Source organism: Carcharodon carcharias, chromosome 26, assembly GCF_017639515.1.
Source record: "Carcharodon carcharias isolate sCarCar2 chromosome 26, sCarCar2.pri, whole genome shotgun sequence".
NCBI classification, from domain to species: domain Eukaryota; kingdom Metazoa; phylum Chordata; class Chondrichthyes; order Lamniformes; family Lamnidae; genus Carcharodon; species Carcharodon carcharias.
Window position 1 is genome coordinate 16,099,503 of NC_054492.1, and position 60,948 is coordinate 16,160,450.

Consider the following 60,948-nt stretch of genomic DNA (forward strand, 5'->3'; position numbering starts at 1 on the left):
GCATTGAAATGTGTTTCCTATTACTGCTCGCCTGGAGACGGCAGCATATTACACGCCGCCATGTTGGGTTTGCTAACAGGACACTAAGCCCAGCCGGCTGAACACATACTTTCACACGCTCGGTCTCCGATTACAAATACACCCCCATCCCCACACCCGCCCCCCACCTCCCCCCCCCCCACCACGCCCCCCTCCTCCCTCCCCCCCCCAAAAAAAAATTCCCATTAAAGACAGACGGAGGAAGAATGCACAAAACTTTCTATCACAACGCAACCGCGTCCCGTTTTTCAAAGCAACATTCAGAAATCGCACTGGATTTGGTGCAGTGCAGATGGCGTAATATTGAGTTATATCCGCTTAATTGGGCTTTTTTTGTGGGGTGGGGGGTGGTGGTGGGGGGGTTATTGTTGCTGTTTAAATATCGCCGAGCCGCCTTGTAAAGCATGATCTGATATACACCCCTCCACCACCCTCAGAATTTGGGCATTAGCGGTTAAAGGGAAAACACTTGGGTTACCGAGCTTACTGAGTGAAGTCATATTGCACAGACCTCCCATCAAAAAAAAGTGTTTGAGAGAAAGAGAGAGAGAGCGAGAGAGAGAGGGGGCGGCACGCCGGAGCCATAGAAGCTTGCAGATCATGTTTGGCTGGTTTCTTTTAACCCCTAGCACAGAAATGCGAAGTGAGATCAGATTTTTTTTAAAAGCCGCAGGAAAAATAAATGGACACTTCAGCGAGCGTCACCATATTTCAACAGCCTCAGATCTCTCCAGTTAAAGGACAAGCTCGTCAATTTCAATCCCTTTTGTCAGGTTCACCCCCCCCCCCTCCTCCCGGGTTAATTTTATTGTTCTAAAGCAGCTAGATTGGGGGTAACATTTGGAGTGAGGGGTGGCAGCGGAGGGGAAGGAGTTAGGCGGTTAGTAAGAAAAAAGACTAACCTATTCTAAATGTAGAACAGGTAACCATGCGATCTGCAGTTGAGAAACTTTACTGTACAGAGATACAGCTTCTTACTCTGTATAGATACCATTATGCATCATAGTTGGTTATGGTCAAGGCCCCCGCTTATCAATATTTAAATTAAGAAAATAGGGAATAAAACAGTGAGAGCCTTTGATTCAAAGCCATAAATTATAATTTAATACCAAGAACAATTTACAACAAAAACGCTGTATACAATAGCTAACACAAACAGGAGTCTGGCGGAGTAACTCCATACACATATTACTTGCAATAAAAAAAACATCTGAAAAGGCTCGATCTATAAGTTAGAACAGCGGAGCAATACCCTGAAGTAAAAAAACGTGGGTCAGCTGCAAACGTGTTAATAATCACAACCATACATCATTTCTGGTCCAGATCTGTCTCTATAACAGGTAAAGATCACTGTTCCATCAACTATACAAAATGATTCTTTTTTGTGTGCAACCACAACATGATGTAGTATGTGGCTGGATAGCCACACACACACAAAAAGTTTTTTTTGTCTTTTTCTTTAAAAGGGACAAAATGCAAGTTTTCACACTGCAGTGTAGGTAGCAGCACTACCAGAAAAGCTTGGAACAAATGGCTTGGCCAACTCAAACCAGCTCGCTCTGTTTTTTTTTGTGTTTTGTTTTTAATACAAGGGTATATGGGAGCACTGAAGGCAAACATTCGCCAAAATGTATATCCTCTATACAATCCAACATTTACATGTATGTAACAAATGTAAAATGTGTTAGCGACCTGTGGCCATGCTCTCACAGTCTATTCCCATATATAAAAATTCAAATGAATTTATATTTATATACATTAAATCAGGCTCACTTATAGTGCTACACATCAAACGTCAGTCACATCATCCTCAGTTTGAAGAACTTCCAATAACAAAAATTGGCAACCACATTTTTCCAGACATACTTTTTTGAATAAATCTCATTTAATATATTTTATTTACAATCAACACTGTTCCTAGTAGCAATTGCTTGTTTAAGTGTGTTCTGTGCGTGAACTTTAGACACAATAAGCTTCAAAACAAAATCTTGACCATTAAAACACATAATGATCCATGCTTCCTAACACCTGTCTAATGTACATTGGTTGCACAGGCACTTAAGTTAGAACTAAATAAGGGTCGGTGGTCAAAATCCCTATGGCATTTTGAATTTAAAAGAGGAGGGGGAACGGCGTCTCGTATTGGGGATTTTTGACTGTATCTTTAAGGTGTCACTGCTAAACCCAAAAGACAATGAGCAGCATGAGTCCACGGTTTATCCTTTCATTGAAAGAGCATGTGGTTTGTCCACTACTACAGACAGTGGTAGTAAACCATACAGGTATATTGAGTAAATAAGACAAATAATCCACGAATTGTAATGACTCCAGTAAACTGCGATGTTTGACCATTGTAATGAGATTTTTTTCCCTTGGGTGAACATACAGTTGTAACAGCGAAAAAGTTCCATATATCAAATAATATTATAATCTCCGAATACTTTCATTTTTTTCTTGAATATAACACACAAGACTGACCAAACAATCCAATCATAACTCTTTACAGTACAGAAATGTTGCACTTAAAAAAAACCTTCAGCTTGTATACACGACTGTAAACTCTAGATACTTAATTAACCACATGTCAAATAGTAAGTGCCGACATAGAGTTCCATGCTGAATCCAAGAAAAGAAATTGTGGCATTACTTTCCTTTAAAAGGGCAGGGGGTTGATAATTGTTACAAATGGACTGGAAATATACAAACAGGCGTTTTTATTTTTGGAGCCTGGTAGGACTCTATACTGCAACAGGAACTAAATGGAGCCACATTCAGATCGCTAAAATTTTCTTAAATTTAATGAAAGAAAATTGTACTGTGTCTTGGACACTTAAAAGATTTTTGCTTTCAGAAATATACCCACAATGTACTCCTCCCCACCTCCCCCCCCCCCCCCCCAACATGTCAATATTAACGAGTTTTCAACAATGGATTTTTAAATTACAAGTGTGTATCATTTAATATAGGTCTGCAGTCCATCTTCCCCAAATTAAACGTCTTATGAGTTAACACTATAAGTGCGTTTCCAGCATTAAGTTTCAATTCTGTCAATAAAACCTTTCGTCTAACGTTTTAGTGGATTCAGTTTTAATTCTTGCAGAACATATTTACGTGATACACCGTATCTGATAAGAAGCAATGGTTATATCAAAATTATTAGTAGAGAATCACAGAGGAGACTGGTTTGAAACCAGGAAAAATACAAAACAGCTATAGATACATAGACACAGGACAATTTATAATAATTTGGAAAATGTTATTTTCTTTCCTCCTAATTTTGAGATTCTTGTTTAAATGCACTTATCTTTATATCGATATTTCTCAAAAGTTTACAAAATAAACCAAAATAAAAGACTAATTTCCTTTTGTTACAAAAATGATAAGTAGCAAGTTGTTCTGAACGACACAGGAGAGTTTTTGAATGCGTTTTTTTTAAGTTCATGTACAGTCATTGAAATCCACAGTCCTTTTTTTTCTTCCCTCTCTTCATTTTTTTGTGTCACATAGGTAAACTTGTAACAGCCTTTTATTTCCTCCCTTACAGAAGGAATTTGCAAAATAATGTCACTTGCCTTTTTTGCCCTCCTATTTATTGAATCGACATATAAGGCCAGTTGAAGCTGCTCCCGGATAGTAACATATCACGAATCAGGGTTTCTATGGGGGTTTTACCTACCAAACGGACGAAGAATAATTGCTCGATGACAGAAGATGAGACGGTGCGAAGAGAAGGGAGGCGAAGTAAAAGCTTCCCAAAGCGGGTCGGTTGGTTCGGATATTGGCTGCGAACATATTCCTCCAGAGCACATTGCGATTTCTCCTGTAAGCTTTCTATATGGGCCACATCAGACAAGCCACAAGCATCTTCATTAAGGAAATAGGGCACAAAGGAAGGAGTGAAAAAAGAAATATATTAGAAAAAAGTGTAGGATTAAATAAATTACACCCATACGTGCATGGGACCTTTAATTAGAGAGCATAGGTTATGACCTGACCTAGCCATTGCATCTTGCAATGCTCTAGACCCAGCCCAACAGACGCATATTATTATAGGCATCAAAGAAAAACACAATGCACAGATACAGCAACCATTCACAACCACATTTTACATAATACTTTTTGGTTTTCTAAACTTAAACCAGATTTAGCTATCTCTGGAGTGTAGTGTTAAACATTTATGCGTAGATATATATATTTTCCCCCAACAGCGTGTAACACCAAAGTGCTCACAAAACAGTGAGTTTGCCTCGCTGCACACAAGGCCTGACATTTTGCAAATAGTAATAAATTAACTGCTATGGTAATGTCATCGATTGCTCTTGGTTGAGTAGGATCAAGTAGACTGAACAAACAAAATAAACCGCATAACATTTAAAAGTGTTTCCAAGTCGGTTAGTAATTCAAGTATAAAAAAAAGACTAAGAAAAATACTACTTCATAAAAACTGGCATGTGATAACTTAAAGCAAACACACAACACGTCACCCCCACTTAAGCTCAGTCGCCTGGATATTTTTTTTCCCTCTAACTAAATGTTCGCTTCTAATTTGATTAGTTTGGTTTTAAAAAAAAGACGTTTTGGAAAAGCATCGTTTTTATGTGTGAAGTAATAATATAGAAAAGGAAGCGTGGGTCACGACCCAAGCACTGGAAAGGGTCCACAGAGTCCTCTGGATACCCAGATCACCCTAACACAACAAGGAAAGGATTGTGAACCGCTTTCCCACATAAACTGAAAATTCCTGTTTCCTGATATCAATCCCTGAAAGCTTTATACCAACCCCAGATGAATGATTGCGCTACTGTTAGAACTTAAATGCAGCAATTTTGCACACAATATGAAAGAGCATTCAACTCAATCTGTAATGTTTGCAAAATGGCAATATTATATTATATTTTAATCGCCATCCAGGATTTCATTTGTACTTATTTATTAAAAAAAGTCTTGGGATGGGTTTGCATGCGAAACGTTGGAAATTTTCAGTAACTACCTTTGAGTGGTTAAATGTGTTTTTTTTAAGTAATTGTTTTAATCATATTTTAAAACTTACATTATGCGAAAACACGAAGACTTTCCAGCCCTGTCTATATTAATGTAGGTGTTGTATAAAGGGTACACTGAGATCAGAGCTTAGTATTTGACTGCATGTTCATTCTGATCTGATATCATGGCTGTTCTGATTACAGATCAGCCATATTTTGGAATGAATATTTGCCTACCTGAAGTGAAGAGGACGATGGCCTTTAAGCAGCTGTACTCTGCCGAGTCGACATGCAAAGCCTTGAGTTTCTCGACCTGCTCCTGGAAGATCCTTATGTGATCCATGAAGGCAACGACCCTGTCTGCAGACATAGGAGACGCGTGCAACCCGGCGGCGGCCAAGAGAGGAGCCACATGGAGAGGCATGGAGCACTGGGCAGCGTTCAGAACAAACAACTCGCTCCAGGTCAGCCTTAGCAGGGCTACCTGGTCTGTGATCTGAAGATCCGGGAAGAAAGGGATATTCCTCGCCCATTCCACGGCGCTGAAGAGCAGCCGAGCGGCCAGTTCACAAATGTTCTCAATGCCCATGATATTGTTCGGTTGCATGCACTGGCTGCCGTAGCGGGAGGTCGGGTAGGGCTCGGCCCGCAGTAACAGGGAGATATATCCCGATAAATAGGAATGGCAGTTGAGTGGGTCTCCGTTTGTCAAGGCGAACTGGCCAGGAGTCGGTTGTGTGGGTGGCATTCTTCCCCTTTGGACTGCTGCAGTGCGAAAAGAACAGACTACAGATATTGAAACCTGAATCTTACCACATTTTCAGACAGTTTGCATACAATACACACCCCTAACCATCTACAAGCAACAATAGCTGGGGCATACCGTATATATATATTTTTAAATTCCCACCGATTGTACAACATGAAGCTGTAGGTTTTAAACCTAGCCTGCATATTTTAAACCGAACACTGCTATGCCATTTTGCTATGTCATTTCTCTAAAGCGTGTAAAAACTGATTGAATATTTTACAACAATGGCTGATTTATTTTCCTATCTGGACTTTACTCTGCAAACTGCTGCAACTTGCACAGTACATTATTAACGCCCTCCTCTCTTTTCATGTGAAGTTTCATGTGTAACATAACACATTTTTTTTCAAATTAGATTACAATCAAAGCACGCTTTCTACGGTCAATCTACATCTTACTATTTTCAAACACTCTCTCTCTCTCTCCCTCACACACACACACACACACAGTTTTCTCTCTCTCTCTCTCTGACACACTGAAATCAAGTGGGGGGGGGGGGGGAATCATTTACAAGAACACTTATAAGACTTTCTCAACCAGGAGGACTCTGCAAAGTACAGAGTCAGGCATAGCAATTGATTTAAACTGGCATGCAGGAAGCAAGCTGCAACTTTGTAGAATTAACTCAGAGCAGTTCAAGCTTCTTTGCTGGGTGGGAGTTGGTGGGTGGTGGGGGGGGGGGGTGGGGGCGGGTGGGGTTGCGGTGGCTGGTTAGAGTATCTCAAACATTTGAAATAAATGAATTCTCAATACCTTCCCGTCTCATGCCGACTTTGAGGCATTTTTTCAGGCGACAGTACTGACACTGATTGCGGTGGTGTTGGTCTATGGGGCAGTTCCTGTTGGCACGACATGTGTACGTCAAGTTTCTGCGCACACTTCTCTTAAAGAAACTCTTGCAACCTTCGCAGGTGAACTGGCCGTAGTGTTTGCCGCTCGATTTGTCCCCGCACACCACACACTCGATATGCTGCTGCTGCTTTTCGCCTTGCTGCTGGTTCTGCTGGTTTGACTGGGCCGGGGTGCCCGGGGCTCCCGGCTGGCCTGGGGTCTGCGGGGTAAGGGGTGCTCCAGAAGGCGGTTGCGGTCCTTGCTGAGGCGGGGGTGGCTGTGTGCCTTGCGCTCCGGCCACGTCGTCCTGCGGGTCTCGCCACGTACTAACTACCATTGCCATATCTCGGGGCAGAGTGTTATCAGACAAAAAAAAAACCTGTCTTGTCTTTGAATCGGCAGATCAGGAAAATGAAGGAGGAAGAGTCGATTAGCTGACAGCAACAAAAAAAAATACAGAGAGGGAGGGAGAGAGAGGGAGAGAGAGAGAGAGAGAGAGAAAGAGTAGCAGTTCAAACCCGATCGGCAGAGAAGAGGCGAGTGTCGGGGGGCCAGGACCAGGGAAGCACGCAGTCAGCCATTCAGGAAACCCATTAAAAAAGGACGAAGGGGGATGAAAGGTTAAAGATTAAAAACAAAAAAAAAGGATCGACTCTTGAAGGCAGATGCACGATCCGGAGTAGAACTGCCCGACCATCAACTGATCATAAATTCTTCGCCGTACTGGTAGGAACTGCACAGACACACACACACGAAGAGAGTCAACAACTCGCCAGCAGAGAGAAAAAAAAAGAGACTACAAAAAAAAAGGAGTCGACGTCGTGGAAAAAAAGGAGCTATAGAACCTCTCTCATGCAAGAGGAGGCAAAAATAAGGGGAGAGAGAGAGAATCAAACTGATCAAATATGCAAAAGGGGGTTGGAAGTGAATCCGATTTGAACGAGCGGGCTTGCGGAGTAATTTTTCTGAAAGGGGAAATCTGCGCGGATGGCTGTATATAGTGAACTTTGACACGACTATTGAAACTGACACGTTTCTATGGAGATGCTTTCCTTATATGGCGCTGCCGAGTGACGGAGCCAAGCGGCGGCTGCTGGCGACTGACAATCAAAGGCGACTGGTCAGAGCTTTAGGTTCGAGGGGCTGGGACATCTGGCCCGCCCCCTGCACCGCATTGGACAGGCACCTTACTTATTATCCAGCACGTCCTGACCGAGAACAAATTTACATTAGATCCATGCGCAGAGGTCTACTTCGAAAAAATAAGTTTTTTATTTCTCTTCCACCACCCCCCCCACCCCAAACCCAACTCCCCCACCACCCCACACACACCCATTTTTTTTAATTTTTAAATAAAATCAGGAATGATTTGGAGGGACGGGGGTGGGGGTGGGGATGGGGGGGAGATAACAGAATGTTTTAAATATTACTACCACAAATTAACAGAATATATATACAGGTATTAAATAATCTAATAAAGAATATTAAACAGAAAGGTTCAGGGATGCCACAGCATTGAACAATCCCAATTAAAATTATTTATAAACGCGCCCTTCATGGAGGTGGAATCGTGCAATGTGTGGAGCTAACTTGACATCAATAAAGAGCCCACGGTATAGCTTGCAAGAGCATAGCTATAATATATATATATATATATAGGTATGATTTTCCTAAGCTTCTTTAGTAAGCATATTCTCTAACACCAAAGCTCCCATCAATACCAGAAAACCACATTATTCGCAAATCGGTTTTGCCAAGGGCAAAAGTTGTTGTTGAAGAGGTAACATTGGCGGCAATGATTTTGCATTGATTGAGACATCCTGACGGGAGCTGTTGAAAGTGTGGCAAGGATTATAAGAGATTTTATGAAAGTATCCAAATAACATTAAGGACAACCATGTCAGAAATCAGCTACGGCTGGTTTATGAAGAATAATTGTTCCTTTACGTTGCAGAAGGTGTGTAGCCTGAGAAAAACCATGAATGCTCGAGAGGGTCTCATTCATCTGATGAACCATTATTAATACGGATAAATATCATGTTTACTTTGAAATACTTAAAAGTGAAAACAGCTTTGAAGTGCGCGTATACTTAGCTGGATGCATAGAAACATACATAGACAGACAAACACATAGATGCATGCAGATAAATGAATAATTTCGCTTTAAATTTCCTGAACCATGTGGAAGAGCGGCGAACCTTTGCAGCCGAGCTGCCCCGATAATGCTTTCCCCTCCCTGTCCCTCTGTAATAATGGATTCGAATTCCCAATGTCTTTATTTTGCAAGAAGGACAACTGTATTTACACCACATTACATTTAGTGGTCACTCGGGTTGGATAGGTTTAGTTTATTGGCAGCGCCACTAGAATTAATCAGGAAATGGACGCTTCAACGGGGCAAAATTGACAAATGTTATTATGTTCGTGAAGAATATACAGGTTCGGGTAAATTCAATGGTTTTGGAGACTCTGGTCGCATTGTGGGTTATGTTTCATTGAAGGAATGGATGATTTGCGAAATTCTTCTGGTCTGCTAAATAAATGCATATAATTGCACTAATGTTTGGAGAGAAAAATAGCACGAATTTTATGATTGTAGGAAATTGCAAAGTGTTAACTCGCTGGCGCTGAGTTGCGAATGCACAGCATTTAACAATCTAAAAGATACACTTTAGTCCACATTTTAGAGGAATCCTGTACATTTGCCAAGTAAGTCTTGAAAATTAAAAGTACTTGTTACTGATAATGTTCCAATATTTACACGCTGAAACGATGACTGCAAAGTTTACCAGTTAATTTATAAAAGATGAAGTTATGAACATTCGAGGGAAACATTACATTAAACAGGTGTTCGATTTGAGGTGCAGTGGGTAGCACTTTAAATACCGTTACTTAGAAGAAAATTTCCCCTCTCTGCCCTTTTTTCCACAAATCTGCTTGAACGTATGCACTACGTGGGAGCAATTTCTCAGCAATGTGTTTACAATTTAATAAAATGATTAAAAACTATAACACACCAAAACCTGGTTACTTGGGGGTAAATAAATTCAATTTCGTCTTGATGCCCCCTTTGATGCAACACATATAAACCACGCTCACTCACATTAGCAAAGTCTGGACAAAATCTTCAGCTGGTATCTACAGCAATATATGTTGTAATCCACAAACTGCATGCATCTTTTCCAATGTAACAGTTTATAAAAGGCCAGGGAAAAGAATAGTATGGAGTATTGACATTCAACAGTCTAAAATGCAACGTGCGGTTAATTTCGAGAATTATGAAGTGAATATCTTATGTTATTAATTAAACTAACGTGCCAGGATATCAGTGTTATCTGGCGAAGAGTGTATAGAGCCAATGGGCTTTTTAGAAAGGCACACAAAAGTTTGGATTTGATAGGTTTTAAGGAGCAGAATGCAATCACTGTTTCCTTTATTTCAAACGGACAGGTTGCACTTTGTAATAATTTCAAAAGTAACTTTGAGTTGCTCAGTAACAAACCAGCCAGACAGTCAGAAGCCCGCCATTTAAATGTTTTTAAGGAGTGGAAGGGAAAGTATAGGATTTGGTAAATTGAATATTGTATTGGATGCCAACAGTGGCATGGCTAGAGAAACCTATTTATAATACGAACTGGTTGCCACTTACTTCCCAGTTGTTCTCTGATAACCAGCTAGATCTATTGAATTTGAGTTCCCTGTGATTTTGCCCTGTTTTTTTTTTCTCTCTCCCTCACTACACTGCAGCACGATGAATAGGGAAAGTGGTTCCCATTGTGTCCCGGTGATCTCAAAGTCATTGCAGTTTTTACGCGGTGACTTGTGGCACTTTGATAACCGCCGGGTGCTGTCAGTGCAGCGGGCTTCTGAAAAATTTACAGTGCTAAATCGCAGCATATGCTGGAGAATTTGTCAAAATCTTGTACAGTATCTGGCTGCCACCTAGCGTATGGAGTGTCGCTGTAGAACTCCAGAGGAGAAAAGACATTCAAAGGGATCGCGGCGCCTCCTCGCTCACAACGCGTCCTTTATACCCCGAAAAAAAAAACTTCTGCACCCTTAATGTGATTAATTCTTTAGGATTTTTCTCTAATTGACTCGGACGTTGCTGAGCGGGACTGCTGATCTCCGTCGCTTTGTTTATTTTATCCAGATCTGCCTGGACGCTTGCTTGACTTAGGTGGCTGGCGTTTGTCTTCTTTCTGAACCAACCGATTGGTAACAGACTTGTTTTTTTCTCTCTCTAAAGCGATTCTCTTAACGCAGTAAAGCCAAATCGAAGCCGGCTGTTCCTTTTCCCTATAAATAAATGTGTTCCCCCCCCACCCCAACCCCCACCTCCTCACCTCATCATCAGATGCGAATCTAGATAAAAGTGGTGAGTACCAATTTCTAATACCCAGTTCAAAATAAAAATCTGTTGATTGTAGTAACGGTTATTTCCTTATTTACGGCGATTCGGTGTATTTTTTTAAGAAGTTTTTTAAAATGAGCTCGCCAGGGATACCTAATGTTGTAAATCAAAGCACCCATTGCACAGCAATTTAGCAATGAATATAGGGGGTGGGGGTGGGGGGGGGACAAATATAATTCATTGAAACACAGGGGCAAAGAGGCTTTGAGTTTCTGCGCACACAACTGGCAACCCGCTTCAGAAAGATTCGAAGCCTCCTTTATTTCTAAGTTGGTGAATTTGTATTATTTCTGGTCGTTCTGTTGTCTAACGCTAATATTACACAGCGGGCGATAACTGCGACCCACTCGCGGTTCGATAGAATGTCCGACGGGTGATCGCTATTACACTGGGAGACACATATACAACTACCCGGAACCGTAAGGGCTGTGCACTGGATTATCAAAATAATCAGAACAAAAGCACGAGCTTGATTTAATGTCATTTTTTTTAAAAATAAAATGAATAAAAGCAAAGAATTTATCTGTTTTAACGGATATTGAATATGCCCCGAAGTAGAGCATGTGTTGTAATTCAAAACCTGCTTGATGTCAAAATAATATAGATTAATTAATAAATACAGGTGTTTAAGAACGATTATGTCTTGATCAAGAAAAGCGTACCTCCCCTCGACTAAGTAAAACATATATATTTATTAAAAACATACCAAACATCATTGCTTGTAATTGTCTTTGTTCAGTGTCCGAAATTATTTGCGTCGTGATGGGTTCGAGTCTCCTCTCTGGACACAGGAAGTTGTGAATCTTGGCGGAACTGAGTTGGAAACTACTGAGTGAGATGAATCTCCTTTTTTTTCTGGCAGGTGAACTGAAGGAGGGCTTGTCTCCTCCTCACCTGATCTATTTGTCTATTGAAGAGAATCATTCATTCCATCGACCGTCATCTGTTTGCGCGACCGATAGTGTAAACTGATAAAAAAAAGGCTCGCCTTTGGCGAGAAGCGAGAGGCTTGCATAAATATTCAGAAACAAGGGAAGTACTTTCGATTTGCAATTTAACTTTCGCCCCATCTCTCGGTAAACTTTCTAGGGCTGGTGTTGCCGCTGATCTGGTAAAAGTGCACTGGAGTGCAAGCCGCTCGACACCCCCGAAGCGATGAGCAGTGTTTGCTCTAAGCAATTTTTTGCTCTTTTGCTGCGATCAGTTCCACAGCTTTTACTAAAATGCCCAATAAATCTTTCTTCTCTCTTTTTAGGGGCGGCGTTGGAAGACCAAAGTACAGAAAATAGTTTAGAGCGTATGCATTGCTTTCAAACCAGAAATTCTTTGCCACTAAGTTAGTTTAGCAAGGGCAGGGGGAGAGAGGAATAATTGAATTAAAACCCATCTACCTTCTCCCTAAATACTACTGATTTGTGTGGTTGCTGGAGTTTAGAGAACTTTTTTGTCCAAGTTAATTTTCTTGTATTTTTACTTCTTCTATAAACTTGGTTCAGCATCAGAATTACAAAGGTGATGATTTCCTCCAACGCTTAACCGCTGCCTACCCCATCAACGCCCTGTAGATGAGCTTATATTACTTTGAGGTTTTGAGATGAATTGTTGATACAGAGTGTGGTTTGTGCCAGACTAAAATTATCTGCGCGTTCTCGAAAGGGTATCTGTAGCTTGTGGAGAATCCCTCAGCTTCAGGCCTTTGTCTTGGCAGAGTTGAGAGGGGATTGTGTGTGAATCGTGTGAAAAGGACGGCCAGGGTCGCTTCAGATCGATTTTTATTTGTCCGCTCTGTCTTTTCGGATCAGCGCGCTTCAATGGACACATAGGCGCTCTTTCAAGAGAAAAATCTTGTGCAACATTTCTGGCCTGATTGCAGCTAAATACTGCTCACCCTCCGGATTCTGGGGTAGGAATCTGCCGCAATTAAATCATTAAGTACATGTGCACTTCCGAATCTTGCCAGTATTAGCCGCTCCACTACTTTTCCGTACAACCATTTCTAATGGCACAATAGGTAAGAGAACCAAAACATGATATAGACACTTCTACTGGCACTATATATATTATATATATATATAATATAACGCGCCGTTTGTCCAGCGGCGATTTCTTGCTGCTTTTGTATTTTATAAAGAGCAAATCTGCAAGTAAAATGGCCAAACGAGGGAGAGAAATTTAAAGTGCATTTGAACATAAGCCACACCTATATATATATAGCCCTATTTTAATTGATAATGATACTAAGCTAACTGGATTTTCTAGGTGTTTAATATTTGCAGGCTAACCTCAGCCATATACCCATGCATTTTCTCAAAAAAGCTTGGCGTGGTTAAATTGTGAGGACGCTGTTTAACAAGAAGTCATTTCCACGAAAAACCGTTTCCTCTTGGTTTCATTTTTTAACAATATCAGATGGAGAAATACACTTTAAAGTTAGCTGGGGCGAAGTCCAGTGGCGTATCCTTAACGTGTAAGCAAATAATATTGTGATCTAATTGAGAAGGAATAGAAAGAACTTACAGATCAAATGTAATGCTAGCACCCTGGACTTGCCAATGTAAAAAAAAGTTAACACTGCAGCGTTGTATTTCAAAATGAAATGTCTCCTTGATTTCAAACTTCACTTTTAGCAAGCGTCCCCATTGAAATAATTGTCGATGTGCGAACTCAACTGCTCCTCTGGGCTTCAATGCTGGGAAATAGAATTAATACCGCTTTAAAAAAGAAAACGAGATATAGAAATGTATGGCATTGTTGGAGATAAGCACAACTCATGGATTGCAGGACATGCTGTCTTGTGAATGCATGGCACTACAAAAATTCAGGTTAGCATCAATGCCTGTGCTGGATAAAGCTATTAAGTGGTTATGTTCGGTCTAGCCTTAATAAGAGTCACCCAGTTATATGAATGGAAAGTTGATGATAACAAGACAACTAGCTTATTAACAATCGTGTCGGATTAAAGGGATACTGGGCGTGACTCAGGGGTTGAGTCAAGAAGAAATTAATCTTAACAGAAGAGCAGGAACAGAGAGTAAAGAAACGAGAAGGTCTAGAAAGGTACACCATGGAGACAGTAGTTGTCTACAGATTACAGCACGCCGCCTATTGGGTCCTGTATTGATTGGGAGGGAAGCTGAAGATGTCACCAGACCAAATATTTACTGATCACACACAAATAACACGGGCATATCGATTGTTTTTTTTCGCTGGTGAGCAGAGAGCAAAGGGGTAAATCATTGTGTGTAAAGAGAGAGGTTTTAAAGGCATGTTTCAGATGTGGGGATAACAGAATGAAAAGAGGTGCGAAAATCGATGGGCACTGATTAGGAGGTGATTTCTGACAGTGGGGAAAGTGTAATGTTAAGGATAAAAAAAACAGGCTGTCATATAAAATTAGGGAAAAGGAACAGAGGGAGAGAGCGAGGATAGGAGATATCCGTGTAAGCTTCAGTGCCGTGAATATCATTTGCCATTTGGCTGAAGTGTAAATATAAAAAAGAAAAGCAAAAGCGTGCAAAAAAGATGGGCGTTACATCCCCTATATGAACACTGTATATCTATACATTCCAATGCATATACACAGATAAATACTAGGTGTCATAACATTGATGTAAATAGATACACTTTAAAAAAAAAGCAGGATACCGAAGCAAAGCTGCATGTTAACATTTTAAATAAATTAAGCTTCTATCTATATTTAGCTATAAAACTACATAGAAGCGAAAAGGCAAACCGCATCCCGAGGTATCTGGGAAAGTCTAATTAGCGATTTGTAGAGTGTCATCTCCTGTTTTGCACTCCCTGGAGATAAACTGAGAGCTGCAGGTGGAGAGGATGATAGTGATAGAGAGCGAGAGAGAGAGAGAGAATGCGTTCACCCTCACCTTCCAGCAAAAATTCCGCACTCCAAGCCCAAGATGGGCGCCTCTGACCCCCAGGCCTCACGGTGCTGCCCTGATTAACCCATACCGGTCCAAGATATAGCAAAGGTTAACCAGGCTAATGAACACGTAAAACAAATCTGATGGAGTTTGAAGGTGAGGCTGAAAGATTTAGAGTAGACGAGAGGGATGTTAGAAATTCATTGGTGTTTCGTTGGCTAGAGAGTAGAGAAATGTGGATAGTTCTCTTGTGATAAACTTCTCTGAGGTATGATCTAAAGCGAAGATATCAAAAAATAGAGGATTAAATGACAAGATTATCTTAAAACTGGATAGAGATTAGAATTTCAGAAATAACTTATAGTGTTTGAATTCTTGTGAAATCCCAGGTTATTAATTCTGCTGATTTTTAGTTGGGTGATTTTTGTAATTAATGCTTGTACAAGAGATTCCTCTTGCCTTTCCCTACATATTACCCGTTTGCACACCGATTAAAATTAAGAATCCGCACGTTTTGCGACCCAACACACAGATGACAATTGGCAGCACGTAGATTTCTTACTCCAAGTCCATTTTGAATGCCTTCTTCAGCTGGCCAAACTTGAGACGCACTTTGCATTCGCTCACGTTACACGATAAATGATGTTGAAAGGTAGCGAGGCAATGAGATCGATACCCACAGACTCGAGAAACAAACAATAAACAAGAGCTGTCAACAGGGGGTGTCAGAAAGATGATTTGCGGCGGAAAAAGTGAAAGTTTGGTTAACAAAGTGATGGATATTGTGAGGACTGAGTATAGGTTAGAAGCGGAGAGCAAATAGAATTTAATAAAGGCATTTGTGTAGTGAATGTATGTCCAGCCTGTTCCTGTCTGGACAATGGGAGCACACATTTTTATTTGAGGCTCCGAGAATTCAACTTTTCAGAAAAAAAACACTACAAAAAGCTGTTTTTTTTTTAACTTTGGTAGTTGCTTCCAGACTGCTGCAGACACGATTTGTGTTACCGATGTAAACCAATTTGTCACTGTCCGCTTTAATTATTGGGGAAACGCCAGGGTTCTTGCAGCTTTTTTCTCTTAATATATTGTTTGAAGGTTTTTACTCGCGTCCCCGGTTAGCCTTTCACCACACAACTTCACACATCTTCTGATTTCGGGGATCTCTCACACGACATTCCCTGAGCCCAAGTTTCTTCTAAACGTGGGCTCAAGCCTCGATAAAACATCATAGCAAATGACCAGCCTCTCCCCCACATCGCCAACCCCAAACTCAGCAAGGCCACTGTAATATCGGTGCGAAATTAGCTTTGCATCACTCCCCCCTCCTCCTACTTATTGCTCACTCGATAGGAGTTTCCCTTGTTAGCAACTGGTTCCAATTCATGTTTAACACAACTGAGCATTTTATGGCTTATTTTGAAATATGTTTATTTTGTTGTGTGTTAAAGATGATTAGATATACTAGCCGCTTATTTTTAATTCAGTTTTAGTAATAATTAACGGTTCTGTGACAGTATCATTTTAAAAACCTAAGTACCATATTGTTTATTCAAGGTGTGGGAAGCATTACACGGTACCCCATTTCCCCTGCTGTCTGTCTTGTCTTCCCCTGTGCGCAGTCAGTTCAGTGTCCGTTTTAACTTTCATTAATCATCGATTTGGGTGCTGCCTGAACTTTTAGGATTATTTTATTGTTTTTACATTTCTTCCATAAACACTTTGTTGTTCATTTAAAGGTGTAGGTTCCACGCGCTTTTTCCCCCCTTCCCCTTCTCTATCTGTCTCTGTGCCCTCAGGGCCAATCTGAGAACATGCAGCCAGTAGATTGCTTTCAGAGGCAGGTTCTGCGATGATGGATTGCCATGTCAATTTAACCGGCGAAGGATTAATTTGTTTCAATGATTTCTCTTTAGGCAGAACGCCAGCATTCTTCTATCTCTTCCTTTCCCCTTCCCTCTCCTCTTTACAACCAAAGTAGATGTAGTTTGTAAGGGTGATAATAGTAAGAGATAAGTTTGACTCTGCCATGGCGTGACATTGCAATAGGGTTACACAGTGATTTTCTATCTCCGTAAAATGATTGCTAGCTATCTGATCAGAACTTTACAATCACATTTATTATGTCTGTGGGTGCTTGTTTATAATTCACTACAAAAGATTTTCTGTAAACCACCTTTTCTTAACACTATTTAAATGCCAAATGCAAAATCAGTGAACTTAAAGTTTTGTATATGCTTTTGATCTTCAACTTGTTTTCGAATAAGTATTTAATCAGAGGAGATTCTGGACATTACATGACACAGGATGAACAAACCGAAACAATGTACTGATCCAGGCAAATTTATCAAGCCCCAATTCTGCTCTTTTAAAAGATAGTGGCCTAGATGCCCTGTTATCTTACACGGCTGGCTAGGAGCAAGCCCCCACCCACAGCCCCCTATCCTTCCCTAGCGCAAGCAACATGATTACTTGATTCCATTGCACGCAATTACTTGCTGAAATTTTGCTGCTTCCTAATTATTTCAGCTAATGAGTTGGCATTCTAGCTGCTCATAAACGGACTAGTTGATCAATAAAACTCCATAAGGCATAATAGCTAAGTTTTGTTTCTGTATTTTCTATAATGTTGTGCACATCACATGGCCCAACCTGAAGTGCCCCCTCCCCTTTGATTGGCATTTATATTACACATAACATTTCCGTGTAAGATATTAAAATATTGATCAATTCGAATTAAATAGATTTGGGTAGTCGATTTTATTTCTGCTCTTACTGAAACTGCACAGGCGGAGTAGCTCAAGCTGGAAGCTCCCTTCTGCCCTTCTAGATGACTATTTAGATGTTAGCAGATCACATGGCGCAAATAGCTGTAGACTCCTATCGAAAACTTGGTGAAGAAGATTAATAGGACTCGTCAGAGCTATGAAAGCACAGCTTTGCAGTAAATTTATGCTCCAGGAAGATAAATTGCTGATGAAGATTTTAGTTATCAAACATCTCCAGTCCTCGGATACTAGATTTAATTAGTATTTTTTTCCCTTTCCAAAACCTGAAATTATGTTGTGCAGAAATCAGCTTCGTAAGATAATTAAAGCACGTCTGTTTCAAACGGAGCTACTTTTGATTTCTTTTTTCGGGCAAACCTTGCATTTATGTCGAATGGATAAACAGCCTCCCCCCTCCCCCCCCCCCCCAATTCTGCGTGGCTTTATTTGAAATATTATGCTTACCCTTTAATTCTAAACCAGCATTATTCAAATTGCTGATTTATGATCAATAGCAGCCGACAGAAATGTGTGTATTATTTAACTACCTCCTTCTCCAGTGATGGAAATAGCTGTAAGGAGAAAATATAACATATCCTTCATGCCAGGAGTTTAGGGACCACAATAAAAGCCGGCGGTAAAGTCTGTAATAGAATAATAACTTTGCATATGCATTGTAAGATTCGGTGCTTTCACAGAAGTGCCTGTCACCTTACGCACAGCTCCTCCATCACAGCGGTTCACTAGAGTACCTGTCTCAGAAGTTGCAGTTCAGGTCTGGATCAAATTTCCTGAACGTTAAGCATTTTGATATTGCAAGATAATTAGAATGACCAGAGATCGCCGTGTGAAATTTCAAGGGGGGCGCTGCAGGCGTAAGTCAGTTGGACAATGTATGACTTGCGAGAGGAAAAAAAGTTCTTTTAGTGTAGCTGTGTTGTGAATTTAGCTGATAGTATTGATTCCCTGACAGATAGTGAACTGGATCTGAGATCCATTAGAAACTGCTGCTTTAAGATCCGTTTGCTCAACTCCCCAACCTTGCAGCAACCTCCATAACTGTGGACTTGGCAAGTGAATGGAACAGAAAAAAAACTAAACATGCAAAGTTAAACTGCAGTTGGATTTAGAGCATCATTTCACCTCGAAACATTTTTGCGCCTTTCACGTATTGGGACTGGTCAGAAATAAAAGCAATTGTGTCTCATCTGTTTGGATTAGTGATTAAAATGGGAAATGTGATATATTGTGCGAGTTGTGGAGCTTTATTTCTTATGAGAAAGTCTTGAATAAATGCAATTTGTATTGCTAAGATTTTGGCAAAGAATGCAATATAACAGAGAAGGATTACTTAACAGTACAGTACTCGAATTCATTATACACAAATCTAGGACTTCATTGCGAATTCGACATTGAATGCAGCCTTTTCTCCCAAATATGTTGACTCAAATATCATTTTGACCATGGTTAATTTAAAGCTGGAAAATACACCTTTTCTCCCTACCAATTAATTCGCGAGTCTATTATGGCCAGCGCTGGAAAGAAGCGAATGCATTTGGCAAGAGTGATGAATGTTTTAGCTTTATTAAAATATTAAAAATTGGTAACATATCCTTTATAGAGCATACTTGCTTCGCAGTATCCGACCAACCACAGTGCACTTTGTTTTCACGTGAACTGAAAATGTAAAATGTTGTCAGAAACATATGCAATAACAATACTTTGTTTTAAAGTGACAGTTTTTATAGCATTGTTATACTAAAGGTAGAGGGAAATGCATTATACTCGGTTTTATAAAGATAATCGTCTGCCAATTTACAGCACACTTCAAATTAATATTTAAGAATATGAGTGTGCATGAGTTGCAAATTGTAAAATGTAGTGCAAAATTGTTGAATTCAAATTATGGATCCCACAGTCACATTTTTACACATATCTCTTTTTAACAGGTGTAAGGCAATAGCTCCAAACTTAGATCAATGAGGTTGCCCAAAAGGAGGCAGAAAACTCAAGAAAGGTGTCCCATGCGTGGTTTATGTAGCGTTATCGTAATAAAACATTTATCTTCGCAGTTATCGTATAATGAACCATTATACTTTGAGATGATGAAATCGACTACAAAATAAATATTTCTTTATTTTCTTTTTAGGATTGCATGCCCGATTTCCCGAAGAAGAGGAGCCATTGTAAACTGCACAGTGCCTGGCTAAAATGCCAACTGTATTTTCCTTGAAACCCTAGTTTTAATCTAATTAATTAAATCTGACTGTAGTCTGATTATTTCAGAAACCAGGCAACGTATTTCCAGCACTTTAACAATCGACTTCCTGTCCCATCTCAGAGTCTCTGACCAACTTGAGTCAATTTGGATATAATAATGAAATTGGCCATAGTCCATAAACTGACCCATTTTCTCACATAAAGCATTAGAGAATATCACACCTGTGAAATTTCTTTCCATCCTTATCTAGGCAAGGTGGGGTCAATGTCAATCTGTCACTAGAGGCAGAAGATTCAATATGTGCTCCTCTTAAATTGTTGAACTTCAGTTAGGAAATTTCACTCATGGGATAATCTAATTATTATGCAATCCTTTTTACATCTGACAGGCATGTGTTTAACCACAGTAACTGTTATAGCACTGCTGAATTTAAACTTGTTTAACTTGTCCCTATTCATAGACCAAATTACAAGCCTAGTACATCCCTGGCTATATCTCACTGCATACATCTGTAAAACCAATGAATGTTAACATTGCAATTGAATTTCTCATATTCATTAATGTGTGAAATAACAGGTTTGTTTACATTCAGCATGCAAAGAAGAGGATGATTATTGTCAAATATTAATTTATTTAGAAAAATAAAATAAAGCACAAATCATAAAATAGTTAAACTACTTATAAACCTGCACCTTTATAATCTGCAATGTTGTTTTGATAATAGTGCAGCATCTCATGCAAAAAAAGAATGTTTTAATTTCAAACAAAAATCCTTTCCAGCTAAAGCATATATAAAGGTTATGTAGGAGGAAAGAGTGAAATAACAAATTATATATATATAGGAAGCCTTGAAAAAAGTTTGGTCTTAACCAAATTGAAAGATGCTGCATTGTTGTGCAATATTTGAACAGTGCAATGCAGCCTGGGACCAGCAGCATGTGTTAAGAAAAAAACCTATTCCATGTAACTACTGATCATAATATTGTAACACTTTGATTTAAGTTGCACATCTTATACTTTGCAGTTTTAAATACCCTTGAAGACGAGTACATCAGTAATCAGCCTGCTCTTCATGAGTGTCTCTGCCAGGATTCCATTAGGAGCAAAGCTAAGTGAAGAGATATCATTTGATATTTCATTGAAAAAACACCTTTGTTCATGGTATAATCAGTAATTAGAATGATAGTTTAAGCACACCTAATTTCTGCTGAGATTTCTTATGCAAAGGATATTCTGAACATTTCAACTATTATTCAGAAACCTATGTGACTTTGCTGTTCAATATACATTATCAAAAATAATTTATCTTGAACAGTTTTATAAAAGATAGGGATGGCTTTATTACAGTAAGTTTGAACAAGTTTCTATCTCCATAGATCAGTGAAATATTTTAAAATTCTTAATGATGACACATAATTCAATGCATCCATGTATGTACCTTGACAAATTGTGGAATGTAAATAGATATCATCATTGTTGGAGAAAGGAGTAGTGAATATCAAAGAAAATGTTTGGGCTTTTAAACACAAGCAACATTTTGAATGTTCAGCATTGACTTCAATTCAGCTGGGTTTGCCTATTCATTTTACCAGATGCTCCAGTGTCTGTTTCTGGGGCTTCATGTTGTCCCTCGGTTTGCTTAACACATTATCTTTGATGTCATCCATTTCTCTTGTACTTTTTGTACACCATGGAATCATCAAATGATCTGTCTCAGACATATCATTGAACATATCTTTAAATGTACTTTTGCTCTCATTCCCAGTTCCGTTCCTTGTTTCTTACCCAAACATTTACAATGTCCATTGTCCCAAAGTAATGGTCATCACATTCACCATGGTAAAGACCCCTAAAGAGGCCCCTGGGAATTATACTCTCCATTTATTTTCTGGCCATGAAGTACAACATTTTAGCTCATGTAACAATTTTCCATTTCAGGAACCAATGTTAGCACCAATGCTCAGTGTGTTATGATAGGGAATGTAGATTCCCACAGTCTTCCCAATAATGTGCTTCAGGACCCAGTTTAGAAGAGCACTTCCAGTTACACCAGTGTGATGTTTTCTCACTTTCCTTTGGCCTCTCTTAACAACTTTATGGCAACAGTTATAAGTTTTGACAGTTTTGATTTCTGGGCCCATGTCCACTCAGGGTCAGGCTAATGTGTTTTTCACATAGGACTTTCACAACATTATATAGTGCCTTGAAAATAATAAACAACCCAAAGCACTTTGCAGGAATGTTATCAGATAAAATTTAGTGCCAAACCATGTAGACCTATTAGGATGCGTGACCAAAAAGCTTGGCTGGTTTTAAAGGAGGACAGAGAGAGATGGTGAGGCCATGAGGTTTAGGGACAGAATTCCAGAGTTTAGTACCCAAGCAGTTAGAGGCATGACTGCTAATGATGGCTACCAATGTCTTATCAACATCAGATCACAACTGGTACTTAAAATGAAAAAGAATCAATTCCACCATATTAACCTTGCAATATTCCTATACACTGGAGGTAGTAAATTATCATTGATTGTTCAAATTCAAAGTGCCATATTAAGGATCACCACAGTAAACTGCCAGAGGAGAGAAAGCACAAGGCATATTTACAGTATTCCTGTTTTAGGTTGTCAGATTACTGCTGCAATCTTCAAATAGCTAAGATAAAGAATGAACATCAGTTAACCATCATGCCTTTAAGCAATTAAATTTTCATATGCAATTGTCTACACGACTGAGATATTTCAAAAAAACAATGTGATAATGTATTGAGTCTGAAGGGCTTGTTTGGCAAATGTTCCAGACAATTTGAGTTCTAACACAAACAAACTAATTTGATTGTTTAAGGGTATTAGATGCTGGCTTATTTAAGCCTCCTGCAGTTCTTTTGCGTTATGAGCACTGGATTCCTTTGTAGCTTGGAACTTTCGAGCTATGTTGGATGGATACTGTATTGTGAAACTGCAATCAAAATATTTAGTTAACAAAGACTTAGCTGTATGTTAACAGGTTTCCAGTACCATGCATTTTCAAAATAGTCGCAATTCTAGTGTTCAGCAAGACCCATAAAGCTGAAGAACTAATCAGGGTAAGAGTTGAAGTTAAAAGTATCACACAAAGCTCAAAACATCATCAGATAAAACTATGAGCATAAAACAATCTGACTTTTTGTTCCATGCTCACTGTCACAGAAAATTAGAAGCCATGGGAATAAGTTCTCCAGTCGACAATCTAGCCAGCAACAACCCAGTGCATTAGAAGCTAATGTGATATTGCATTATTGCATTACCTTCTCAGGAATCATATGTGGTAAAGGCAGATAAACATGCATTCTATAAATGTTCCTCCACACAAGTAGCTTTGAGCTGCAGTGTTATTTCATTCATAACATTTCAAATTGTGCATTCTTTTGCTGTTGGTTGCAAGTTGTCTTTTTTAGAAGCTGTTGTTTTGATGCAGCAATGATTCACTTCCCTGCATTTTTTTGAAAATGTTAAAGTATGAATGTATACAGATGGGAACTCACGACCTGGTAAAATAAATTTGTCTTCATAACTATAATGGACAAAATGGTTTAGATAATATGTTTTAAGCCACAGCTAAATCATTTGTGGTTTCCTTAGTTCTTAGCTATATATCTTAGCAGTCCCTGTGCTGATCACAGACTCAGTCAGTTTGGATACACCCTAAATCAAACGTAAATCTTTATTTATGGTGAAAGAATTTTTATAGCACTAATTGCCAGGTTTTATTTAAAAATATGATGTACAAAAGTAGTTGTCTCTTGGTTCATTTATTTTCTCTCAAGTTTAGCCACAGAATACTAGACACAATAGAAGTTATCAGGAAATAAAAATATCTTCACAAATATTCAAAAAAGATGAAAGATTGTTTGAGCTTGTAGATCTAATTTGAAGCAGCTCCATTCTAATGAGGAGTTCAGGGATTCAGAACCAATGGCCATTGGTTTCAAGCATTCTAGAATTTATGCTTGCCGGTACTTCCAGACAAGTTTCTGAAAAGCCATAGATTGCACCAGAATTACTGTGTACAAAATAATCAATATTTAATGCAAAATATGAATATGATTATGCCAGAATATGTATAAGTAAATGATGCCTTTTGCACTTATCTGGAAACCAGAAAATTAATTCATTAGATATTCTGCAGCTTTTTCATTAGGCTAACATTACTTGAATTTGTTCAAGTGTTTATTTTCAACTGCTTTAAATTGAAGCAAATAAGTTCTTTGGACCTTTCTGGTCTCCAGGGTTCTCAACGATCCTGGATTGCTCTGGAGTCTTGAGGAATGAAATATTCATCTCCATGAATCCAGGGAGAAAAACCATTGAAGTGTTAAAAACGTGTGTATTTTTCACTTCTGTTTATTAGCCAGAAAAAGGACTTGTTTTTAAAGAAAGCTGTTTAACTGAGTGGGGTGGTTAGAGGCAGGAGATTATGTGATGAATGCTGCAGATCCTTCAGGAATACACCCAACCAGAGTTGGCAAACCTACATATCTCTGTGCATTCATATGTCAGTGCTTCTGTGGTTCAGCTATTAGGTTGATGGGGAAAATCTTAATCCAGGAAGAAGAACGGAGGAAAAGGGTGTTGCTGTTTCTTTATTTCTTTCTAAGGTATTTTTGGATGGATCGCTGGGTAACACCAAGCAATGCAAAATTCTGTAAATATTGTTTGAAAAGTTGATCAAGAAACACAAATAAATAAATGGAGAAAAAAGTGTATGCACCGGTAGTCAATGTAAGACAGCATTTGGGATCAATTAACCAAATGGAATGTTAAAGTTTCTTGTTTACACATTCCTTCCCTTGATCTGTGGTTATAGTCACAGAACAGTCCAAGGTCTGAGGACAGAGACCAGCAAAGTCAGAATTCAGTAAATCATCCCTAAATTTATAACGGGCTGTAAAAAGGAAAGAAAGCATTAGCCTCAAATAGTATTTAAGTTCTACCTAAAATAATTATTTTAGATAATAATATTATCTAAAATATTAGGTAATAACATTTTAGGAAACAGCATTACTAATAGAGCAATAGTTAAATTATATTTCTTACTAAAACTTTATTATGAAGTTTGTCTCTTAAAAACTGTCTCCTAACCTCAAATTTACCTTAATCAGAAGGGATGAATGTTTCTTTTCTCTTAGAGTTTGAAGTGAAATGACTGGTCAGTTGCAATCTACATGAATTGGCTGCAAGTCCACAGCACAAACTGTTCTCTGATCTGGTACAATTGCTTTAATCTGTTTATTAGAAAGACTATGATGACAAACTGTGTAGGAGAAGCAAAAAGCATGTTAATATTCAATGTGTGTGTGTGATCTAAGTGCACTGTCATAACAATGCAGAAAGAGTTGCCAATTGCATTTAGTTCATTTTATATGTTTCTTGGTTGTGCTAGATGCTGTTACCATATGCAAAATGAAAACATTTCAATTCTGCAATACTGTCAATCCTTGCGTTGATGAGCACAAATGCATGAAAACATAGAATTTTAGAATATCGAATAACCTCTGCAATAAGACCTTGCGCATGATTTCAGAATACATGGAGATGAATTTATGGGCTACCCTGCTCACACGGATAATATTTATGTTTACTGAAAGCAAGCCTATTAAAATGGAAAGTCCTCCAGCAAGAAAACTAGTGCCCTTTTCAAACATCAATTCACAGTCATGTTAAAGAATATTTAAAAAAAATAAAATTTATAACCAGCATGTTGAGGATCATTAGCAATAATATGTATTCACTGTTGGAATGTTTAAACAGCACATGCAGTTAAAGGGATTGTGTGGATGGGTTCAGATGTCCGCTTAAGTGAGACTGTCCTTTATTTGATGTTATTGATAATTGCTAGTCCATGCCTAACAAGGTCAGAGCTATTATACAAATATTACAAACTAATTAAATAGCCAATAATTCAAATAATATAGGCCCAGGTCTTCCGGTCTCTGGATAGTCAGTGACCAGGCACACCAAGGATGATTCATTACAGGACCACTCAAAAGTCCCAACAAAAGGACTCTTGGGAATTGCCTGGGAGGTTTGAACTTCTGAAGGGCAATTCTCCTGCTCCCCAGGATCCTCCAAAAACGTCTCCAACTTTAAGTTAGAGTCGGGGACTTCGGACACTTCCACAATATTTATCTGGAAATGTTAAACAGAAAAAAACTTAGCCCAACAGATGGGTAATGATACAACCAACCAGCCCAGTCACTCACACTGAACACTGCCCCACCCGACTACCTCCCTGACTCCCTGACATCCCACCCTCCAAACCAACCTGAATACCCCCCGACCACCTGACTCCCCCTGACCCAACCTGACTAGCCCCCATCACTGACTCTCACCTGTGCCCCGACTCCCCCTGACCCAACCTGACCCAACTCCACCGACCTGACCCAACTATCCCTGACCTACCTACCTACTCACCCACCTGCCGCCCTGCCCAATTCACCCACTTCACCCACCCACCACCCTGCCACCCTACCCACCTGGCAGCCTACCCCCTTGCCCACTCTACCCCTTACCCATTTATCTCATCCACCATACCCCCTTACCCACTTGCCTTACACGCTTACGTTCTGTTCTCTCTGTAGCTGTTTTCAAAGCGGCTTTGGGACATTTAAACGCTTTACATACTGGAATATGGCAGCTGTGCAGTAAACTGGTGCCCTGGCTTGTGTGTGGATTCTCTGCAGTGCTCTCTACAAGGTTTGCTGTATTGTATGAAGGATCCTCCATTGGAAGCTGACTTAGAATAATCAGAGGTAGGTAAGAATGCATTTTGTTTTTGTCTGATCTGGGTTGGAAATAGGGTTTCCAATCCTGATAGAAGATCTGGGCCACAGAGTATTTACATCTCATTTCTATGACTGCTCTCAATGGTGCTGTTACATTTGTGTTATATTGCAATATTAGCTTTTCCTTTTCCCCAAAAGAATAAATTAATCCAAAATGTTTACTCATGCATTATTTTTTTACACAGGATCCAGTACAGCTCACAATTTTTTCCTGTATGCTTTCCAGATTAAAATTTGACATCAATTTTCAAACATGCACAGAGATGGGTTTTCTTCTGCTAAGTTTCAGGGAAGGTCAATCACTCAATTTTGTGACATAAGAAATCCTCTGTTATCAAAAGTACTGCATTGGCTCCGCAAGATTAATTTTACTGCATAAATGGGGGGAGATTAAAAATTATACTCCAATAAATTACAGATATCTATGGCACATATATAGATGTGCAAGTTGCATTGATCTCTTTCCTTCAGCTATTGTACAAATTTAATTAAAGCAATTGTATCACAGTGTTTTCTCTTATTCATTCATGGGATGTGGACATCGCTGGCAAGGCCAGCATTTATTGCTTATCCCTAGCTGGCCTTAATAAGGTGGTGGTGAGCTGCCTTCTTGAACTGCTGCAGTCCATGTGGCATAGGTACACCTACAGTGCTGTTAGGGAGGGAGTTCCAGCAGCAGTAAAGGAACGGCAACATAGTTCAAAGTCAGGATGGTTTGCAACTGGTGCAACAACAGAGGAAGGACATTCATGTGTCTCATGCTCCTGTCCTGGTAGGTCTGCTCAACAGGAGGATAAAAACTTTATTTAAAAGTTGCTTTTCAGAAGGTTTTACTTAACCTCAAAACATGTTCAGCCAACACACGATATATGATGAGAGTGATATATAAACACAAAAGATTTCTCTCAGTAAATCAAGCAAATCCACTTCTTGTGTCCTGGCCATCAAAATGCAAATAAAATATCATTAATTCATAGGAAAGGCTATGGCTTATAAGATTCAACCATAAGGAAAATCCTCTATTCTTGGACATATGTATTGAGAATTGAGTGTAGCCATACCATCACAATCCTTTGAGTGGTAGTATTGATAGCACAGGAATGAAGTAGTGGGAGAGTTTTAACATCGGGGAGTGGGTAGGATTGTATGAGGGTAGAGGGTTAACAAAAATTCTGAGAGTGTTGGAAGCTGGCTCCTAACTGTCGACTTCTAGTTTTTACTAGAGGCAGGACAAGTGACAGGCAGCCAACCCGTTCTCATGAGGTGGTTTGGCATTTTAAATATGTTAATCAGCCTGAAAACCAAGGATTTAGCCAGCTTTGCAGCTTTAACTATGGATGGCCATGTTCCCTGTGCCTTGGAAACTTGACAGCAGCAGTGAAGCGAGGACAGACTCAAGAAGAAAGTAAGCACCATCAACATGCTCCTTATAGACCAAGAGGAGCAGACATGTTTCCTCCCTGCACCCCAATCTCCCCTGTACAAGCTCCCCTTTCCTCTACACTGGATCTCAAGGATCAGACCCACTCCTCCCCCAGTCAGTGATTGGGCCCTACTTCAGTGCTGGGCCTAGATAGTCCTCCAGTCTCTTTAGAAGTTTTCACTGCCTGACTGAAATTCTGGGTGGGGAACCTATTAGGGCCACAAGTTGCAAGGCATGGAGTTAAAAAAGCATGTGGGGAAACCCAGATTTCCAGGGCTCTCATGCACTACCTGGTGAAAGTAAAGGTGGACAGAGAGTGGCCAACACTTTGAATGAACTTCTGGAGAGGGTGTCGGAATTGTTTAAGAAATAACTAAAGGTAACAATGGCGGAGTGTAGGGTTGTTACAGATGGATTAATTAAGTTGCACCAAATGGCTTTACTCATCCAGAAGTATAAGGTAAGACACATAGGAAGGGAAAAATGGTCAACATGCATACCTCATGAATGGTGTTGAAGTAGCTAAAGATGAAATAGATGTAGGACTTTATAAAACTTTATACTAAATGTGCCCAGTCAATGCAAAGCAGTATTAATTGCATAACCCAAAACATTGGATCACAATTCAAAGGAAATCATGATCAACCTGTACAGGGCTCTGACCAGATCAACTGCAAGCAGTTGTGGCTACTGAGAAACATGGGAGAGGCTCAAGCATTGGAGATGATGCACAGAAGACCAACAAGGTTATGCATTATTAGGAAAGACTGGAGGGAACTGGAATCTTTAGCCTGAAGAGGAGGCAACTGAATGGTGATCTTGTAGAAGTAAATCAGGGTAAATAGTACAGAAAAGGTGAATCCAGAATACAACTTGACATTAAACCGCAGGAGTAGAATAAAAGGCACATAAATTCAAAGTAGCAAAATGAAACTCGAGATTATTGTTCACTCAGAGAGTGGCCAACACTTTGAATGAACTTCTGGGGAGGGTGTCGGAATTGTTTAAGAAATAACCAAAGGTAACAATGGCGGAGTGTAGGGTTGTTACAGATGGATTAATTAAGTTGCACCAAATGGCTTTACTCATCCAAAAGTATATTGTGATGAAGTATGGCTCTAATTTTCATGGGTACTGAATTACTTATTTAAATATGCGTTCTAGTAAAAGATATTCAATATATTATCATGAATGTGAGGCATTTGCAAACACAACTGAAGAAAAATCAAAATTATACTGATTAGAAAACAGAAATATTACTGAAGTACTCTGAATTGCTTGGTAATTGGAACAGCCAATAATTTATGTGCCGAAGTCAAATAGAATTTCAATGCCAGTTTAATAATGAGTAGCTAGGGACCTAAGGGCTGATAGATAATGGACATGTACTGTGCAATATGCAACAAAACTTGGATTCCTTTAATAATCCCCATTACATCTGTTGATGCACAGTGAGCTAATCTGCCAGCATATTAAATCACAAAACAGTATGACTTGAGATCAAACTCAAGTTCCTCCATACAATAACACCTGTGACTGTTTGCAAAGCTTTTTGAACTGAGGCAAAGTGCAGGGGTCTAAAGGGAAAATAGGAAAGAACGGTGAATCCCAGGAACAGGCACTCCTGCAGTGGGAGTTGGCCATGTGAAAAATAAATATATCGATTAATAGTCACCAGTTGAGTTAATTCAGGAATAAGAATTTTAACCTAAATCCATGCAGACCAAATCTTTGGCAGTGGTCTTTTATTGCAATATATGTACGCACAGTTTGTGCCTTTCCCAGGACTTAACAGACTTTAAAACCATTGTAGAGTTATGAATTTTAATGGGGTAGTTTTTTTTTCAGGATCACCTGACTTACTTACTTTATGACAAGGCAACGTGCTCCAATCAGATGCTGTTTATGTGCCAAGATTAGTTACCGTTGGCAGGGAGGGGGAAGAGCCAGAATTTTCGCATTTTCCTTGGGAGGTGATCACGCACAAGCAACACAATCATACTTTCATGGTACGTGTTCGGACATAAATAACATCATTGTGTTGTGTGCGGCAAACAAACTGAATCTTTTTCAATCGCAAGGACGTCTCTTTTGATACCTGCTGTCCCACCTTTAGGATATTTCCAGAGATCGAGAGTTGAACACAAACTTCAGTTGCTATCAGACACAGGCACCTCTGAATTCTCCAAAAGGGCAATGTATTTCTTCTCAAAGACGTACAATAGGAATGCAAGGTGCTCTCAGCAAAATATGCCTCATGCCCACCAAGAGACAATGGACTGAGTTTTTGGCCCTCTTTGGGCCAGGTTTGGAGGCCAGTTAGGCTGAATTTAGTCCCGCTGGCTGGCGTGCTTGTATCGTGGCATGCTGTAGGTAGCAGATTAGCTTCAGCAAGGATCATTTAAGTCCAACTAAAGGAGGTCAGCTGCAATTTTCCAATCAGCCCTCAGTTTCCCCCACTGAGTGGGGGACCAGTTTAGTGCACCCAGTAGCAGAACAGGGGTGGAGTGGGACGCTGGGTGCGATCAGCCCTCTCAGCAGGCCTAGAGGCCCTTCCTGCCCAGGCGCAAGATTTGCCAGATTGCATCCTCCACAGGAATCCCCTCCCACACCCTCCCAAAGTCCCCCACCCTCGACCCTTCCACCAACCTCCCCCCACCCAACCTGCAACAGCAGTGGCATGGCTACTGAATCTAATTTGTAAATAAGGATGTAAAAAAGTTGGAAAATGTGAGCTTTCACGGTGAAACATCCTCTCTATTGCTTTTGCAGCCTGCTGCTCCTCTCAAGCTGGAAGGCCACTGATTGGCCCTCCGCCTTCAAGAGCACAACCCTCACTTTTTATTGGACAGAGAACCTGTCTCCATGTCAATTACAGGTGTGCCCCCATGAAAACCCAATTAATTACTGTTCCCCCAGAGGGAAAATCCAACCCATTGCCCTTAATGCTTATAGAGTGTGAGCCACTTCCTTGCATCACTTAATTCTACATGGAATACATGATTCTGATTTTATACTGTGATTGGTTTCACTGGATTGCATAATATAAAATTCTTTTACATTTTTGCAACATAGGAAATGTAACAAGAATGTAAACTAAGAGAAATGTAGTACAAGCCTATGGTTAAAACTGGAAAGAACAGCTGATCTTCGTCAGGCAAGACAGTAAATATCTTCCTTGATATTGCTTTCTCCCTCATCAACCATTTCATGGTCCTTCCATTTAACTAAACTCATTTTCCACTGTGCATGCTCCATTGAGCATCTGCCTTTCATTCTCTTGACTATGCTGGTCCAATGTAGAGTTAGGTATCCCTCTGACTCCTGAATTCAGATCACATTAGGATAGTAATCATGTCATGAGCCACTGCCAGCTAGCACTGACTGCTACAAACACACAGAGCTGTGTGGGAGCTGCCTTGAGCATGCTGCCTTGCAACTGAACCCTTGTCTTACTTGCCAGTTGGCATTCAATTCAATATCAACTCAATCAGCAAGGCAGTGGGTGATGTATTGCTAAGGGCTGCAAGGATTGAGTCATCCAGCTCCGTGGGCTGGGGTTAGTGACCTGGATGTGGATAACAGTTACATTTCAAGTTCCTGATCCAGCATAAGGGTAATGGCTATCTTGCAATAAGTCACATGGCCTGTGTGGTGATTGCTGCGCAGTGAAACATACATTGCCAATTTTTCCTTTTATTTTGTTAGGCAGGTGCGATAACAGCTTTTAACTTTTTGGTCTTTTATATCTATTTTTCTTTCCGTCATTATATATGTTTTAATTTGTGATATTTCTCAGCACGAGTGGAACTATGTTACACATAACAACAACTTGCATTTATCTAGCACCTTTAGCATAGTATATCATGCCAAGGCACTTCAGAGGAGCATTGTCAGACAAAACTTCACTTCAAACCAAAGATGGAAGGGCTTCATCAGAGAGGTAAATTTTAAGGAGTGCCTGAAAGAAGAGATGTGGAGAGACAGGGAGATTTATGGAGGAATTCCAGAACTCAGTGCCCAGATGGTGGAAGACACAGCCATCAATGGTGGTATGAGGGAAGGTGAGGAAAGGATAAGAGGTCAGAACGGAGGAATACAGACTTCCTGGAAGGAAGCAAGGCTGGGGGCAAACACTGGGATAGGAAGAGACAAATCCATGGTGGGATAGGAACAGGAGGATGAGAATTTTTAAATAAGTAAAATTAAAATATACAATAGAAAGGTTTCAGAGAACCAATTACACATTGGCCCAGATCTTCCAGTCTCCAGATCGTCAGAGACCGGACGTATTCCCACAAGATGCACTTTGGGGCTTTGTGGAGGTGCCAACGCAATGACGCTGTGGAAATTGCCCAGGAAGTTTGAACTTCTGATGGGAAATTCCCCTGCTCTCTGGGGCCCTCCACAAATTTCACCAGCTCTGAGTTAAAGTCAGAGACTTTGGACAGTTCCAACACACTCACCTGAATAGTTACCCAGGAAATGTTAGACAGAAAAATCCTAGTCTTGTCATCATTGTTGGGAGTCCCTCGGAATCAAGGATGACATCCGTCAGGCTTGGTGAGACTTCAGGTGACTGAGGAGCCCAATCCTGTATCCACATGTTCTTCCACACTGGGGGAATGTTGTTGCTCAGGGGAGTAGAAATCACAGCCCCAGGTTGTCTTAATTCCAAGAGGAATTACACAACTACACAACTGACAGTCCCCACTCACCCCCTGAACACTCAATTCCCCCCCACCCCACCTGGCTAGCCTCTGACACCCAACTTCCCCTGAGCACGGCCTGACTCACCCCCATCACCGACTGAACCCCTGACTGCCACCCCCGCCGACTAGACCTGACTGGCCCCCAGCACCTGACTCTCCTCTGAACTCCCGGCTTCTCCTCCAACCAGAACTGACTAACCCCCAATCCGACTACCCCCAACACACCTACCCACTCAGCCACCCAACCCAACTCACCCAATCTACCCAACCTACCCACCTACCGCCTCATCCAGCTGTCACTCTACTCAGCTGCCACTCTACCAAACTACCATCTCACCCAGCTGTCACTCTACCCAGCTACCACTCTTCCAAACTACCACCCCACCCAGCTGCCACCCTACCCACTTATCACCCTACTCAGCTCACCCACCCACCCACTTACCTCACTCACCCTACGTACTTAAGCACTACACATTCACCCATTCAGCCATCCACTCACCCAGTCACTCATACACTAACACACTGAAAAGCTGTTTAAATGCCCCAAAGCTTTCCAATCTGTTAGTGGACACCTACCAGGATACAGTAGCTAGTAGCATAAAAAGTGGGCATGGCTTGTCTGTTTTTTATGGGGAGAATTTTCTCCCCATCGGGTGGGCCGGTCAGGAGCAAGTGGGGACGGGCACAGAGCCAATTGCCACTCGCTGCCATTTTACGTGGGAGGATCAATTAAGGCCCGCCCAGCGTGATGTGTGCCTGGTAGTGTACCTGTGCGGGCGGGAGGAGGAGGGAGAGTCGGGGCCTGCGCTCTTTCTCACATGCGCGCCAAAGAGCACAGAAATCTCCCTGAGTACGGAGCTTCCTCAGGGGGATTAAGTTGAATTTGAAACTTCAAAATAAAAAAAGGTAAAAATCATTTACATCAGTGTCACATGAGCTGGGACGTGTTTATCAAATGTTTAAAAAATATTTGTTAATTTAATAAACCCTTCATGAAACCTCATCCCGCCCGTGGATGAGGTTTCATGAAAAACGCAAAGGCCGCCTTGGCCCTTCACCTACCCGCCTGCCTTAAGGTTGGACAGGCAGCCCTGTCAATTTGGTTAATTAGTTTATTAATGGCCTGAACGGGCCTTTGACAGTTCAGCGAGCGCGCAGCTGGCTCTAGTGCGCACCTGCCGAACAATAGATCGGAATGCGGACGGGCAGTGATGTGGGGACGCACGCCCAATGTCACCACGCATCATTTTACATGTCAGTGTGCAGGGCCTGCCCCCACACACCAAACAGAAAATTCTTCCTTATTTATTTGTTCACGGGGTGTGGGCATCGCTGGCTAGGCCAGCATTTATTGCCCATCCCTAATTTCCCATGAGAAGGAATTCCCCCTGACGATCCAGTGCTACGAGGAAGCAGATCGATGGAAGACTGCTCTGTATTCCTGAAGAAGCTGGGATCAGAAGACACAGCTATAAACGCAGGGCAGAGTCATGGCACAGAAAGGTAGGAACCGAGCAGCAATCCTACAGTGAGTGCTGCTCCTTGAAAGATTCAGGCCAGAACTTCAACTACCATGTGCTCTTTGGCAGAGGTTTTCCAAGTGCAATTCCACAATGAGTGAGGATGATGAGTTATAATTGGCAAGACCTTTCCATAAAAACTGATCATAATATTTTCATGCATCATATTTTATATTTCAGTAAGAAATATTTGTAATGCAAATGTCAGTTGTTCACTTCTACACTTTAATTTCTTCTGATGCATGAACGCTTTGGTCAGAAGGTAACAACTATAGACCCAAACAGACATGGCATGAAAACAGGTAAATCTCTTTAGTTATGATCTAAGAGTAGGTTATACTTAACAACCTAATGTACAAATATTATAACTGCCTCATTTGGAATTCTCTCAAATCTCTTCTAAAATGTTGGGTTGATGAGGGTGTTACTGAAATTTCTTTGAGATGCAGTAGGTACGATTTCAATAAATTTCACTTCAACTATTGCCGGAGAATTGCAAAATGTACATTAATGAAGATGCACTCAATTCTTTTAATTACACACAGTCAAACCTTGTTATTGCAAACTTGCAATAATCATTAAAGTAGTTCATCTTATCAGCATGTGAGATCCTTTATTGACTGCAACGGAGCTCCCCAATAGCACCAGGGGAAATGTTTAGAAGAATGAATGCTGACAGTATCTGAGTTTATATTTATATTTCTAGCGTATATTGTACTTGCTAGTAAGATTTTGGATCTTCCTCTAATTATAGTCCATTTAACCTTTTGACCAATGCAGCACCATTCCCATGCCAAAATTGTAGCATTTGCTTTATTCCGTGAATGCTATGAAGGAAGCACTTTCTGATTTACGTGCTGTTTTCTCATTCTAGGGTCTAACATTAAATCAGCAAAATGAACTGAAAATTTCACTGTTTCTGAAAGAATAACAGTTGAGATGATTTTATGCACTCGAAAGGCTGTAGTCACATCTCTGCTTCTTGCTCTTGGTTGTATGCTGCCAGATACCATTTTGCGAAACGTAGAAATGAATCCCTCTGCAATGTTAACCCTGAGCTCGGTGAGCACGCAAAAATGAAAACGCCAGGCTAACACAAGTTAGCATTTATGTATTTTCATGTTTTAAAATTCCAGCTACTATCAAATCTGCACTATCATCTCACCCAGATGAAAGGCAGCATTTAAATTTTCTGGCATGCTTTCCAATGATATTTTACAGCGACAGTCATTAAAAGGCACAGCTGGTAGCTGATCATAGAACAGGCAAGTATAGAGTTCCATGCAATGCGGTGCGTTTATTCACCCTTATCACTGCTAATCATATTAAAAATGAAATTCATGTAGTGCTGCACCTTATTCTGCTCACATGGGAGGGAGACATTAAGAATCATGCAGGTGCCACCAGGAAAACAGTTTTATCTGGCAGCTTTTCTTATTCAGTTGGAAAAAGAGGGTAAAATTATGAGCCTTTTCAAAAGTCTGTAGTTACTTCAAGTGGAACACCCTGGGTGAAGTTATTTTAAAATCATAATTCACATTTATAACACTCTTAACTTTTAGCATGGGTACCAGTACCTAACCTAGTTTATTTCATAGGATACATGCCACTAGGCATCATGGTAGATACTTCCAAATCACTTTAAAGTATGCACATAATTAAGTCATGTTTAGAGGCTTAGACAAAGGACATATTTTATAAATATATAGCTCAGTCATGGTGCTCTTGCCCTTGAGTCACAAGCTTGTGGGTTCAAGGCCCATTCTAGAGATTTGAGGCTGAATCTTCCTCATGGAAGTGGGAAACAGGGGCCAGGGCTGTTATTAGGTCCAGAACTTGCCTCTGGTGGGAAACTAATTGAAGATTTTTTATGTGGGCGAGGCCTTAATTGTCATTGAGCCAGGTTCCATGTCCAACCAAGGGTGGCGGGTTGGCTCTCAAAGCTGGAGGACCACTTTCAAGAAACTTTAATTCAGTATGAAAAGCACCAGGCCACCACTGTCAGTCAGGGTTTGGGGAGCCTCTCTACAGAGAGGCCTTTGGCTGTATCACCACCCAAGCAGACAGGCAGGGAGGGCCTCCGAGTGCTGCACTTTTGGAGGTGCTGTGTTTTGGATAGGATGTTAAACCACCTCTCAGCTGGACAAATATGAGCCTATGACAATAATTGAAGATGAAGATGGGATTTTCCTGTGTTCCTGACCAATATTTGTCTATTGCCCAACACCAGTAATGTGGCAACTTGAATCAAGGGCTCACTTTTTGTTTTTATTCCTGCTTCAAATACTAGGATACTTTTCATCATTGTTTTTAAACAGGACCAGAATAACACTTTACTAGCACAGTTTTTGTCCTAATATCTTTTTACATATTTTACAATTACATTGCTAATTGTGGGAGTTTGTTGTATACAAATTGCCTGCTGCGTTTCCCACTGAACAACACTTACTACACTTCACGATTGTTTCATTGGCTGCAAAGCACTTTGGGACGTTTTTAAATCAGGAAAGCTGCTATACAAATGTAAGCTTTTCTTGCAGCAAAAGCAGGAACTTTGCTATATAAAGGAACGATTTCATATTTACTCATTAACAGGGTGTAATAACCTTCAAAAGGAGGACTTGTGGTGCAGTGGCCATGTCCCTAACTCTTGGCCAAGAGCTCTGGGTTCAAGTCTCTTTCTTGGACTTAATGGCCATGGAAAGTGCATTCACAAGGTGACCAAGCAGGTTGATTATCAGCCTGTAAATCCTTGCAATACACCTGATGGGAAGTGGTAAGAGTGGGGGAGTTTCTTGGTCAGCCAGACTGTGGAAGGCAATGGCAAATCACTGCAGTACTTTGCCAAGCATAATCATGGACCAATCCATTGGCAGTCCCTGGTTGCCAATGCCCTCTTAGGGCATGGTACCTGGAGGAGGAGGAGTAAACTTTGACAAATGATGTCAGTGCACACGGTACAATAGACTCTATTAGGCATTATCATTACAAAGTACAATTTATAGTTGCACAAAAGCAGAGTACAGAAAAATAAACATGTGCCCTAGTGTAGAAGTAGGAAGGTTTATATTTTCCCAAGTTTTCAGCTTGAAGCATTATCGTAACTTTGAGACCCTGTTCAACCCACAGGCTAGTAGATCAGGAGATAATTTCCTCTCAGAGTTAGCTATAATGAATGATTAGATGGGAGAATGTACTTGAGCAAATCAATTTGAGTAAATCAACAACATTTTATTTGTTTGTACTGTGTAACTGAGTTTTATATGCAAAGCGCAGAAAAATGCCAGTCCATGTTGGTGCTTCCACACAAGCTTCTTCCCATTCAACTCCATCTACCTCTCTCAGAATACCTTTCTATTCCTTTCTACCAAATTGCACTTGTCTAGTTTTGCTTTAAATTCATACCTGCTATTTTTCTCAACTGCATGATGAGGTAGCAAGTTCTACATTCTAACCACTCTGTGAGTAGAAAGGTTTCTCCTGAATTCTTTATTGCATTTATTAGTGGTTATCTTATACTTATAGCTCCCAGGTTTAGTTTATCCCACAAATGGAAACATCTTCCCCACGTCTGCCATGTTGCATACATTTATAATTTTATAGGCATCTCACCCCTTAACCTCTTCTGGTTTTGCTCCCCAACTAAAATGTGTAAAAGGAAATTAGGAAAAAAATCTTGTTTGTGAAGGATTGCTTCCGCATGTTAAAGACAATGGTGAGGAAACCCTGCATCATTGAAACCAAAACATGAGTTCATACAGCCATATGATCAGATTTGAACAAGAAATATTCCAATTATCATTGCAGCAGAGAAATGATTCAATGCCTGCATTGTGAAAATTTGGTGCATATACTATAGCATTTCTGTTCTTTGGCTTAAATATAATAACTTAGAAAATCAAAGAGCAGCCAATATAGGAAGTGTTCCTCACCAATTCAATGGCTTGGATTTTACAGCTGTAATGATGGTGAAAATGTCAATGTTCACTAGTAGTACAACTGTGAAACTGATAGCAACTTTGGACTTTTGCACATGTGCTATTAAGCACAGGAATCCAGAAACCACTGTCAGGGATTCCCTGCTTCTCCATAGGCTGCGTGGTTGAAAAGCCTGGGGATGGAAATCATTGGAAATCACTTGAACTGATGTGCAATTCCACTTTTAAATTCTTAGGCCAGGATTTTCCAGCCCCCCACCTCTGCGGTCCCCCACTACGGGGCTGGTGAGCCAATGAAATCTCCATTCACATTGGCGGGACCAGAAGATCCCGCCGGCGTGAGAGGCTAGAAAATTCCGGCCTTAGTCTCACTGAAAAAATAGTTGGAAAAGTTTAACCTTGTTGAATGAAGTTGAATAACCTGGGTTTTTAGCAGTGTGCTAAATTCATAATTACATGTAAACAACCTCTCTGGCCTTGAAAAAGACTAATATTATATTTGTAGAATGTCGGAGTGCTTTACTCTAATAAAAATGTTTTATAGATTTTTAAAAGAAGAAAAAATAATATTTTGAAGTTTGTTTATGATATTCCAGTTTCTACCTCAATCCCATGTATATGCCTTAATATTTATTTCGTTCACATTAAAATAATTACAAGTGAAATATAATCGGGGCTTTTTCTTCCTGGTTTGTGATGTGAGAATTCTTGAACATGATTGGCTACATTCCTCCTTCCTGCTTGATGACATCACTGTTGCTCGACATCAGGTATCCTCTTGAGCTGGAGCTGTAAGGAAAGTATCATTGGGAATGGTGAAAGAGATTTTTATGGGAAGCTTTCTTCTAGGTCAAGGGTGAGCGCAGTCACATTGCTTCTAACTGCAAAATCCAGGCCAATGTGTTACTTTGTGTAAGATGTACAAAATTCATTAATTATAAAATGATTGTAGGATAACTGTTATAGACTAGAGGAAAAGGAAAATGAATGATTTATGGTGATAGTGAATGAGTGCTGATACTACATATAAAGTGAAATTGTTCTGTATTACTACACAGAAGGTGCAATATAAATGCATGGCGATGAATTAGATTGGGGTAAAAAGACATGTGCTTTTAACCAAACTTGTACAGTGTTTAGTGTGGAAAGAGCTTTCCTCGACATCACTGTACTTAATAAATGCAAAACAAAGTGCAAGTTATTTATTCAGTCAACTGCAATTTATATGCCCATTAAGTGTGTACTTTTTTAAAGCTGAGATGGGAATTTTCCACAAAATGTATCACTTTGCAGACAAGCTGTCAAATCAGTTTTCCATTTGGACTTTTTAATACCCTTTTTATTTCTTAACCTTCAGCCAAGCTAAATATCACCCACCAAGGTTCAGAATCTACCCATGCCGCCCATTATTATTATTATGAACTAATGTGGGTCTGATTTTCTAACTTGCTCAACCACATGAAAGATAATCCCTGCATAGTATCTATGCAGGCACGTTTAATTTGATTGGTTTTCACTAGTTGCAAAGATATTTATCCAATAGTTGGCTCAAGACTTACAAGTAAATGCATACATTTGCTTATATGAGCAATCAAGACCTGTGCAGGCAATGTCCTGAATTGTGATCAAGTGCCCGTAAAACTTGGATTGCTCAGGAGAGAAAAGGAACAAGCATAAACAGTTGAATTAACTGAGTTATCAGTGATAATAAGGAGAAGACAACCAGAGACTACTCCTGATAATTCAATATCATGTTTTGTGCTAAAGAATTTGAATTATCCAATGACTAATTAAGCAGTGTAAATAACAGATACTTAAAATTGCTGTGGCCTAGTGAAAGAGATGAGGAAAATATCCCACAGCATTTGAAAACAGGGATATAAAACAATGGCAACACATATTCAATTATCAGATAATTTGAATAAATAATGTTGTGCTGCATAGCCAAAACAATAAAATATAATTCGAGGAAGCCCAGGTCAAAATGCACTGAGTTCTGATCAGACAGCACCTTGAGCTCTGTGTCCAGATCTGTTTGCTGAGAATGTTTGGAAACCATGTAGTGAGAAAGATTTACATCTATATAGCACCTGTTGTAATCAGGATCTTGAAAGTTGCTTTACAGCTAATGAAGTACTTATCAAGTGTAGTCACTGTGGTAACATGGCAGCAATTTGCTCACAGCAACTTCATAACTATGACCAGATAATTTGGGTTTAAGATGTTGCTTGGTGGATAACTACTGGCTAGAACACCAGGGAAATCTCCTGTGCTCTTCTTCAAAATAGTGTCAAAGGATCTTTCATGTCCACTTGAGTGGCCAGACAGGGACTTGGCTTAACACCTCATCCAAAAGATGACATCTCTGACAGTGCAACACTCTGTCTGCACTGCACTGGAGTTTTAGCTTAGATGTTGCATTCAATCCCCTTCAGTGGAACTTGAACAGGCAATTTTCTGACTAAGTGAGAATACTCCCACTGAGCTACGAATGGTGCATCTACGTCATATAGATGCTGCACAGTTCACAATTGTATAACTGAATTTGTCAGTTAACTTAATTAAATCATGATATAACTGCTTTAGAAGTGTCAATGGGGCATTGTTACAAGTATGGCACGATTAGCTAGTTTGCTGGAATAACAGAACCAAGTTTTGCAAAAACCCACCCAAGAAAATAGCACCCAGCTGTCATTTGCTTGTTAAATTCTACTAAATAAAACTTAAAAACTTCTCCAAAATGTGGATTATATGGTCCTTACAGTTACAGCGTTGATCTGCAGCAAACATGAATAAAAGTGAGTAGGCTAGGTAATTGACAATGATTTGATTTTCTTGAAGTAACTATTTATTGAAGTTTAATCAGAAATAATTTTCTATTGCACTGTTAAATGTTCCTTAAATAAGTTTGCACCAAGTTTATATCACTTCTTTCTTTTATATTATGACATGTTGCTGTGTACTAAATTCAAAGTTGGAAAGTAGCAAAACTTGATTGCTGTTATGGGGGCTATTAGAAAGGTATAGTATCAGTTTAACTTCAATATAAATTAATGGCCTTTCTTGATTAAAGTTTTGGTGGAGACAGGAGGAGCTCCCATTTTATGACTAACCTCTGATGTAATCATATAAAACACTAGACAGTGTGCTGGGCCACATGACATCACCAATGAACCATAGATTGTTAAATCTCCATTGATCAGCTCCTCTAGGCTTTGGTGGGTTTGTTATTTAGACCCAGTTTCTACATGTTGTTCTTCTGTTCAAAGATAAAAAAAAAATGTATGTTTAAAATGTCTCAAAGTGCTCCTCTTGAATTATGTTTGGAAGTATAGTCACTGCTGCAATGTTATGTATAACATGCACAGCAAGATTCCACAAACAGCAAATGAAGTTAATGACCTCTTATTCTTGTTTTTTAGTATGTGTTGTTAGAGGGGGGAATGCTGATCAAGGCACTTCTCTTTTTTGAACGTGCCACTGCATCTTTAATGTTCACCTGAACATGTAAAACAGGCCTCTGTCAGTTTATTAACTTATTAGAAAGATGGCACCTCAACCAATGCAGCACTCTCTTCTTTTACTCATTTAGGGGATATGGGTGTTGCTGGCTAGGTCAGCATTTATTGCCCATCCCTAATTGCACTTGAGAAGGTGATGGTGAGCTGCATTCTTGAGCTGCTGAAGTCCCCGTGGTATAGGTATACCCACAGTACTGCTAGGAAGGGAATTTCGGGACTTTGACCCAGCATCAATGAAGGAACGGTGAAATATTTCCAAGTCAGGATGGTGAGTGGCTTTGAAGGGAATTTCCAGGTGATGGTGTTCCCATGTGTCTGCTGCCCTTATTCTTCTAGGTGGTAATGGCTGAGTTTAGAAGGAGCTGTCTAAGGAACCTTAGTGAGTTTCTTAGTGCACCTTGTAGATGGTACATACTGCTGCCACTGTGTGTTGGTGGTGGATGGAGTGAATGTTTATGGAAGGGGTGCCAATCATGCAGGCTGCTTTATCCTGGGTGGTGTCCAGTTTCGTGAGTATTGTTGGAGCTGCACTCAACTAAGCAAGTGGAGAGTATTCCATCACACTCCTGACTTGTATCTTATATGTGGTGGACAGATTTTGGGGAGGCAGGAGGTGAGTTACTCACCACAGGCTTCCTAGCTTCTGACCTGTTTTTGTAGCTACAGTATTTATATGGTTAGTCCAATTCAGTTTCTGGTCAATGGTAAGTGCCAGGATGTTGATAGTGGGGGATTAAGTGATGGTAATGCCATTGAAGGGCGATGGTTAGATTCTCTCTTGCTGGAGATGGTCATTGCCTGGCATTTGTGTGGCACGAATGTTACTTGCCGCTTGTCAGCTCAAGCCTGGGTATTGTCCAGGTCTTGCTACATTTGGACATGGACTGCTTCAGTACCTGAGGAGTCACGAATGATGCTGAACATTGTGCAATCATCAGTGAATTCCCCGCTTCTGACCTTATGATAAGCATCAGCCTATATTGTGGTAAAGTCCTGAGCTGGGACTTGAACTCACATCCAACTGGCTGAATGTTCAGAGTGTAACGAATTAAACTTTGTCGGCACATTCATCCTCTGTACTTTAAAATTTGTAAAAAATCAAATATTTTCTCATTCATTTAGGAAATGCTCTTACCATATAAGAAAATTCTCTGTATTCATTCACAACTATACATACTGCACATTAATATAGAAGCAAATGTGACTGCTGTACAACAGCTTGGCACAATCTAACAGATGTCTAGTCCTGGAACATAAATCCTGAAAGCCTTTGGTTTCAATGTCTTGTCTTCCATTCAAACACTGGGGAGCTTTCCATATCTTTTCACTCAAGCAAGCTATGACAGCCACAAACTTTCCATAACCACAATATAACCACAATCATCTGAAAGCAAAGTAAAAACAAATTTTACATTGCTACCCCGAGCAATCTTCTAAGAGTTTGCAAAGAGACTGAACTTGGAAAAAAAACCCAGTTGTGCTGACCCTCCTCAGCGTCATGGAGAGGATTTTTGGAAGTCATCCATGCAGGGAGTTGTGCTGTTGCCACTTGCTTCTGAATTGGAGGAATGAAGACCTCTGTACGTGAGCAATTAAATGACACTGAGCTCTGCTCCAACTGCTAGTCCAATTTTCACCAGAATGGGAGAGCTGAGGTGATTATTCATCATTTGAAATTGAAACGTAAAGCAATGGTCTAGCAAATTTCTACTTCTTTAAGTTTAGAGAGCTAGATCAGTGTTATTAAACTGAAACTGACACTACATGATATGAGATCGCTTCGACAGACACCTCCCTTATGTCAATATGTGAGTATAATGCCATATATTTGGTACTAATGTAGCTGCACTAATGTCAAATGTCAACATATACCATGAGTCGGACTTAAAAATATCAGTGTTGTGATAGTCATATTCAGAGCAACAACTGGGGTTGAAGCGTGTTACTATGTAACATTAAGTGCACTTGATGAATTATAAACTACAATGGCTGTTCAAGCAATTTTAAATTGAAAAAAGTGCATCATGCCAGAACAGACTGCAACCCAGCAATCATTTTTTAAACTTACAAGCACTTTCCTGGAGTTGTGCCCCTTGCTATCTTCTAATTTTGTGAGATTCCAGGCTATCCGCTGGGTTTTAGCAGTTACGAGTTTGAGACTTGCATCTTGCATTGGCATTCTATCAGGAGCAATACGCTTTTTTTTAATTCATTCATGGATAAGGGCGATGCTGGCTAGGCCAACATTTATTGCCCATCCCTCATTGCCCTTGAGAAGATGGTAGTGAACTGCCTTCTTGAATCGCTATGGTCCACGGACAGGATTGATGCAATTTATCAAAAGTAACATTGCCTCTGTAGTAATATGAGTCAAAATTAAATAGTTACTTTTCTCTAATTGACATTTCCTTGTTGTCAGTTTCTGGTAACTGAGTAAATGAGCTGGGCTTCGGAAGGACTGACAAGGTTCAAGTAGGAGATAGGTTAATAATCCCTCCAACTCCCCCACCTCACATGGAATTCTTTGTTTCCATCTATTCCATGTCATTGACTGGCATTGTAGATTCACTTTGTAAATGGGGAAAAGGGAAAGTAGAACTCCTTATATACCATTATCAAACAGGGATCTGAAGGGGTAATAATCTTCCTTGAGCACAGAAAATATATTAGAACAGTTCTTTTATTTTCCACAAGCTCAAAGGAAGTATTTCTTTGAAAAGTCATATTCTTCCAAGATTGATGCCACTGGAATGCACATGCACCTGATAAGCAATTAGAAGGTACCTGTAATGGTGCTGCTGAGCTACTCGTCAGTCATCAAACAAGCCAGTTAATCAGTATTAAACACTTATGTTTTGCCAATCCATCTGTGAAGTGCACAGCAGTGTTCGATGGAGCAGATGAAGAATTGGTGAACAGGCCTGCAGGTTTTATTTTTTATTACATAGAATATACAGAGAACCTGATCATTTGGCCATTATGCCAGTATTTATGCATCACATAAGTGGCCTCTCATTCCTCTTCATCTAACAGTGTCGGTATCACATTTTATTCCTTTCTCCCTTTTGTGTTTATCTAGCTTCTCCTCAAATGCATCTAAGTTATTTGCCTCAACTACTCATTGTAGTGGTGAGTTTCACATTCAAACCACTCTCTCCGTAAAGAAGTTTCTCCTGAATTCCCTATTGGATTTATTAGTGACTACTTTACATCTTTTCTACCTAATGAGATGGTGAAATGCCATCTTTGAGGCACCCAGCCAACAGCACAGAGGGTTCACAGGTGTTGAAGAATATAATAGAAAAGGTCACTGTGGTGTCATATTGATCCATCAGGAAGTGCGCAAAAGCACTAACTGTAACCAAAGATAAGCAATTATCTTTGTAAAACATTAGGTCAATGCATGAAAGCAGGTTCCACATGACAAAGTTATAGGATTATGTAATTGCATGAAAAATGGACTAAAATACTAATTCAGGCTCACTTGTTTTAGATGTGCAACCAGTAAAGGCAGGTGTTCTCCATCCATGATGCTACAGAGACTTTGCTACAGGCATATGCTGTTATTAAACAATAACATTCCCATTCAATATGGATAATAGCGAATCGGAAGCCCATGATAACTCTCCTCCATTTTTTGTTTCTGTTGATTTCAAAAAGCACCAAAATCAGGAGAGATGTAATCCAGGCTGCTGGCCCTTCTACATTACCATACGTCAAAATCTACCTCTCACTGTTCTTATTAAAGCTGGTGTCAAGAATATAGTGAGAACAGCAAATTTTGTTCATAGATTAGCATGATGTTGCTTCCCCTCCAGCCAATCTCATCCCACTCTTATTCCACCAGAATCATTCTGGGGGATTATGGGCCTCTGTACACTGTGAAATGACTGTCAACACTGTCACAATACCAATTGCAATTTAACCATTGCTTGTTATGCTCTATCTTACTCTCATAATGCTACAAAGGACAGGGGAAAATGCACGAGCCTTTAAGGAGCCCTTTGATGGTAGGGAGGGAGAAGTAGGAATGGAAAGTGGTTTTAAGAAAGAATAGCAAAATTCAGGGTCAGGGATATTTTATTCAATCATGTGATGCGGGCCTTGTTGGCTGGGACAGCATTTATTGCCCATCCCTAATTGCCCTTGAGAAGGTGGTGGTGAGCTGCCTTCTTGAACTCCTGCAGACCATGTGGTGTAGATACACCCACAGTGCTGTTAGGGAGGGAGTTCCAGGGTTTTGACCCAGTGACAGTGAAGGAACAACGATATATTTCCAAGTCATGATGGTGAGTGGCTTGGAGGGGAACTTCCAGGTGATGGTGCTCCAATGTATCTGCTGCCCCTGTTTTTTTAGATGGCACCGGTCATGGGTTTGGAAGGTGCTGTATAAGGAGCCTTGGTGAGTTCCTGCAATGTATCTTGTAGATTGTACACACTGCTGCCATTGTGTGTCGGTGGTGAAGGATATGAATATTTGTGGATGGGGTGACAATCAAGTGGGCTGCTTTGTCCTGGATGGTGTTGAACTTCTTGAGATTTGTTGGAGCTGCACCCATCCAGGCAAGTGGAGAGAATTCCATCACACTCCTGACTTGTGCCTTATAGATGGTGGACAGGCTTTGGGGAGTCAGAAAATGGTTTACTCGCCACAGGATTCCTAGCCTCTGATCTGTTCTTGTAGCCACAGTATTTACATGGCTAGCCCAGTTAAGTTTCTAGTCAATGGTAACCTCCAGGATGTTGATAGTGGGAGATTCAGCATTGGTAATGCCATTGAATGTCAAGGGGCAATGGTTAGATTCTCTCTTGTTAAAGATGGTCATTGCCTGTTACTTCTGTGCATGAACTTTACTTGCCACTTGTCAGCCCACGTCTGGATATTGTCCAGGTCTTGCTGCATTTGGACCTGGACTACTTCAGTATCTGAGGAGCCACGAGTGCTGCAGCACATTGTGCAATCATCAGGGAGCATACCCAGCTTATGAAGGAAGGAAGATCACTGATGAAGCAGCTGAAGATGGGTGGGCTGAGAACACGACCCTGAGGAACTCCTGTAGTGATGTTCTAGAGCTGAGATAATCAACCAATTGAAAGATTGTTCCTGGTCATGGAGAAATAACAACAACTCAAAGAGCTCAGGGAACATGGTTTATTTTAATATTCAGTCACAGGATGTGGGAATTACTTGCAAGGCCATAATTATTGTCCATCCCTAATTGCCCTTGATAATCACCTTCTTGACAACTGAGCTGCTTAGTAGACCATTAAAGAGGCGGTTAAAAATCAAACGTATTGCTATGGTCTTGGAGTTAAAAACAAGCCATATTGGGTCAGAACAGAAGATTTCCTTCCATAAGGGATATTAACGAATCAGATGGTTTTTAACAACTATCCAGTGGTCACAAGGTCACAATTACTGTTACATTTAATTCCAGGTTTATTGAACTAACAGAATTTAAATTCCCAGCTGTTCCCTCCTCATACATGTACATATAATGTACATTTCCATATACACAGAGGTACACATATGAAAGCATAGAACAATCAGCTCATCAAACCTACACTTCCCAACGATGATGCCCAATACAGAATATTGTGAACTCATCTCCATTTAAGCTGTTGTCAGACACCATCTCCTAGAAGAACTCTCTTGCTGCTGAGGTGTGATTGGAACTCATTCCTCCGGGTCATTAGGCCAGGCTTCTGGATTCTTAATCCAGTATCATAATCACTGGGCTACCATAACTGGTGGGGGTGTAGAGAGGAGCAAACAGGGTGTGGGTACTGTGGAGGGTTTAAAAAATGAGGAAGGAGATCTTGAAGATTTTGCTGAGGCTTAGAAAGCCACTGGAGTTTAGCAAAAAAAAATCAAAATAATTTTAAAATTAACTAACCTCAAGAGTAAAGGTGAGCAGAAACATTACAAAAGCAAAAATACTGCAGATGCTGGAAATCTGAAATAAAAAAGAAGTGTTGGAAGTACCCAGCAGGTCTGGCAGCATCTGTGGAGAGAGAAACAGAGTTAATGGTTTGCGTCCAATATGACCCTTCTTCAGAACAGCCAAACTTGCTGAGAATTTCCTACACTTTTTGTTTTTCCTTGTGAGAAGGAAGCATTTTCTTGCATAAAGTAACATTTATGCATGTAAATAATATTACATGGAATAGATGCCCAGAGAAAGTGGCCACCTTAGAGATGATTAACTTATATGAAAGGAAGATGGCTATGTTTTTGGTGAGGATAAGGGTTGACGATTATAGGGATAAGTGTAGACTGACATCATCAAATATTCCACAGAACAGAATAGTCCCTTGTTAAGTGGTAGGAAAAAAATATTTCCTGGAGGTCAGGGTGGCTTAGTGGTGGTATAATGATGGATATGTATTGGGTAGTTTATTTGACCAGGTTTACTTTCTGACAACATATTAAATGAGTAGGGTCATGTCCAAAATAGGGTATTTTGAGCAGCTTCTGTGGAAAACCTGTGTTTGATGGGCTGACTTCTTTGCTTTCATGTGTATGTATGTGTCTCTCTTGTATGTGCACGTTTAGTGTACGTTCGACTATGGGGTGTAACCTCAATGTAAAGATTTACTTCCTTTGGAGCAGGGATGTTTGTAAATTCTCCATGAGAATTTTCCAGCTGCATGACTTATTTAATGTACTCAATTTCTGATTAGTTCTGAAACTAGCACCTTAAATTAAGAAGATGAGGAATAAGAGCAGGAGTATTCCAAAAAGGCCCCTTGAGCCTGCTCCACCATTCAATACAATCATGAACTTTTACATTCACACCAATTTCCTGTCTTTTCCCAGTATACTTCAAATGCCTGAGTACTCAAAAATCAATCACTCTTGGTCTTCAACACATTCAACAACTGAGCATTCACAGCTATTTGGGGCAGAGAATTCGTAAGACTCACTACCAACTGAGTGAAAAAGCTTGTCTTCATCTCATTCCTAAATTGCTGACATGTTAATCTGAGACTATGACTCATAGTTGTAGACTCTCTAGCAAGGGAAACATCCTCTCAGCATCTACCCTATCAAACCCTCTATGAATTTTATATATTTCAATGTGATCCCTTTTTATTTTTCGAAATATAGGCCAATTCTATGCAATCTCTTCAGGCCCCTCATCCCAGGAATCAACTTAGTGAGCCTTTGTTGCACCCCCTCTAATACAACTGTATTCTTGTTTAAGTAAGGAGACCAAAACTGTACATAGTACTGCAGGTGGTCTCATTGATGGCTTATATAATAGCAGTAAGATTTCCTCTAATAGTGCAACCCCTTTGCAATAAAGGTGAACATACCATTTGCCCTCATAATTGGTTTCTATTCTTGACAGAAAGGACAGCCACATTTCTCTGAATCCCAACATTGAATTTGTAAGTTGAAACTCCACATCTCGCTAAGTCACATGGCCCATGTGATCTGCTGGACTGCTATTTAATCCCCTGAAGGAATTGGAAAGGAATCTTGCAGAAGGTTTTATTTCCTTCATTGGCTCTGTGTTTTTTAAAGTGTTTTCTTTTTTGCCTCTTCCAAGGATTAGATTGTTTCCAAGGTGGAAGGGTGGGAGGGATTTGGGGCAGGGTGGAGATAGGAGTCACAACACCGGCATCATGAATGTGGGTCAGGCTTGATGGACCAGCTTTTCATAAAGAATATAACAGCATAAAAAATAGTTACAGGAGTACGCCACGTGGCTCCTTAAGCCTGCTCCATTCAATAAAATCATGGCTGATTTGATCATGGCCTCAAATCCACTTTCCTGCCTGCCTTCCATAACTCTTGACTCCCTTGTAGATCAAAAATCCGTTCAACTCAGCCTTGAATATATTCAATGACCCAGCCTCAACTGCTCTCTGGGGTAAAGAATTCCAAAGGTTAATGACAGTCTGAGAGAAGAAATTGCTCCTCATCTCCACCTTGAATGGGAGACCCTTTATTCTGAACCTGGTTCTAGATTCCCTGAAGAGGGGAAACTTCCTCTCAACTTCTATCCTTCCAATTCCCTCTGAATCTTATTGTTTCATTAGTAGCACCTTTTCATTCTTCTAAACACCAATGAGTATAATCCCACTCTGCTCAACCTTCCTGTAAGAAAACCCTTTTATCCCAGTAATCAACCTAGTGAACTTTCTCAGAATTACCTCCAATGCATGTATATCCCTTTATGAGTAAGGAGACCTAGGGCTGGATCTATGCCTCCTCATGGAGCCGGGAATCAGCTTGCAAAACATAGATCATGGTTTATTTTTAAGAGAATCAATTTTCCTGTGCCTTTCTGACTGTGCCAGTTTCATATAGCAGGTCAAGAAAGCCTTGGTTGAAAAATATGCATGCACCTGTTCCAAGGGTGAAGTCCCCATTTTGAGCATGCTAGGAGAATTGCATTTCCTCCCCATACTGTTTTTGCATGCTGGTGCAAGTTTTGGAAGCCCCACTCCCTAAAAAATGCCTCCTTGGAGAATTTGTGACCACTGGGGGAAGGCTATTGAGTCAAGAACATTCTGACAGCAAAGTGTAAATTCCTTTGACACTTTCAAATTTCACTATCAGATGTTGTATTGTAATGTAATGTATTTTTAATGCACTGATTCATCATAGGACTCTAGCCTGCAAATGTAATTTAAACATCACATTGACCAGCATTGTATAAGAGTTGACATGCAATACAGCACTTTTTCCATCGGGGAAAGTGCCATAATGCATTCAAAATATAGAAAAATGTGATGATAAACTCTCCTGTTATGGTTAGCACTGTGAGTTAAAAGTACAGTCAGCTCTGACTTTGAAAAAAACCCCTCTGCTGTTGAAAATAAAACAAATCTAATCACCTGCTCTCCTCAGGCAATTGGCTTTGAAATTGAAATGTATCACCATCTGTTCTTTCAATTTCAGTGTCTAATAGCCTGTATTCTAATGTTTTGACATCTGTGGCCATTATGAATGCTTGGCTCAGTTCAAAAAAGCTGTTCAAGTACTTAGCTCAACAGGTGGCCTATTGACACAGCTGCTCAGGGGTTTGATTGACAGTTTAAAGAACTTGTAATAACATAATCTGCCTTTGATGTAATTTCTGACTACATGCTTGTTTGTTTGCACAACTTAATGGCCATTTAGGGATTAAACTTTTTAAAAGAGTACAGTTATTTTTCTTTGTAGTATTTTGGGTGAAAATCCATAAACTCCCTTCCTACACCATGGGGACTGCAGTTGTTCAAGAAAGCAGCTCACTATCACCTTCTCAAGGGCAATTAGGGGTGGGTAATAAATATTGGCCTAGCCAGCTGTGCCTACATCCCAATGACAAATAACAAAAAAAATCAATGGCAGAGATTTGAATGAGAGTTTTATTAGATTGTTGCAGGTTTAAATTTTTATACCTGCATTTGAAGAATTCCCATTGCTATTGCACGTATATTCAGAACTGTACATTGGGCATAACTAGCAAGAGGATACATGGATGGCATGGGGTATTGGAGGGGGTGTGGAGTGAGCATAGGGTGACATGGGGATTCTGATGCGGTATGGAGAGGTCATGAGGATTTGAGCGGGCATGGAGGAGACATGGGGAATAGGGAGACATGGAGGGGGCATGGGATGGATGGGGGATAAAGGGGGTGAGAATTGAGGTTTAGAGGGAATATAAATGATATCAGGAGCTGGGTTAAAGCCTCCAAGAACTGAGGCAGGCCTTCTAACCAGCCTGCTTCTGCACCCACATTCTTTCCCTACACCATCATGACTTGCAAACTGCACCATGAACCCAAACACTGCATGAAAAAGTGAAAATACTGGGAAAGGTCAGTGACTCAGGTGTGCTTTTTGGGGAATTGGGGAAGGTCAAGTCATATTTCACACCACCAAAATGAAAATAGAGCCCCAAAACTGTATGCAGTATTCTAGGTGTGGTCTCACCAATGCCCTTTACAGTTGTAACAAGGTTTTCCTACTTCTCTTCTCCATTTCCCTTGCAATGAAGGCCAATATTTAATTTGCCTTCCTAATTATTTGCTGTACCTGAATGCTGACATTTTGTAATTCATGTATGAGGACACCCAGATCCCTCTGTACCACTGAATTCTGCAGTCTCCCCCACTTAAATAAAGTTCTGTTTTTTTATTCTTCCTACTAAAGAGGACAACATTACATTTTTCCACCTTATACTCCATCTGCCAATTTTCATCTATATCCCTTTGCAGACCCTATGTGACCCCCTCACAATTTGCTTTCCTAACTATCTGAGTATCATCAGCAAATGTGGCTGCAATACATTGTGATTCTTCATACAAATCATTAAGATAGATTAGAAATAGTTGGGGCCCCCAACACTGATCCCTGTGGCACTCTACTCGTTACAGTTCACCAACCTGAAAAAGACCCATTTATTCTGACCCCTGGCCCAGGTCTTCTGGTTATCCAGATTGTCGGAGACCAAATGTATAACCAGATATCTGTGTTGGGACCTTGGAAGTCCCAATACACTGACTCCAAGGGAATTGCTTGGGAGTTTGAACTTCCAATAGACAAGTCCCCTGATCCCTGGGACCCTCCATAAAAGTCCCTCACTCTCAATTAGAGTCTGAGATTTCGGGCAGTTCCAACTTACTTGCCTAGATAGTTACCCAGGAAATGTTAGATAAAAATATCCTAGTCTAACCCTTGGGTAACTGTACAACTGACCCCATCATGACTGCCCCTTGACAACCCCAATTCTCCCACGACACCCACCTCAACTCCACGCCTGACCCCCACTGATCTTACCTGACTATCCCTCACCACCTGACATGGCTAGCCCTCACTACCCAACCCCCCCTGACCAGCCCCCCCCGACTCCCCAACTGACACCCCAACTGCCCCCCGATCCACAACATCCCCCTGAACGCTTTGACTACTCCCTCAAACTGACCTGACTAGACCCCAACAACCCAACCGCCTCCTGCCCCACCCACCCCTGCCGACTCCCACCTTGAACCCACAGCTCCTCACTGACAGCCCAGACTACCCCCTGACCTGACCTGACCTGACTAGCCCCCACCACCTAGCTCCCCCTGACTCCTTGCCTCCCCGAATGATCCTCAACTCCCCACAGCCCTACCTGACCCAACCTCATCATTTTACCCTGCTGCTACCCTACTGCCTTACTCGCTTACCTCACCTACACATATTAATGTAGGAATAATGTAGGAAAAGCGAAGTTGTTCACTTTGGCAAGAGGAATAAAAAAGCAGAATATTATTTAAATGGAGAATGGCTGCAGAATTCTCAGGTGCAGAGGAATCTAGTGCATGAGTCACTAAATGTTAGTATGCAGGTACAGCAAGTAATTAAGAAGGCTAATAGAATGCTATCCTTTGTTACGAGAAGAATTAAACATGCTTCAGTTATACAGGGCATTGGTGAGACCAGGGGCAGAATTTTCTGTCTGCCAGGTGGGTGGGCCCAACCCGATCTCTGGCGGGCGGGGAGCCAATCCCCACCAGGTGGGGAGTCGATCCTTGCTAGAGAAGTAGGCCCCGCTGCCATTTGACGTGGATGGGCCAATTAAGGCCTGCTCGGCGTGACATCCGGCAGGAAGCCCTGTGCGGGTGGGGGGGATTCCCTAAAAGCAGGAGTGCGCTCTTTCACCAATATGCACAAAAGAGCGCACATCTCCCTGAGGCTAAGTGTTACCTCAGGGAGATCGCTGACACTTTTTAAAATATTAAAAATAGAGAAAAAAAATTCCTTAACATGTCCCCCTCATGTGACACATGAGTTGGGACATGTTCATAATTTACATAATAAGTTTATTAAACTTTTTAAAACCCGACATGAAACCTCATCCCGCTTGTGGATGAGGTTTCATGCTTTATCTATTTGGTTGGACGGGCAGGTCCTTTAATCGTATAATTGATCCTGTCAATGACCTCAATTGGCCATTGACAGGTTGGCGGGCCCACAGCTGATTTTGCTGCGCCCCCACCTTCCTGAAAATGTAGATGGGGCGGGACGATGTCAGGAGTTCTGCCCCTTGCTCGTCGACAGCAAAATTCTGCCCCATGTGTAGTAACCTTATATGTAGCACCTTTTCAAATACCTTTTGGAAATTTAAATACTCCCAGCCACTGATTCTGCTTTATCCACCCTACTTATTACATCCTCAAAGAACTCTGATAAATTCGTCAAACATGATTTCGCTTTTGCAAAACCATGTTGACTCTGCTTGATTGTATTATGATTTTCTAAATGTCCTGTTACTACTTCCTTAATAATGCATTTCAACATTTTCCCAATGACAGATGTTAGGCTCACTGGCCTATAGTTTCTTGCTTCCTGTCACCCTCCTTTCCTGAATAGGGGTGTTATGTTTGTGGTTTTCAGTGTATTGGAACCTTTTCAGAATCTAGAGGATTTTGGAAAATTTCACCCATGCATCCGTTGTCTCTGTAGCCATTTCTTTTAAGACCCTAGGATTCAGGCCATCAGGTCCAGAGGACCTGCCAGCCTTCAGTCCCATTAGTTTCGCTAGTACTTTTTCCCTAGTGATGGTGATTGTTTTAAATCCCTCCCTCCCTTTTGCTCCTTGATTTTCGACTGTTATTGGGATGCTTTTAGTGTCTCCTACTGAGAAGACAGATACAAAATACTTGTTCAAAGTCTCTGACATTGTCTTGTTTCCTACTATTAATTGCTCAACCTCATCCTTTAAGGATTTTAAGCTATTCTCTTCCTTTTTATATACTTGTAGAAGAGCTGGCTTTTTAAAATATATATCTTGTTAGTTTATTCTTTTTCTGCTCATCAGTTTTGTATGTTTTTAAATCAGAAAGCAAGGCAAGATGTTAATCTTGCCACTTAATGTTTTACCTAATTCCCTTAATCTATGAAACAAGAATATTCCTGGGACACTGTGGGGACAATGGACCATTTTCTCCTGGCCCTGTGGTCTCCAACTTATCATAAGTTTAGTAGCAGATCTGCCTTACAGAGTAACATCACACTTAGAGGAACACAGAATGAATGAATAAATAGCACCTATTTACTGTGCTACTTCTATTTGTTAAAATGACATCAGTACTTGCTAGAGAAAATTGACTTGAATTTCTACTTTACAGGCCTTCGAAGAGACAGAAATACAATGGAGAACATGATGCTCCATCTGATCCAAATACAACCCAAACGTCCCCAGCTACAACTGACTGATGTTGCAGTGAGCTAGTGTGTCCTGGATCCTCAGAATGATGGAAGTTGCAGGTAGGCCTATGGAGGAGCCATTTTCTGTTACTCGGTGACCGATGGGAAATCTGTAAATTATCTTCTTTCCAAAGTCAGTCATATCTGAAGTGATTATAATGTATTTTAAAAATTAAATCATGGAATATATTAAATCATTCTGTGTGTGATCGGGAATCAGGAAGGTAGAGCCCAGCGCCCGGAATGCTGCACTTCCAAGTCCAAATCCACCACCTCTGCCACCTAGAAGGACAAATGCAACAAGCAATGGGAGCACCAAAACCTGCAAGTTCCCATCAAACGTCAAACAGCACCCTGACTTGGAAATATATCACCCTTCTGTCATTGAGGTTGGGTCAATATCTACCTAACAGCATTTTGGGAGTACCTTAACCACATAGGACATAGCAGTTCAACATGACAGCTTCTCAAGGGACAAGTGGGGATGGATTCTCGCTGCTGGTCTTAGAATTGATGCCCATCCCCCCACTAAGTGAACAAAATTAAACAAAGACAACTAGGCAATGTAATGAAGCTCTCATGCCTCATTTTGAGTGCATTGCTACAAGGTCAGCATTTATTGCCCATGCCCATTTGCCCTTGAGAAGTTGGTGACGAACCTCGTTCTTGAACTGCTGCAGTCCACGTGCTGAATATGCTCTTACTGCACTGTTTTTGCAGCAAGGGCCCAGATTTTCAGTGACAATGAAGGATTGGCAATGTTTGTCCAAGTTGGTATGGGGTATGACTTGAATGTGATTGTGTTCCCATGCACTTGTTTCCCTTCTTCTTTTAGATGGTGGAAGAAATGGTTTTGAGACCATATGCTGGTGGAGCACGCAACTCGTATATTGATACAGACTTTGCTATTTGGACAGATCAGAACTGCTTTGCAGACCTGAGAATATGTCAAACATTATCAGCCTCTGCTATTCCCTGCACAAGTTGGCAGTACAGAGAGAGGAAACCTTTCAGTGAGAGGAGCAAGCAAGCCTTCACTGAGAAGGAGAAGGAAGAAAAACAGAGGAATGTTGAATTTATGTAGTACCTTCCACATCCTAGGACATACCATAGCAAAAATGGATAAGGTTGAGGTGCCTATTATTCATTAGTAGGATTGCCCTGTTGGCCCTGCATGAACAATCCAATTATCATCTCCATAATATATTAGCTCATGAACTCTACTTAATCACAACTGCCTTTCCTACGATCGCAGCATGTGTCCCACCATCTATTACATTAACATGTCCTTTCTGATATTAAACCTGCGCCCATACATTCCAAATAAGGTACAGCCATTTTTTTTGTTCAAGTTCTGCATGCCTGCTTTATCTTTTAGTTTTATGTTTCTCTACCTTAGTGAGTGTTTAGGGCCTATGTCACCTGTTTCCTTTCCTGGCGTTCCTTCTACATGCCACCACATGTAATGGCATGATCCTTAATAGGAATCTTGGGACATTGTTCTGGTGATTCCCTGCTTTGCGCTGGGTTGTGAATTGGGCCGACAATTATTAGCAGCACTTCAGCCCTTTCTCAGGCAAGTCCCAGGAGGCTCCAGATCCACACGTTGGGCGGGATTTTCCATACCCGCCTGCCGCCGGGATCTTCCGGTCCCGCCGCAAGTCAAAGGGCTTCTGGCTGGGGCACCGCCTCACCCACTGCGGGTCCCACCCATGACAGGACCGGAAAATCCCGGCCATTGTTTTACAGGATAATTTACATCCATGTGCCGCGATCACCATGTTTCCTTACATTACACCAAAGATGAAATTTCAAAATCACTTTGTGAGTACAGTGCTTTGGGTGTTCCTGAGGTTATGGGAGGTGCTACATAAATGCAAGTTCTTTTGCTAATTATCATTATCGCAAAAATATTAACACTGTGAACTATCAAATCAAAGTGGCATGTAAGAGAGCAACTCATGATAGACGCTATATAAATGAAAGTTTCCCTTTTCCCTATTTTCCCCTCAGGAAATCAATTTTGGTTTCTGCAATTACAGTTAGATTATCAAGCTAGCATTATTAAAATTCCTTGCCCACGATTAAAAGTAGATGTCTTTAAGAAATTCTCAGCCCTCTGAAGTCTTTGTGAAAAATTAGTGTCAAAGCAACCACCACATTTGGTGTGGGACTGGCGAGATGGGGCATGAAAATGTATTGCCATATATTACCATTCCACATTATAATCAGTTTCTATAAGGTTTTAATCTGTGAACAATCCATTTCATATCAGATCTCAGAGGCTCCACAGAGGTACCATTCTCCTGAAAGAACTAACGTGGCTCGGAAAACTGCATCCTTTCTTATCTGATTTGAAGATCAGGCGAACATTAAAGAAGTGTTTTCCTGTACTGAAAGGTGAAAAAGGGAAATAAACATCTTGCACTTCATTACAGTATCAGTTTACATATCCAGGAAGCACAAAAAGGCTATTTCATCAAGCTAATTGCCTGAAAGTAGAGAAAGAACTTTATCTATTAGTCTATTATGGAGCTTTTCTTAATCACAAATAGGCCTCTGTTTCCCCAGGGGCGGCATATTCTAATTTACAATTGAACCACAGACCAAAGTAATCAATCTTTCGCAGCACTTTTACACTGTAATTGCTGTGACATAACAAAAAGTCACTCGGGCAGAGTCGGGGATTGAGGTGGAGATATTTACCAGGAATTAGCCTAGGGTGTGAGTAGCCATGCTCCAATGGTATGAATATTCAATGAGGGCTCATTAGTAGCAGAGTGATGCTGTGACGGATGGTGTCCCTAGACCGATACGGCCTAAACATGAATTTTATAATGAGTCATATTTCACTACATGTCAACATGTTCTTTACTTTCTTCCCTCTCGTCTCTACCATCTCTGCTTTATCAACACCTCAGAACCCTTCTTTAGCTCTTTCTCTTACTGTAATTTATTCTCTTAGCTTCTCTATTGCCTTTACAGAAACACAACTTTGGCGAATTGCACTAAGAAACAAACCTGAGCAGAATACCAATTAATTTGAATGCAGACACTTCTCAAAATTATTTTTTCAAAAAAAATTCAGTGTCTAGCACATTTAGTCAGATGTAGACTACTTTGATTTATGGTGTTATCTCTCCAGTTGATACAATGGATCACATTACTGACCTCCTCAAGACTGCATTTGGAAATTAAAAACTTTCAGAGGACCCTTGTTAACAGACTAAGAGACAATTAAACGTGTTCTGTGTAGCCTTGCATTCGAAGATCAATTTTATTGCTTCACAATGACTTCCACAGACTCCCACAAAAGACAGCTGCCAAAAACTGGAGTAGCTTTTCAAATGTTACAATTGCCTTCTGAGTGAGAGCTCTTAAATATCTACTTTAAGCTACATTAGAGCCGGCCTTATGTATGTTCCGTTTAAGGCTATTTCATTTTCTCCTAATGGAAATGGAGAGAGAGATGTGATTTTAATGCACTTTTTCTCCCAAAAAATAGTACATTAAACTACCACCATCACATCAGTAAAGCACTAGGTTAATTCTAAAATATTCTTGAATTATTGGTCTTAAAAGCATTTGAAGTGCATATTAGGAAGTACATTTAACTAAAGTGTATACAATTTTTCTATGGACATTTTTCTCTTATGCCCATATAGGACATCTGTATAGCACATTTCTTCTGAAATAGCTGTCAAATGTGTCCAATGTAATTTAAGAGCAAATCATTTGAAGAATTCCTCAGTGTGTTCTATCTGCAATCAGGTATATTCAACAGCGTTCTGATTATGTTTGTAAAGTTTACCAACATTATACATTTAGCTACTTTATTGAGACCCATGTAGGCTTACACAATGACCTTGTGTGATGATCCCTCAGTGTCCCCATGCTTGGGCAGGCTAGCAACCAACAGCCTCTTAGCTATATAGGTAGAATTTTGAAGTCAACTGTATGAGGATTCATCACTAATATTTTGCTTAGGGTAATATGTTCATGGCTTGCTTGTCCCAACCCCTATGCAGCCTGATCCTATTTCTATAGCAACACATACTATGGAGATCAACTTGCTTCCAATCCTGTCAGTGAACCTGATATTAGGCTACTACAAAAACAACAGCCATTTTATAACACCTCAGTGTAGTAAGATGTTCAAAGGTGATTTGTGTGACTTAAAAAGTTACAATAAAATGCAAAATTGCTGGAAAAACATATTTGCTGCACGTATGAAGACTGGTGAAAGTTTCCATAAAATGAACCCTACAGCTCCTGACAATATCAACAAATTAAAGCTAGCAGATAGAAAGCTTGATTAAAAGCGTGTGACAAATGTAGGAGACAAGCAAATAATAAAGGGACAAGACCTTAACCCTTCCCCGTGTTAATTTTTGTTTTGTTTCATTCATCAATTTGCCAACTTTTCCTAACCCATTGTGTGTGTTTTTTTCCCCCAATTTCCCTTATGTCTTCATTAATTTGTTTTGTAAGTCAAACAATTTCTTTGCCTGGCTGTCCCATGGATTGAAAACACCTTTAGATTTTTTTTTACACTTTTTCACTTTTCCTCTGTGTAGTACCCATTCATTTTTCTTGTTTGCTGTATAAACAGAGAGCAATTTGCACACTTCATACATTTATTTACAAATCTGTCCCCTTGAAACAGTACAAATGTTTTGCTGCTATAGCTGGTTCTGCTTTTCCACTACTTCACACTGACTAAAGGTGATAATTAAACAAAGCGCAAAGGCTCTAGTGGTTAAGCGTAAAAGGCCAATATACAGGCTGCTAGTTCCTCAGACACTTAATTGCAGGGATCTTGCAACAAGAAAAAAATGATAAGGCCATTCTGGAGGTATTCACAGCGTCACTGATATCTGTACCAATGGAAAAGCCTGGGTAACCTGGAAGAACTGGGAACATTGTAATTCAAAACTGAAGGGGTCTGATGGTCTTCTGGCTCTTGTTCTGTGATAGAAAGCTGAGCAGTGGTGGAAGGGGGTGGTGTGGAGGGGGGAGGTATGGCGCTCATAGAGGAAAATAGAGCAAAAGGCATTCTGCAGGTAAAGAAAGTCAAAACCACACATGGCCTGTGACTGTAATTTTAAGTGTTGCAATTTTAGATTGGCAGAATGTAATGCAGAGGCAGGCTTCTGTCTGAGAAAGTCACACTTGACAGGTGAAATACAATAGATCTCATTCTAAGTGGATAGTGCAGTTTCGTCATTTTATAACACATCTCACCTGTTAACTGGTGCGCTAAATCCCACCCAGAGTACACCAGCCAGGGCTCACTTAAATAGACTAGTGATGATTGTTTTGCATTTTTCCTCTCTCCATTTTGTAAATCCCTCCTCTCCAGCCCCACCTGCATTAGGCACCATTCATCAGCTGTACAGCTGTCTCTAGGCCTTTGTCTGAGGTATTCTTTACCCTGTCTCTTAAAGCATGGGAGAGCGACTGACGTACATGACTCCGCCATAGACTTTTCCTCCCATTCTATTAGGAAGTGACTCTCACCTGCTGAACTGGGAAATTTTAAATACGAACAGGCTGGGAAACATGGGCATGAATTGGTATCCTTCTACTTTAATAGTTGGATGATCCAACCGAACAAATTAATTGGATAATGGGAAATGGTGCACAAAAATCACACACCCAAATGTAAAATAGTCACCATATTAATCAAGTTGGGTTTACACTTTGGCAAAATGGTTATAGGTTATGCCTAACCAGAAATATAAGCCACTGCTGGATCACAGTTCTTTAATTTCAAGAATTCAAATGTGGTTTTACATTCAACCAGCTGGAATCAGCTTGGACATCAAATGTTCCCAAGGAACTAAAATGCCAACTCTGCCAATGTCCAACTCTG

General features: G+C 40.4%; 1 protein-coding gene and 1 long non-coding RNA gene across 5 annotated transcripts; one reads left to right on the forward strand and one right to left on the reverse strand.

The window, feature by feature from the left end:
* Positions 1–2,938: 2,938 nt before the first annotated feature.
* LOC121269896 (COUP transcription factor 2) lies at positions 2,939–12,209 on the reverse strand. 4 transcript variants are annotated; one of them, XM_041174994.1, is made up of 3 exons: positions 11,784–12,209; positions 5,259–5,786; positions 2,939–3,903 (listed from the first exon to the last, which is right to left on the reverse strand). In XM_041174994.1, exons 1-3 carry the CDS (start codon positions 11,791–11,793, stop codon positions 3,629–3,631), a joined length of 813 nt encoding a protein of 270 aa, XP_041030928.1. In that variant the 5' UTR covers positions 11,794–12,209; the 3' UTR covers positions 2,939–3,628. The 4 variants fall into 4 exon arrangements, with proteins under 4 accessions (XP_041030928.1, XP_041030926.1, XP_041030925.1 ...); XM_041174992.1 differs by lacking the exon at positions 11,784–12,209 and adding an exon at positions 6,586–7,696; XM_041174991.1 differs by lacking the exon at positions 11,784–12,209 and adding an exon at positions 6,586–7,696 and having other exon boundaries at positions 5,259–5,807.
* Positions 12,210–30,149: 17,940 nt separating this feature from the next.
* Positions 30,150–57,505, forward strand: LOC121269897. Its single transcript, XR_005941441.1, has 3 exons — positions 30,150–30,199; positions 54,995–55,133; positions 57,349–57,505. It is a non-coding gene; the product is annotated as an uncharacterized LOC121269897 (long non-coding RNA).
* The last annotated feature ends 3,443 nt before the right edge of the window (positions 57,506–60,948 follow it).

Coding starts and splice junctions, on each gene's coding strand:
- LOC121269896 (XM_041174991.1), bottom strand. CDS start 7,006: ATGGCAATGGTAGTTAGTACGTGGCGAGACCCGCAGGACGACGTGGCC. Junction 5,808..6,585: donor AGTCGGCATGAGACGGGAAG/GTATTGAGAATT, acceptor CAATATCTGTAG/TCTGTTCTTTTCGCACTGCA. Junction 3,904..5,258: donor CATCGTCCTCTTCACTTCAG/GTAGGCAAATAT, acceptor TCCTTAATGAAG/ATGCTTGTGGCTTGTCTGAT.